At 42.5% G+C, this 69,901-nt stretch overlaps 2 protein-coding genes, 1 long non-coding RNA gene and 1 pseudogene across 3 annotated transcripts; 2 read left to right on the top strand and 2 right to left on the bottom strand.

Moving 5' to 3' along the window:
* Positions 1–765: 765 nt before the first annotated feature.
* On the bottom strand, positions 766–9,591 carry LOC112263091 (folylpolyglutamate synthase, mitochondrial). The gene is made up of 15 exons (XM_024439086.2): positions 9,342–9,591; positions 8,126–8,257; positions 7,844–7,897; positions 7,639–7,703; positions 7,144–7,258; positions 3,594–3,671; positions 3,422–3,483; positions 3,212–3,314; positions 3,011–3,088; positions 2,755–2,902; positions 2,514–2,597; positions 2,234–2,384; positions 1,870–1,945; positions 1,635–1,701; positions 766–1,407 (listed from the first exon to the last, which is right to left on the bottom strand). The coding sequence occupies exons 1-15, from the start codon at positions 9,447–9,449 to the stop codon at positions 1,025–1,027; spliced, it is 1,704 nt and encodes a 567-aa protein (XP_024294854.1). The 5' UTR covers positions 9,450–9,591; the 3' UTR covers positions 766–1,024.
* A 21,611-nt stretch (positions 9,592–31,202) lies between these two features.
* LOC112263109 lies at positions 31,203–32,807 on the top strand. The gene is made up of 3 exons (XR_002955449.2): positions 31,203–31,692; positions 31,871–32,275; positions 32,501–32,807. It is a non-coding gene; the product is annotated as an uncharacterized LOC112263109 (long non-coding RNA).
* Positions 32,808–38,191: 5,384 nt separating this feature from the next.
* LOC112263093 (tubulin beta-1 chain) lies at positions 38,192–40,984 on the top strand. Its single transcript, XM_024439088.2, has 4 exons — positions 38,192–38,350; positions 39,326–39,434; positions 39,548–39,658; positions 39,764–40,984. The coding sequence occupies exons 1-4, from the start codon at positions 38,294–38,296 to the stop codon at positions 40,822–40,824; spliced, it is 1,338 nt and encodes a 445-aa protein (XP_024294856.1). The 5' UTR covers positions 38,192–38,293; the 3' UTR covers positions 40,825–40,984.
* A 10,526-nt stretch (positions 40,985–51,510) lies between these two features.
* LOC112263099 lies at positions 51,511–52,895 on the bottom strand (annotated as a pseudogene).
* Between the last annotated feature and the right edge of the window lie 17,006 nt (positions 52,896–69,901).

The raw sequence follows: 69,901 nt of genomic DNA on the forward strand, positions 1-69,901 counted from the left end.
AGGTGAATGGATGATCTCCGCATGTGTGGTTCCCTCCTTGAAGCATGGAGGAAGATGTGTGATGATGTGGGAGTGCCTTGTTGGTGACACTGTCAGTGATTTATTTAGAATTCAAGGCACACTTAACCAGCATGGCTACCACAGCATTCTGCAGTGCTACGCCATCCCATCTGGTTTGCGCTTAGTGGGACTACCATTTGTTTTTCAACAGAACAATGATGCAACACACCACCAGGCTGTGTAAGGGCTATTTGACCAAGGAGAGTGATGGTGCTGCATCAGGTGACCTGACCTCCACAATCGGCCGACCTTAACCCAAATGAGATGTTTTGGGATGAGTTGGACTGCAGAGTGAAGAAAAAGCAGCCGACAAGTGCTCAGTATATGTGGGAACTCCTTCAAGACTGTTGGAAAAGCATTCCTCATGAAGCTGGTTGAGAGAATGCCAAGAGTGTGCAAAGCTGTCAACAAGGGAAAGCGTGGCTACTTTGAAGAATCCAAAATATATTTTGATTTGTTTAATGCTTTTTTGGTTACTACATAACTCTATATCTGTTCTTTCATTGTTTTGATGGCTTCACTATTATGTAGAAAACAGTAAAAATAAAGAAAAACCCTTGAATGAGAAGGTGTCCAAACTTTTGACTGGTACTGTTAAAGTCTTCATTCACAACTATGTACAAATTCATACATGCTTTGATTTTCATTATGTACATTAGTCAAAGCGATAATTCAAAGAGAAAATACAATTCAAAACAATCGTAATTCAATCACCCTGAGAAAATCATTCAACTTGACTTGCTGACACAGTACAGCACAACTTCGTACTATGAAAGCCCAGGGATCCTGCACTGAGGACAGAGCAAATTGAGTGCACCACACTGGACAAGAAGCACACATCTATTCAAGAAGACCCTAAGCTGTAAACACCTCAAATATAATACCTGTCAAACATTGAGTGTATCTCAATGTCCTACAAAAATCCAAGCCAGACTGATGGGCCAATTGTTGGGCCAATAGTTAATTAGGAGGCTAGTGAGGGGTCCAGGTATTTCAGCACCCCTCCTACTAGGTGTAGACTACCTGTAACCAGGACAGAGACCTGGGCTGCCTCTCTCAATGGTTCTGCTTTTGCCGTGACACTGGGCTGTACTGGGAGATAGGGGCTCCCTGCAGCAGCCAGCACAGCGTCCCTTCCCTGGCTGATCCACTGGAGGGCGCTGAGGATGCAAGGGAAGACCATGGTGTGGGTCCTGGTCTTGGCCAGCAAGGGGAGCCTGCCCTTTATCAGCAGCTCAGATTCAGACCCCTGCTTAGTCTCTGTTCCACTCAGGCTCTGCCAGCTGATCTGGTTGTCAAGGCAACGGGTCAGCATGTTCTCCACAGACACATTGAAATTCTGCTGATCTGAAAAAGAGCAGAGCAAGCAAAGAAAGTGAAGGACTGCACACACACCTCTCATACATTTCTCACAGCTGGACAATGAATGTGGTAGCATTTTTTTTACACAGCCAAGAAAAGTTATGTAAGTTATGTAATCATATGTTTCATATTCTTTGTGGCAATTATGTACCAGAAAATTGCAATGTCTTTGCAGCTGTCTGTTAAAACCCCAAACATAGAAGTAAACTCACCTGCATTGTTTTCTGTAATAGTTTCAGTGATGTTGGGACAAAACACAGCAAAATCAAACTGGCATGGCTGCAGGGACAACAAAGGGAGACGATGTTAGACATTTATTCTATTTCAGGGTTTGATCTGTTTGTGCTTCTTTAGGTGCTGTACAAAAGTTAGATTCCGGCCAGAGCTACAGAATAGAGCAGCAGACAGCAGTATCTGTGTATCTGATCCCAGACCTGTAGTACTCACCTCTAGGAGTTTGAGCATGGCAGCAGAGTCCCTCTCTCCTGTGGTGTTGAACAGCAGTACTCGGATCACAGGGCTCCTGTCACACACACACAGTGAGTAGGCCTACTCAGAGATGCTGTCTATCAAATAATGACATCAAATCTGACCGTGAAATGAATGGACGGTAAATTTGACACAAAATGTAGTATCGAATCTATATGAGTGTCAAATCTCACATAAATTCTGAGATGGTGTGTGCTGATGTTTGCGTGCATGCTACTATTTCTCACAGTCATATAGGCCTACAGTTTTCTACAATCATTTGACCAACTAAGGCCACTGTAGAGAAGTATGTGGGCCCCCTAGACACCAGGCAGAGACTAACCTGTTGCTACTCTCTTCCTGCTGGATCTCCTGGCTGAACCAGTGTACACAGGCCTGCATGCTGCCCGTGGTGTGGGCTCCGTCCAGGTAGTAGGTGACAGGACCATGCCTCAGAGTCTGAGTTCTTCCAGGCCACTCTGTCACCTCCAAGCCTGGAGACAGAGGGAGGGAGATGAGTGGAGAAGTAAGGGAAGTGTGAGACAGATCCTTTTTCATGTTGTGCTTTCAGGCACAGGTGTTTAATTATCTGGATGTTTCATGGGTGAGAGTGTGCTACCGACCTTTGACCATGATGGGGCTGGGCTTAAAGGCTGTTGCCTGGGAGACCAGCCTGTTCTCCACTATCGGGGCAGCAAGCTGATCATCTGAAAGTCAGTAGAGTCCCACAGTAACTTACTGAACCTCATCACGATTGGAATGTGTACTGTTATCTTGAGCAATATCTTCCTATACTAGCTAGAAAAACATTGTCCTTCTGTGTGAGTTATAATATAACACACATACACATACACACACACACACCAGACTGTCTGTAGCGCTGTAGCCAGGTCTTGCTGAGCTGCAGGGCGAGTGATGCGTTGCAACGCTGCTGTTGTCCAGCCAGGCCCAGACTCAGAGGGCCAGCCCCAGACTCATACTGCTCCAGATCTGGACAAACCCACAGAGGACACTACACAACATAGGGGGTCAGAAAAAGCATCTGAAATATGAGCACGTTCAAACAAACACATAGCAAATCCATCCACATTCAGGAGGAGAAAAGGCCCCAGTCACTCACCCCTATCTCTTTGGCTCTGTCCTGTAGAACAGTCATGGGCCTATCTAGCTGCTTGACAGTGAACACGGGCACCCCTGGCTGGGGAGGAATAATACTTTATTCAACTACATTCACCCCCTGCAGACAGGCTATAGATAGTAAGTACTGTACACAGTGTATATAGTAGGTTGACCTCACCAACACAACATGCATTACTCTCACCTTAAATATGCCTGCTTTCTGCCAGGCGATCTCCTCTATGGTGTTTCCTAGTATACTTGTATGATCAATTCCTAAGGAGGATATCCCACAAACCCACGGCTTCCTGTACGTCAAATGTCAGAAATAAAAATAAGTGATAACAGATTCTGTAACTAATCAATCGTATGTTTGACTTTGAAAGTACATCCTCTATGATATGCAGCAAATTACCTGATGATGTTCGTACAGTCATAGGCCCCTCCAATCCCAACCTCAATAACAGCTAAATCAACCTGTTGTATGAAGAGATACTGCTCAGAATAGTTTACAATGTTCACCCTTGATTTGGTTATTAGTACATTTGTAAACAAACTGTACATGTGACAGGGTATGTGAATGTTACCCTCTCCTGTAGGAAGACATGGAACGCCAGGATGGTGAGGAAGCGGAAATAGGCCGGCATATTAACTCCATGGGAGTCCTGAGGATCAGTGCAGTGACACAGTCATAACAGGGAAGGGTCAGAGTTTCTTTGAGGCTGGTGGGCTACATCAGGGTTCATTCTTCAACACTACACTCTCAGAAAGAAAGGGTATGGTTAGGGTACATTATTGTTCCCTGGGGTACAAAAAGATCAAAATACACATAATGTACCTTCAGAGGTGCACATACAGTATGTACTGTTCAGTACATTTTAGGGTACATGTGAGAATAATCTAGTATAATGGTACATTTTTGTACCCAATATTTTGAATATGGAAGTGTTGTACCAGAGGAGTTGTAACAGAAGTGTTGTACCAGAAGTGTTGTAACAGAAGTGTTGTACCAGAGGTGTTGTACCAGAAGTGTTGTACCAGAAGTGTTGTACCAGAGGTGTTGTATCAGAAGTGTTGTACCAGAGGTGTTGTACCAGAAGTGTTGTACCGGAAGTGTTGTACCAGAGGTGTTGTACCAGAAGTGTTGTGCCAGAAGTGTTGTACCAGAGGTGTTGTACCAGAAGTGGTGTACCAGAGGTGTTGTACCAGAAGAGTTGTAACAGAAGTGTTGTACCAGAGGTGTTGTACCAGAAGTGTTGTACCAGAAGTGTTGTACCAGAAGTGCTGTACCAGAGGCGTTGTACCAGAAGTGTTGTACCAGAGGTGTTGTACCAGAGGTGTTGTACCAGAAGTGTTGTACCAGAGGTGTTGTACCAGAGGTGTTGTACCAGAAGTGTTGTACCAGAGGTGTTGTACCAGAGGTGCTGTACCAGAAGAGTTGTAACAGAAGTGTTGTACCAGAGGTGTTGTACCAGAAGTGTTGTACCAGAAGTGTTGTACCAGAAGTGCTGTACCAGAGGTGTTGTACCAGAAGTGTTGTACCAGAAGTGTTGTACCAGAGGTGTTGTACCAGAAGTGTTGTACCAGAGGTGTTGTACCAGAAGTGCTGTACCAGAGGTGTTGTACCAGAAGTGTTGTACCAGAGGTGTTGTACCAGCTTAAGCGGTCCAAAGAGATTGATCGGGATCTTAAGCACTTACAAATTCATAACAAATTGTACTAATTGACGTTTGTAACAGATCATACTCATTGCAGGAAACATATATACAACATATATACAGTACATACATAGAAATAAACAATTACATTAATCCGATTGATTAATAAATGATTAATTTCTGCAAAACGTGCAGTGTTGATGGAGTTGTTGTCGCTTGCTAATGTTAGCCAACTAGTTAGCTTATTCAATCCCCAAACACCATGCTAGATCCGAGTGGGCCAGTTCGTTTTGCATGGCCCGGTACACTTAGATAGCTGGCTATCTTATTTTATCATCTACTAGCAACATAAAATTACGCATCTCTTTGGGCACTTTAGTACCTACTACTTACATGATTCGCCTCCATCACCAAAGCCACCAACAGGCTGTTCCTTTCTTGACGTCAAAGCCGCAATGTATTGTTGGTATATGAGGTTTTTTGTTGAATGCCGAATTTGGCCCGCGGTTGGTTTTATTTGGCCCCCAAAGTTTTCAGAGAAAAAAAAACGTTTTTTTAATTGTTATTATTGTTAGATATAATAGACTGTAAAAACACCAGGAAATCAGCTCCAAGTGATTTTAATTTAATAAATCTGTTCCCAAGTAATTCCACGCAAAGGAGAGAGACACATGATCGTATACAAATGTATGAAAGGTTTGGAATTATTAGGTTTTAGTCAAACATTATACAGTATCTATTTGGGCTTCTTGCAGTCAATATAATTATAATTATTTTTTACATTTTAGTCATTTTGTAGACACACTTATCCAGAGCGACTTACATGAGAAATTAGGATTAAAATATTGTATTTTCAGCTGTTTGAAGCTGGTATGCAAAACAGAAAGTAAAAGACGCAACAAAAAAACTTAAGAACCAAAGCATAGAAATAGCGCACATAGAAATAATCTAGACCTGCTTTCAATGAGAATGACAGATCTATAACACAGATTTATATGTGAATTTGGTCGAGTCGCCCAAAAACTTAAACATTGCAGCTTTAAAAGGAACAAACGGCTTTGTCACTGCGGTGGTACCCTAAAATGGCAAATTTGTCTATTTTAAGGTACAAACTGCAAGGGTACACTTATGTGCAGCTGAAGTTGGAAGTTTACATACTTAGGTTGGAGAATTAAAACTTGTTTTTCAATCACTCCACAAATTTCTTGTTAACAAACTATAGTTTTGGTAAGTTGGCTACTTTGTGCATGGCATAATTTACATAATTTGTGTCAATTGGAGGTATACCTGTGGATGTATTTCAAGGCCTACCTTCAAACTCAGTGCCTCTTTGCTTGACATCATGGGAAAATCAAAATAAATCAGCCAAGACCTCAGAAAAAATTGTAGACCTCCACAAGTCTGGTTCATCCTTGGGAGCAATTTCCAAACACCTGAAGATACCATGTTCATCTGTACAAACAATTGTACGCAAGTATAAACACCATGGGACCACGCAGACGTCATACCGCACAGGAAGGAGACGCATTCTGTCTCCTAGAGATGAACGTACTTTGGTGCGAAAAGTGCAATCAATCCCAGAACAACAGCAAAGGACCTTGTGAAGATGCTGGAGGAAACAGGTACAAAATGATCTATATCCATAGTAAAATGAGTCCTATATCGATATAACCTGAAAGGCCGCTCAGCAAGGAAGAAGCCACTGCTCCAAAACCGCCATAAAAAAGCCAGACTATGGTTTGCAACTGCACATGGGGACAAAGGTCGTAATTTTTGGAGAAATGTCCTGTGGTCTGATGAAACAAAAATAGAACTGTTTGGCCATAATGACCATCGTTGTGTTTGGAGGAAAAAGGAGGAGGCTTGCAAGCCGAAGAACACCATCCCAACCGTGAAGCACGGGGGTGGCAGCATCATGTTGTGAGGGTAAAATAGAACATTTGTGGGCATAACTGAAAAAGTCTGTGCGAGCAAGGAGGCCTACAAACCTGACTCAGTTACACCAGCACTGTCAGGAGGAATGGGCCAAAATTCACCCAACTTATTGTGGGTAGCTTGTGGAAGGCTAATCGAAACGTTTGACCCAAGTTATACAATGTAAAGGCAATGCTACCAAATACTAATTGAGTGTATGTAAACTTCTGACCCACTGGGAATGTGATGAAAGAAATAAAAGCTGAAATAATAATTCTCTCTACTATTATTGTGACATTTCACATTCTTCAAATAAAGTGGTGCTCCTAACTGACCTAATACAGGGAATTTTTTACTGGGATTAAATGTCAGGAATTGTGAAAAATGTGTTTAAATGTACTTGGCTAAGGTGTATGTAAACTTCCGACTTCATCTCTACCTACTGTATAACTAATGTTACAATGGATCCACCTTACAGGATACAACTACAGTGACAAGTGTTTGTACCCCTTTAAGTACAATTCGTTACCTTTTATCTGAGAGTCTACATGAAGACATACTGTACCTTTGTAGCATCTAACTGGGAAAACACCTCCCAGAAGTATTTGGTGAAGAGCTCTTTGCTGATTGGTTGTCCATTGATGCGTATTCTCTCTCTGACCTGTACCAGGTGTGGTGAGCTGTAAGGAACAGATGACATTCATAATGTTCACAGTAGGAGTGCCAGGAGTGATAAGAATGTTCACATAGCATTGTACAAGCAAGCCAACAGGTCATATTTTGGCCATATTTTCCCAATAGTACAGTTAAGCTTTCTTCATAATTTGAGCACTTCAAAGCAGGCACACTTGTAACAACACAGGTTAATAATTAATTGGGCAAAGACCTAACAAGTCAAAGTTCAGTATAGGGATACCAGTGCTTCTCCATGCGCAAAAACCCTGACACTAAACTTCCCGATGCAACAGGTAAAAAAAACTACAAACGAAACATAAGCTTGAACGCACATACTGAGGGAGAACACAGCAACACCTGTCTTCTTCAGTTATATACTATATACCTGTAAAACCCAGTCCGAAAGCCATAGTCCCTGAGGATTCTCTCAGTAAAGGCACATGTTGATCCCTGAAAGAGCAGAAAGAGAGAGTAAGCAAGTCTTACATTACTTCTATTGTATTTCATGTGTTATTGTACTTCATACACATGTCGAAATAATATTTGAGAAAAGCCTTGTCATTTTTTCACACAAAAAATACCATGTTTACCTTGCCCTTGGTGCCTGTCACATGGATTATATTGAGGTGGTCCAGCTTGTCTACCTAAAACAACATCCAGCCGTGGAGTAGTGAGAGCGGCCCCTATGTCTCATAAGTCAACGGGCCAAGAGAGGCAGTCAACAGATCAAGTAACAGGAGTCGCCAGTGAGGAAATAGAGATTAGCATGTAATGATGCTCAGAATATATAAATATATATATATATTTGAGAGTGTGCAGATTGTGTGATGGCAGTCTAGATGCTGGTTTCAGTGTGTCTGTTGGTCACTCACTGTGAGGCCTGTACGATGGAGGAAGCCCCGCATGGCCTGGAGCTGCAGCTCAGGTAGCTCACTCCGCTCCCTCTGCACCTGATCCAACACACTCACATTGGTCTGCAAGGTGTTCAGAGCACACACTGCTTCCTGCACGCACACACGCACACACGTTTGTTTTATTATCCTTGTGGGGACACAAAAATGGATTCCAATTCAAAATCCTATTTTCCCAAATTCTTAAATCTAAACCTAAACCTAAACCTTAACCCTTAACCCATAATCCTTAACCTAACCTAAGCCTAACCTTAATCCTAAACCCAACCTTAATCCTAAACCCCTAACCCTAGCTGTAACCCCAACCCTAAACCTAACCCATAAGCCTAAAATAGCCCTTTTCCTTGTGGGGGCCGGTGAAATGTCCCCACTTGTCTGAAAGTTCCTTGCTTTACTATCCTTGTGAGGACTCCTGGTCCACACAAGGATAATAAACCAAACCACACACACATGCTTCCACAAACACACACACACACCAATAAGTACATATTGTTATGTGATAACATATTCATAAGATTTGAAAGAAATGACAAAGAAAGGAGTGATCTATCAGTTAATGACAGAATGTCTCACAACATGTGTTCGAATGCAGCAGCTATGGAACTGTAGCAACCAATCAGAACCAGATACAACTGGCATGTAGTGAATGTCAACAACCTATTCACCGTGTACAATAATTTACCGAACTGGCAACTAAAAAGTGACCGATTCGAATCAATAATCAATTGTCTACTACTAAAATCTGTTACCTTTCACACATTATCTGACAATACATCTCTGTCTGATATTTTTTCACAAAATATAGAATACGCACATAAAAACCTTTAGTTCTCCTCAAGGCGACAGATATTTCCATGGTGTTATGTCAGCAGCTGTATAATAAGGCTATCTGCTACATCAAATCCCAGTAGAAGCTGAACTTGAAGCCATGAAGTAGACGACTGCTATAGTCCCTGCAACATTGTGAGTGTAACTGGCATGCCACTTGGGCCCGAGACATCAATACTGGAGTGGAGTGGAGTGGCCAGGTTCTCAACTTTTTCAGCATGCAGCATGCCAATTGTTGGCATACGATTTGCAGCCTCGTAAAGTGTGATGTCAAAGGGGCTTGCAGAAAGCGCACCTTCAGTCACCCAGGCTATATTGTAGAAAAGTAAGTAAGATACAATCCACATACCTCATAATCCATTATGAAAAGCCCAGTAGATGAGGTTGAGAAGTGTAGTCCTGCCTGGTCCTTAGTGTGCAGTAAGAATGACAGTGTGACCAGAGAGTAGTGAACCATGACAGACTTGATTAGGAAACTTGCAGTCAGCAGCAGCACGAGGCATTATGCAATGGTGTGGTAGTCTCTGCCAAGTCAATTATTGGTGAATTTATTGATAGATTTTTTTAGTAAGGTGATTAACCCACAAAGTATTCAAACGCACCAGGTTGACCATCATATTTCAGAAGTTCAAGTTTGAATTACTAATTTATTTTCCTGACAACCAGGGCTACAAGTAGAATACAAAACAATTTGACATAAATATTTGTCTTCATGAGTTGTATAAAATGAAGTCAGCCAAAGCAAAAACCTGATTTGTTTTTATTTACAGTGAGCTCCAAAAGAATTGGGACAGTGACACATGTTTGGTTGTTTTGGCTCTGTACTCCAGGACTTTGAAACTATACAACGACTATGAGGTTAAAGTACAGACTGTGATATTTAATTGAAGGGTATTTTTATCCATATCGGGTGAACTGTTTAAAAATTACAGCACTCTTTGTACGTAGTCCCCCCATTTTAGGGAACCAAAAGTATTGAGACAAATTCCCTTGTATGTGTATTAAAGTTGTAAAAAGTTAAATATTTAGTTTCATATTCATATCACGCAATGATTACATCAAGCTTGTGACTCTACACATTTGTTGGATGCATTTGCTGTTTGTTTTGGTCGTGATTCAGATTATTTTGTGCCCAATAGAAATTAATGGTAAATCATGTATTGTGTCATTTTGGAGTCACTTTTATTGTAAAGAATAATATATGTTTCTATGATTGCGGATAATCCTGAATTAAACGTGAAATGATGAGTGAGAAAGTTACAGATGCACAAATATCATACCCCCCAAAAAATATCTTGGGGGTAGGATATTTGTGCATCTGTAACTTTCTCACTCATCATTATTCATGATTAATTCACAAAATAATCTCAAACACAACCAAAACAAAAAGAAAACGCATCCAACAAATGCTTGAAGTAGTCACTCATTGTTCGTGTTCGTGAGTCTTAGCTTTTCATAGATAGATTTTAACGTTGTAGCGCAAAATATTAGGACTCTACAGACATTTTTGTAAAAAAAAGACCCGGCACGGGCCCCTTCGGGATCCGCCCTTGTCTCACCCCATTAATCAGACTAATGGTTGTTACCAACGGATGCAGAAGAAATAGACAAATCCAATGGTACATCCAGATGTCTGTAGCTCAACCACAGTCGTCTCAAATAAAACTGTGAAGGACCTCGGTGTTACTCTGGACCCTGATCTCTCTTTTGACGAACATATCAAGACTGTTTCAAGGACAGCTTTTTTCCATCTACGTAACATTGCAAAAATCTGAAACTTTCTGTCCAAAAATGATGCAGAAAAATTAATCCACGCTTTTGTTACTTCTAGGTTAGACTACTGCAATGCTCTACTTTCCGGCTACCCGGATAAAGCACTAAATAAACTTCAGTTAGTGCTAAATACGGCTGCTAGAATCCTGACTAGAACCAAAAAATGTGATCATATTACCCCAGTGCTAGCCTCCCTACACTGGCTTCCTGTCAAGGCAAGGGTTGATTTCAAGGTTTTACTGCTACCCTACAAAGCATTACATGGGCTTGCTCCTACCTATCTCTCTGATTTGGTCCTACCGTACATACCTACACGTACGCTACGGTCACAAGACGCAGGCCTCCTAATTGTCCCTAGAATTTCTAAGCAAACAGCTGGAGGCAGGGCTTTCTCCTATAGAGCTCCATTTTTATGGAATGGTCTGCCTACCCATGTGAGAGACGCAAACTCGGTCTCAACCGTCTTTACTGAAGACTCATCTCTTCAGTGGGTCATATGATTGAGTGTAGTCTGGCCCAGGAGTGTGAAGGTGAACGGAAAGGCTCTGGAGCAAGAACCGCCCTTGCTGTCTCTGCCTGGCCGGTTCCCCTCTTTCCACTGGGATTCTCTTCCTCTAACCCTATTACAGGGGCTGAGTCACTGGCTTACTGGTGCTCTTTCATGCTGTCCCTAGGAGGGGTGCGTCACTTGAGTGGGTTGAGTTTCTGATGTGATCGTCTTGTCTGGGTTGGCGCCCCCCCTTGGGTTGTGCTGTGGCGGAGATCTTTGTGGGCTATACTCGGTCTTGTCTCAGGATGGTAAGTTGGTGGTTGAAGATATCCCTCTAGTGGTGTGGGGGCTGTGCTTTGGCAAAGTGGGTGGGGTTATATCCTTCCTGTTTGGCCCTGTCCGGGGGTAACATCGGATGGGGCCACAGTGTCTCCTGACCCCTCCTGTCTCAGCCTCCAGTATTTATGCTGCTGTAGTTTATGTGTCGGGGGGCTAGGGTCAGTTTGTTATATCTGGAGTACTTCTCCTGTCTTATCTGGTGTCCTGTGTGAATTCAAGTATGCTCTCTCTAATTCTCTCTTTCTTTCTCTCTCTCGGAGGACCTGAGCCCTAGGACCATGCCTCAGGACTACCTGGCATGATGACTCCTTGCTGTCCCCAGTTCACCTGGCCGTGCTGCTGCTCCAGTTTCAACTGTTCTGCCTGTGATTATTATTATTTGACCATGCTGGTCATTTATGAACATTTGAACATCTTGGCCATGTTCTGTTATAATCTCCACCTGGCACAGCCAGAAGAGGACTGGCCACCCCCCATAGCCTGGTTCCTCTCTAGATTTCTTCCTAGGTTTTGGCCTTTCTAGGGAGTTTTTCCTAGCTACCGTGCTTCTACACCTGCATTGCTTGCTGTTTGGGATTTTTGGGCTGGGTTTCTGTACAGCACTTTGAGATATCAGCTGATGTACGAAGGGCTTTATAAGGGCTTTATTTGATTTGATTTGAAGGTTTAAAAGAGGTTTAAAGTCCAAAACACGCCAGTGGTAAGGTGGAACTCATTGGGTAAACATGTCTCTCTAAGATATCACGCATTTGAATACCTTTTTGAAACCCTGATTAATAAAAAAACAACAGCAACAGTCTGTTGTTGTGACACTCCGCCTGCTTCATGTGTGCCTGCATGGTTAACACCCTGCCCTAAATCCTGGTGATATGTTACACAAGCAACAGGCTACAGTTGCAACATCGTCAGTTAAATATATGTTGTAAATTATAGGTTCGTTTTATTTGCAGCTAAGAATGTTTTTACATTGGTACTCATTGGTGGGGTTAGACAATAACACTTCAATAGTTTTATGGTAATAGAACCTGCAATTTGGGTCTGTGTGAAAGGTGGGCAACTCCTCCAATTACAAGTGACACAGTTTGTATTACTAGAAACTCCTTTCTATGATGCGCTACGTATAGGCAAATGGAAAATAATGGGTATTTATGAAAGGCGATGTTTTATGTTTTGCTCAACTACAGAGATAATACAGGCTACTCCTGTTACAGTACTGTATCGTGGAAAAGACTAGCTAATGCCCACAGCATATGGCTAAATCAGTCATTACAGAGATAATTGATATTTATATAGAAGAAGACATTTTTAAGGAAGCCATGTGTTTAACTGTAATTAGAAAAAAATATCTGGTGATTGCATCTGAAAAATGCCACATCAATTGAAGCCATATTGCTTCCATTTTATAAGGCCTTATGTTCCCCAGAAAAAAATATTATCAAAAGTTACGTAATTTATTGGACCCCTGAATGATTAACAAGAATCAGGTTGATTGTAAACATGGCACTGACACATATTTCATACCACCATCTGGGTTGCAAATGTTTACCATCTGTAACATACACTGCAAATACTACAGTTTAAGTATATAGTATGTGCAACATAAGGACACATAGAAGAGAGGTTGTAATGGGACCAATGTAAAAATAGATTTCAAGTGTTACGACTTTCAATGTATAGTACAGTACCAGTCAAAAGTTTGGACACATCTACTCATTCAAGGATTTTTCTTCATTTTTACTATTTCTTACATTGTAGAATAATAGTGAAGACATCAAAACTATGAAATGACACATATGGAATCATGTAGTAACCAAAAATGTGTTAAACATATCAAAATATATTTTAGATTCTTCAAAGTAGTCATCCTTTACCTTGAGGACAGCTTTGCACACTCTTGGCATTCTCTCAACCAGCTTCACCTGGAATGCTTTTCCAACAGTCTTGAAGGAGTTTCTACATATGCTGAGCACTTGCTGGCTGCTTTTCCTATACTCTGCGGTCCAACTCATCCCAAACCATCTCAATTGGGTTGAGGTCAGGTGATTGTGGAGATCAGGTCATCTGATGCAGCACTCCATCACTCTCCTTCTTGGTCAAATAGACTTACACAGCCTGGAGGCATGTTGGGTCATTGTCCTGTTGAAAAACAAATGATAGTGCCACTAAGCGCAAACCAGATGGGATGGTGTATCGTTGCACAATGCTGTGGTAGCCATGCAGGTTAACTGTGCCTTGAATTCTAAATAAATCACTGACAGCTTAACCAGCAAAGCACCCCCACACCATCACACCTCCTCCTCCATGTTTCACAGTGGGAACTGTTTCATGCAGTCTCCTCTGAACAGTTGATGTTGAGATATGTCTGTTACTTGAACTCTGTGAAGCCTTTATTTGGGCTGCAATTTATGAGGCTAGTAACTCTAATGAACTTATCCTCTGCAAATAAAATAAAATACAATTTTATTGGTCACATATACGTGTTTAGCAGATTTTATTGCGAGTGTAGCAAAATACTTGTGCTTCTAGTTCCGACAGTGTAGCAATAGCTAACAAGTAATATCTAACAATTTCACAACAAATACCTAATACACAAAAATCCAAGTAAAGGAATAAGAATATATAAATGTGTGGACGAGCAATGTCAGAGCGGCATAGGCTAAGATGCAGAGTAGAGAAAACAGTATATAAATATGAGATGAGTAATGCAAGATATGTAAACATTATTAAAGTGAAATTATTAAAGTGGTCTACGATTTCAAGTACGTATGTAGGCAGCAGCCTCTCTGTGCTAGTGATGGCCATTTAACAGTCTGATGGCCTTGAGATAGAAGCTGTTTTTCAGTCTCTCGGTCCCAGCTTTGATTCACCTGTACTGACCTCGCCTTCTGGATGATAGTGGGGTTAACAGACAATGGCTCGGGTGGTTGTTGTCCTTGATTATCTTTTGGGCCTTCCTGTGACATCGTGTGCTGTAAGTGTCCTGTAGAGGTAACTCTGGGTCTTCCTTTCCTGTGGAGGTCCTCATAAGAGCCAGTTTCATCATAATGCTTTGTGGTTTTTGCAACAGCACTTGAAGAAACATTGAAAGTTCTTGAAATGTTCTGCATTGACTGACCTTCATGTCTTAAAGTAATGATGGACTGCCGTTTCTCTTTGCTTATTTGAGCTGTTCTTGTCATAATATGGACTTGGTCTTTTACCAAATAAGCTGTCTTCTGTGTACCATCCCTACCTTGTCACAACACAACTGATAGGCTCAAAAGCATAAAGAAGGAAATAAATTCCACAAATTAACTTTAACAAGGCATGTCTGTTAATTGAAATGCATTCCAGGTGACTACCACATGAAGCTGGTTGAGAGAATGTACAAAGCTGTCAGCAAGGCAAAGGATGGTTACTATGAAGAATCCCAAATATAAAATATATTTTGATTTGTTTAACTATTTTTTGGTTACTACATGATTCCATGTGTGTTATTTCATAGTTTTGATGTCTTTACTATTATTCTACAATGTAGAAAATAGTAAAAATAAAGAAAAACCCTTGAATGATTAGGTGTGTCCAAACTTTTGACTGGTACTGTATGTCGGGCGATGAATGATCAAACCAATAAGAATTAATCAAAAAATAATATTTTGTCTTATTTGAAGGGGTTGGTGAATCTAACTTCATGCGTTTATGTGTGTTATTTAGAGGAGTGAGAAACCTTATGTTGTTGGGTTGTGTGTGACAGGAAGTGTTAAATATCTCCTGTTTGTTTTTTAAGATGTACAGTGGCATAGCAATTATCTCTCATAGCGCATATACCCAGAACCCTCAGTTAAGTTAGATAATAGTCTGGATTCCAATGCTTTCATGAGATTGTTGGAATGCAGCAAACCAACATCAGGAAACAGGTTTCCTCATTAGTGGCTGTTTCTCCATACCATAGTAATAGGAGTCAGACATGTATGGCTCTCCAAGTCCAACAACACTATTATACAAACCAAGACCAATACTATCACACCTTTTTAGTTCACTTTTTTTCAAGTGAAACATCACTGAATGTTGGAAAAGTTGGGAGTGCAATACAATCATATAGAAATATAATTACTGAAATAGTTTTACCAACAGGTAAAGAAAAATGATTGCAGTAAATCAGCTTTAATATTGCAGATTGTGGCTTCCATCAATGTAATTGTCTGCATCATTTCCAATCCCCCAAACTATATATTTTTGTAAATATACAGTATTTATAACATATATATATTATATTTTCCCCTAACCCTACCACCCCTCCTATAATAGGAGTAAACAAATGGACAACAACACCTAGGCTTCTCTTTTCAGTTTATACTACAGTTGAAGTTGGAAGTTTACGTACATTTAGGTCATTAAAACTTGTTTTTCAATCACTCCACAAATTTCTTGTTAACAAACTATAGTTTTGGCAAGTCGATTAGGACATCTACTTTGTGCATGACACAAGTAATTTTTCCAACAATTGTTTACAGACAGATTATTTCATTTATAATTCACTGTATCACAATTTCAGTGGGTCAGAAGTTTAGATGCACTAAGTTGACTGTGCCTTTAAACAGCTTGGAAAACTCCAGAAAATGATGTCATGGCTTTAGAAGCTTCTGATAGGCCAATTGACATAATTTGTCTTAATTGGAGGTGTACCTGTGGATGTATTTCAAGGGCTACCTTCAAACTCAGTGCCTCTTTGCTTGACATCATGGGAATATCAAAAGAAATCAGCCAAGACCTCAGAAAATAAATTGTAGACCTCCTCAAGTCTGGTTCATCCTTGGGAGCAATTTCCAAACACCTGAAGGTACCATGTTCATCTGTACAAACAAAAGTATGCAAGTTTAAACACCATGGGACCACACAGCTGTCACACAGCTCAGGGAGGAGACACGTTTGTTCTCCTAGAGATGAACATACTTTGGTGTGAAAAGTGCAAATCAATCCCAGAACAACAGCAAAGGACCTTGTGAAGATGCTGGAGGAAACAGGTACATAAGTATCTATATCCACAGTAAAACGAGTCCTATATCGACATAACCTGAAAGGCCGCTCAGCAAGGAAGAAGCCACTGCTCCAAACCCACCATAAAAGTTCAGACTACGGTTTGCAACTGTAGTCTTTGGGGACAAAGATTGTACTTTTTGGAGAAATGTCCTCTGGTCTGATGAAACAAAAATAGAACTGTTTGGCCATAATGACCATCATTATGTTTGGAGGAAAAAGGGGGAGGCATGCAAGCTGAAGAACACCATCCCAACCGTGAAGCACGGGGGTGGCAGCATCGTGTTGTGGGGGTGCTTTGCTGCAGGAGGGACTGGGTGCTATTTGCAGCGTTAGCTCCAGGTAAATCTTGCAATTTTTTAATTTTTAATTTTACCTTTATTTAACCAGGCAAGTCAGTTAAGAACAAATTCTTATTTTCAATGACGGCCTTGGAACAGTGGGTTAACTGCCTGTTCAGGGGCAGAACGACAGATTTGTACCTTGTCAGCTCGGGGGTTTGAAACCTTGCAACCTTGCAACCTTGCAACCTTCCGGTTACTAGTCCAACGCTCTAACCACTAGGAAACCCTGCCGTAACCGTCATTGTTACCCAGCCATTGTGATTCTGTCTCTTCGCAGCAAAATCTGCAGAGCAGGGATGGTTGTATCCCCCATATGTGACACGTTTCAGGAAACTGGGCGCATGTCGCACGTCACTACTTCACCGGAAAGGCAATTGAACGTAAACTTTGATTTCTTTTGTCAAAATGCATATTTTGGGGGGCAGAAATGCCTTCTGGAACATGTGAACTTTAATGTGCTTTAATAACAAACTTGTATTCCATCCGTAAATGTGAATACAATTGTTTAATTATGAGCCTAGTTGGTTTTGCCAAGACAGGAACATTCCCGCTAGCCATGATTGGCTGAGATTTAGTAATGGATGGGGTGGACATGATGGCAGATGTGTTTGGATTGGTCTGCCTATGTAGCATGCTTCTGTCTATAACGTGAGCTGGTCAGTATGTGTTGATAGTTCTTTCTACCGAGCCGTTTTTGAAAGATTTAACGCCATCGAGGACTACAAACGTGTCGCTACTTTCCCCGACAACACTGATTCCCTGAATTTAGCAGGCGCTGTCGACGGATCAGTTGGAAAAGATGATGGGCTACTTTCTGCACACGCCATGGTCAGTGTGAACCAGAGTGACTTGACAACGCTGTCCAAGCAAGATGTTGCTACCAACAGTCTGCCGCGAAGCGATCATCCATGTATACGGGTAAGAGTCTAGCTACATTTTCAGATATTATACGTTTCAAAGATTTGTCAGAAAGTTGTTTTCATTGCAAGTTTCTCTCTGCTACCACACGGCGAGCGGTACCGGAGTACCAATTCTCGGTCCAAGAGGCTTCTACAGCTTCTAACCCCAAGCCATAAGACTTCTGAACATCTAGTCAAATGGCTACCCAGACTATTTGCATTGCCCCCTCCCCTCTCCACACAATTGCCACTATGTTGTCATCTATGCATAGTCACTTTAATTTACTCTACCTACATGTACATTCTACCTACCTCAACTAACCTGTGCCCCCCACACATTGACTCTGTACCAGCACCCCTGTATATATTGTAATTTGAATTACTTGTTACATTTATCTCTTATTCTTCTCCATATTTTTTGAAACTGCACTGTTGCTTAGGGGCTTGTAAGTAAGCATTTCACTGTAAGGTGTATTCGGAGCATGTGACTAATAAAATGTTATTTTATTTGACGTTAAAGCATACTGTTAGCTACAGTAGCTTGGGAACGTCCGCTTGATGGCTTGCTAGCTAACGTTATGTGTATTATCTTGTTATGGGATTTTTATGAATAATGACTCAATTATGTATACATTTAGCTTAGAATTATAACTAAACAAAATACTACTCTGTTACTGTATGAATGTATGAATCTTATTATAATCACAACACTGAATATAATGTGGGCAGTTTTAGTTCTGAATTAGAACAAGGACTTTCTGTTCCTTGTTAGAAACAAATGGAGCTATCGTCAGACCGGCTGGAATACTGTGTTCCTTGCAGGACATTCTGTCCCCACCCAGGGAGGGGAGAGACCTTGGGCTTGTAGTAGATTGCTTAACAGGTGGCAGACAATATGAGAAGGCTTGTGAACTATATTGCCATAGTATCTGAGAGGAGGAGGGACATTTATGATGAAATGTGAGGTATATAGACCAATGTACCGGAAATTATAGGGAGAACGTTCCCGTGAATAAACAATTAACTATTGGTACTATTGTAGACTGGGCCTCTGTCTGTCTTCATTTCTATCAGTATCCTACAAATCCTGATATAGCAGACTGAGTAGTTTAATTGAATTGGTTAATGAACACGATAACTAAATTCTCTTGACAGATCTGTGTACTAATATTATTCAAGTCAGAAATGCATTGCACTGCTGGTTATAGCCTAATGTTAGCTCGCTAACCTTGAACCTAGTTGGTTAGCTCTTTAACTACCTGCAGATTCATACTACAACTATGAAAATGTTTGTATTGATAGAGGTATTAGTTAGGATTATGAATAGGGCCACGTTTTATATTTCATGAACATGTGTACATGTCTAGACAATAGTGATCCATCCACTTAGCTAGATGTGCCTGGTGGGTGGTTATTGCATTCCCTTCACATGACCCATCAATTTAGACAAGTGTGTCGGGTAAGCGTCATCTAATATCTGTCAAATATTTGCATCTGGACACTTTCTGTTTTTGATATTGCTACGATGCAAGTAATCATTTCACTGTTTACACCTTCTGTATCCTGTGCATGTGACAAGTACATTTAGATTTGATTTGACATAGTATGTGTTTACCAGATATTGTCATGTGAAGAACACCATGACCTGCAACAGTCAGATTACGATATAGGCATATAGTGTCCCATACAATAAGGATATTTTTACTTGGAATATTTATTTATTGTAGGCTTCTATTTTTTTTTATCTCTTTTAGTCATAAAATATTTGGTTGTTTACTAAACTACTTACTCTGTTTAGCACATGGCCTCACATGTGAATCCTTAAAGAGATGGGTGGGGCTAAAGCTTAAGAAGGTGTGAATGATGCTGAAAAGGTGCAGACAAAGAAGAGCTCTCCAGTAGGTGTACCAGTAGGTGTATTAACTCAAAAGTGGGATTACAAGTTTATTAACTTTCAAAGCAGAATTCATTTCCCATTGTTCCTCAACTGCAGTATATGATATATATAATTGTATAGCTCTGAGTCTCTACCTTTATCCAATGTAAAAAACACCATTTCAAATGTTTCTACATAAGCCCGAATTCGAGGTGGTCGGTCACATAAATATATATATAACAATCTATTGGTTGCAAGAATTTTGTATAATACTTTACATTTGAATTGAGCATCGTTTTGTGTATCAGTTCATAATTCATGTGCCATGGAATCGGTACATCGAACATTTCTTCCCAACTATGTTTCAATCATATGGCCCAGCTGTACTTTTTTTGGTCCTTAAGTGAAACTGGTATACTTTTTTAGTACAGTTTTCTTGAACCAATTTATGAATAACTTTTTTTAATAATACGCCCTGATCTGTTTCACTTGTCCTTGTCTCCACCCCCCTCCAGGTGTCGCCCATCTTCCCCATTCTCCTCTGGGTACTTATACCTGTATTCTGTTTGTCTGCTGCCAGTTTGTCAGGTTTGTCAAGTCAAGTGTTTTGTCTAAGCTCCTGCTTTTCCCCAGTCTCTCTTTGTCTCCCCCTCCTGGTCTTGACCCTTGCCTGTCCTGACTCTGAGCCCGCCTGCCTGACCACTCTGCCTAACCCTGAGCCTGCCTGCCGTCCTGTACCTTTGCCCCTACTCTGGATTACCGACCCCTGCCTGCCTTGACCTGTTATTTGCCTGCCCGTGTTGCTGTAATAAACATTGTTACTTCAGCACAGTCTGCATTTGGGTCTTACCTGAAATGTGATAGTATCACTGAAGACTTTAGTGAGAGGTCTAATGCTTTAATATTTAATCATTTCTGCACTCCGAATTCATATTCATTACAGAAATATGCTGTTTAATTTTGTCTGGTTTACTGTTCCAAATAAAATATAATATGTTTTGCTGATATAATATTTTTTTAAACAAGTCGCTAGGTGTAGGCAAAACCATAGGCATTAATCAGAGTGGTTTTTCCACAAATATAAAGGTATTTTCCTTTCCATGGCAGCCAGATCTTATCTATTTTTGCAAAATTTCTTTTAAAATGTATTGTAGTGAGATAATTTCTTTCTTTCGCGATATGAATAACAAGTATGTCCACTTCACCATCAGACCATTTCATTGGTAAACTCCACGGTAATATAAAAGTTGTATTTTTTGGTTATCCAATACGTAATATAGTACAAATAACTTGGTTGTAATCCACAGAGGTTAGAAAAATTATCTAGATCATCAATGAGGATATGGAGCATAGGAGGTTGGTGAGATTGGAGAGAACAGGCTTGTGGTAATGGCTGAAGCAGAATCAGTGGAATGGTATCAAATACATTAAACACATGGTTTCCAATTCCAATTACTCCATTCCAGCCATTATTATGAGCCATCCTGCCCTCAACAGCCTCCATTGATGTGGAAGGATCTAAATTGTGGATTTTAAAGAAAACATGATCAGCGTACAATGACACCTTTGTTTTTATGCCCTGCATTTCTAGCCCCTTGATATTACCGTTGGATCTGGTTTTAATAGCTAACATTCCGATGGCCATAATAAATAGATATGCCGATAATGAACAACCTTGTTAACTCCTCTGGACAGTTGAATACTTTTTGAGACGTAGCCATTATTTACTATTTTCACCTAGGTTTATTATACATAACTTTAACCCATTGTATAAGAGATTATCCAAAATTGAAATATTCCAGGCATTTATAAATAAATTCCAGTCGTACTTTATCAAAAGCCTTTTCAAAGTCAGCTATGAATACCAGGCCTGGTTTCCGAGATTTCTTAGTGTTCTATTGTTTCCAGTATTTATTATTTTATCTCCAATGTGTCTTCCATGTAAAAAGAAATGTCTGATTAGGATGAACAATATTCGACAATACCTTTTTAACTCTATGCACTATGCATTTTGCTAGAATTTTTGCATGTAAGAGGCCTCCAATTTTTTTAACGGACTGGATCTTTATATTTACCACTTGGGTCCTGTTTCAGGAATAATGAAATCAGAGCTTCTTGTTGAGAATCTGATAATCTACCATTTTTAAAGGAGTGGTTAAAACATGTTAATAATGGACCTTTGTGCACATCAAAGAAAGTGTGGTATATCTCAACTGGTATGCCATCCAGCCCTGTTTTTTGAAACCTCACTGTCGGTTAGGGGCTCGTATGTAAGCGCTTCACTGTAAGGTCTACACATGTTGCATTCGGCGCATGTGACTAATAACATTTGATTTGAATTGATTTGTTTTAGTGGGTCTCTGACCGCATTTATCTTTCTGTTTTGGCTGCGTATAGGCTACTTGCAGTGGGCCTATAAAGCAGATAAGGACTTCTCCTTAGTGTATGGATCACTCAGGTGGGTGTCTAGGGTATAGGGCTGGGGACCATTCCATCATGACAGGACAATAAATAAATCAGCTATATTTCAAATTTATTTTAAAATGTATATCCCATATGTTCACAAAATTGAAAGCTCTCTCTGTCACAACTCTCGCTCGATGACACACATGGGCTCTGGCATTTGCAACCATTGCCCTTTTTTTAACTCCACACTTTTCCAAACACAAAAACACACACCCAAACAATACACCTTCACATACTGTACCGGCATACTGTGCCTTCTACTGTATGTCCTCAGTTTGCTGTGTTTTTATCCCTACCATGTTGATTCCTACCTAATTTCAGGCGTTTGAGTACTTCTTCATTTCAATAATGGTGCCTTCTAACACTGTCTTTTATCTTTTTATAAATACTATGAATAGAAAGTTGAATGCTAATTAGTTTACAACATTCCCTATCTTGAATTGTATAGTGTATTTGTAGTTTATTTCTTTGTCAATTGTTGTATTGTTTGTATGACTGCCAAAGATGGACAATTATCTAAAACCTTCAAATCAGGTCATTGTGAAGGGTAAATAACCATGAAAAGCCTACAAGCCCATAAAGTTAACTCATACCTGTCTGAAGTGTTACAGTAGCATCACCATGCCTAAATATGAATAATTATCCTTGGTCAATGTTCCAGTGATGAGGGGAACAAAGAGTTGATCATGGAAAGCTTCCTGGGCTTTCATGCTATATGGAGAGTGGGCGAGGGATGTGTGAAATGGTCTCAGTTCCTCCAGTATCATGTCGTAAGCTGAATCAGAATTAGTTAGGTAACATTGATAAATATGTAACGGCCGTTGTTGGTGAAAGAAGGTGAGGACCAAGGTGCAGCGTGGTATGTGTCCATATTTATTAAATGAACACAGAAATAACAAAAATAACAAAGAGAAACGACCAAAAGCAGTTCTGGCTGGTGCAGACACACAACAGAAAACAATCACCCACGAAACACAATAGAAAACAGGCTCCCTAAATATGGTTCTCAATCAGGGACAACAATTGACAGCTGCCTCTGATTGAGAACCATACCAGGCCAAACACAGAAATAGCAAATCATAGAAAAACTAACATAGACAACCCACCCAACTCACGCCGTGACCATACTAAAACAAAGACATAACAAAAGAACTAAGGTCAGAACGTGACAAAATAAGATGTTTTATTTACTTTCATAATATGCTTATGTGAGATAGTCACTTGGGGCCCAGAGAGGTCAGGATTGTCTTCATATTTTAATGTGTCTGTAACTATTCCTAAACTATGTGAAGGGCTCCACCATGTCTATACTCCAGTCACTCCCTCCTTTTCCTATTGGGGGGAGGAGTATGGCAGTGTCTGGAACCATTTTATTACTCCTCTGATGTTGCATGAATCTTGACCTAGTATATGACCTAGAGGCTCACTCCCCTCCGTGAGCTTGCCCAGGATGAGGTGTATTTGAGATGGAAGTATCTAGAATTGACAATTGATATATGCCATTGGACGAGGCAATGTTTTGGTACTATGAAGTACCAAGAACGAGAAGTAGAACCTCGTCTAAGTGACCAAACTGAACGATAATTTATAGCTAATGCTATCTGACTATGGGAGTCTCCTCTCTCAAGTAAAAGGCCCTTTGTGAAGTTCCTAAGATCTGTGGTTCGTCATGTGAGTTGAGAGGGGTGTATCTTGGCTATAAAAGATACTAAGTATTCTTTTGTAAGGACTCTCAAAGAATTCATTTATAGACACTGAATTGATCTGAGAGTCACAGGGTGAAGCTCATATTATTAAAATATGAAGTTTAAGTATAACTCTGACTGGTGTGTGGTTTGTAACTCTCATCATTTAGTAATACAGGAAATTACCACGACAATCATTACTCGGAACGAGATGTGACAAACTTCTGTTCTCTTGTATTCAAAGCAGAAAAGAAAAATAAGCATCCCTTTTCTGCTTGTCTTGTGTGTATGTGGTGTGTGAATGCGTGCATGCGTGTGTGTGTGTGTACAGTAGGGTCCGAAATGATTGACACCCTTTATAAAGATGAGTAATAATTACAGTTTAAAGTAAATATCAACCAATTGCCTGAGTACAACAAACAAATTCACAAAGTCACAAATCACTCTTTTAATTTGGATAAATATTCAATCTATCTATTTGGAATTATAGTGTAGTATACAATGCACTGCTGAAATACCTGGGTTGTATTTAACAGTATATTTCACTCATTATCTGAATTTCATTGATACACTGCAAGCTGATTAATTTCAAGCAGAGAGACAGGCGATAGCAGTGGTGATCTTGTAACTTGCTGCATGGGACAGAAATGGCATACAACACCGTGCTACGTTTTTACAGTAGCCAACTGCTTTACAATACCCCTATTTCTGATGATTTATCCAACATATGTACTGTATAAGGACAATGAAACTGTAAGACTGACATATTTCTCAACATGCTCACAACCTGCCTTTGGATACACATTGTGCAAGTCATAGTCAAATACTTGTATTATAAATAAGAATAGATGATGTGTAACGTGTCATGTGTCATTTGTTGAATGAAGAGTGGACCGAGATGCACCGTGGAAAGTGTTCATGATTTCAACATATTCAAAAACCTCTCAAGCAAATTAACAAAAGCGAAAGCGAACAGTTCTGTCAGGCACAGACACTAAACAGAAAATAAGATCCCACAAAATCCCAAATGAAAATGACAACTTATATATGATCCCCAATCAGAGACAACGATAGACAGCTGCCTCTGATTGGGAACCACACACACACACACACATACGGCAGAAAACAAAGAAATAGAAAACATAGTCTTTCCCACCCGAGTCACACCCTACACACACCCGAGGCACATCTACATTAATGTGAATGCTACCATGATTATGGATAATCCTGAATGAATCGTGAATAACAATGAGTAAGAAAGTTACAGAGGGTCAAAGATCATACCCCCAAGATATGCTATATTGGTACAGTAGTAGTGAGAGGTTAACATGTCTTGGGGATATGATCTTTCACCCTCTGTAACATTCTCATGCATCATTGTTCACAATTCATTCAGTATTATCTGTAATCATGGTAGCATCCACATGAATGTAGAAGTGTTTAGAAACATAATCTATTCTTATTTATAATAAAACTGACTCCCAAATGACATAAAACATTATCATGAATTTCTACTGGGCACAAAATAATCTGAAACACAACCAAAACGACCTGCAAATGCATCCAACAAGTTTGTAGAGTTACAAGCTTGATGTAGTCATTGTGTGCAAGGAATATGGGCCCAAATACTAAACTTTTGACTACTTTAATTACAAGAATCTTTATGGCTGTCAATCATTTTGAACCCTACCTTTTTGCGAAAAGAAATATTACTTGTTCAACAAAATCTCTTTCTCTGAGCAATTGTATTAGTAAAAAAATATAATTATATTTCAGGGTGGCAGGTAGCCTAGTGGTTAGAGTGTTGGGCCAGTAACTGAAAGGTTTCTAGATCAAATCCTGAGCTGATAAGGTAAAAGTCTGTGATTCTGCCCCTGAACAAGCAAGTTAACCTACTGTTTCAAGGCTGTCATTGTACATAAAAAATGTGTTCTTAACTGATGCCTAGTTAAATAAAAAATATTTTTGAGCATACAATACAGCTAAATATTTGTATTATTTATGTTAAACAGTCAGTATCGCTCATGTTTATCAAGGGTGATATTATCGATATTATCGGACACCACTGTATGAGGCGCGCATGTATGCATGCTTGTGCCTGTTTACTTGCATGCCTGAGGGCATTCTAGGCTTTGGGCAGGTACAGTTTGATTCATATAATTTAAGTTAAGGTGCAGTATAATGATACTTACTTGATGTTACTTGCCTGGAGTACAAAAACTGACAGACCTACTTACAGGCCTAAATCATTTCCATTCAGAAAAGGTTCCTTTGTAATTGTAGGTTCAAACCCTTTGTCCCACTAGGTATGTCTCATGATTAAACCAGACTAGTAGATAGGATGACAATTAAAAAACATCCCACGACAGGGCACAACGATCAGCCTACTTTATGCAAATCAGTCTATAGGGCCATGTAAACGTGGCCATCCTCGGATAACCCCACTTTAGCTCATGTTATATAACTGACCTGTCTGTCATGGATAAACCATGGATATGTAATCAGCTGCTTTGAATACTGTCATCATGAGACATGTGTTGTGAGGCAAGCAAATATGTGGTAACTGAACCAAACATTATGACCTTACACAGGACTTTCACCAGCCATCGAATGAGACGTGTGCTATTGGAGTGCTCTGTTTGTCTGCATTTGATTCAAGCACATTAAGCTCATTCAACTGAACACAAACATGGTAGGATGATGGAATGGAATGAACAGGGTTAGAAATATTTACCATCATTCCAATTGGCAAATGTGTTGGTATGTATAATTAAGTGATAATGCCAGAGAAGCCCGGGTTTATCAGATAGAAACTCAGCAAAAAAAGAAACATCCTCTCACTGTCAACTGCGTTTATTTTCAGCAAACGTAACATGTGTAAATACCTGTACGAACATGACAAGATTCAACAACTGAGACATAAATTGAACAAGTTCTACAGACATGTGACTAACAGAAATGGTATAATGTGTCCCTGAACAAAGGGGGGTTCAAAATCAAAAGTAACAGTCAGTATCTGGTATGGCCACCAGCTGCATTAAGTACTGCAGTGCATCTCATCCTCATGGACTGCACCAGATTTTCCAGTTCTTGCTGTGAGATGTTACCCCACTCATCCACCAAGGCACCTGCATAGGAAATAACGCACAGAACAAGCAGTATGGCTGTTGGCATTGTCATGCTGGAGGGTCATGTCAAGATGAGCCTGAAGGAAGGGTACCACATGAGGGAGGAGGATGTCTTCCCTGTAACGCACAGTGTTGAGATTGCATGCAAAGACAACAAGCTCAGTCCGATGATGCTGTGACACACCGCCCCAGACCATGACGGACCCTCCACCTTCAAATCGATCCCGCTCCAGAGTACAGGCCTCGGTGTAACGCTCATTCCTTCGACGATAAACGCGAACCCAACCATCACCCCTGATGAGACAAAACCGTGACTCATCAGTGAAGAGCACTTCTTGCCAGTCCTGTCTGGTCCAGCGACGGTGGGTTTGTGCCCATAGGCGACGTTGTTGCCGGTGATGTCTGGTGAGGACCTGCGTTACAACAGGCCTACAAGCCCTCAGTCCAGCCTCTCTCAGCGTATTGCGGACAGTCTGAGCACTGATGGAGGGATTGTGCGTTCCTGGTGTAACTCGAGCAGTTGTTGCCATCCTGTACTTGTCCTGCAGGTGTGATGTTTGGATGTACCGATCCTGTGCAGGTGTTGTTACACGTGGTCTGCCACTGCGAGGATGATCAGCTGTCTGTTCTGTCTCCCTGTAGCGCTGTTTTAGGCTTCTCACAGTACGGACATTGCAATTTATTGCCCTGGCCACGTCTGCAGTCCTCATGCCTCCTTGCAGCATGCCTAAGGCACATTCACGCAGATAAGCAGGGACCCTGGGCATCTTTCTTTTGGTGTTTTTCAGAGTCAGTAGAAAGGCCTCTTTAGTGTCCTACGTTTTCATAACTGTGACCTTAATTGCCTACCTTCTGTAAGCTGTTAGTGTCTTAATGACCGTTCCACAGGTGCATGTTCATTAATTGTTTATGGTTCATTGAGCAAGCATAGGAAACAGTGTTTAAACCTTTTACAATGAAGATCTGTGAAGTTATTTGGACTTTTATGAATTATCTTTGAAAGACAGGGTCCTGAAAAAGGGACGTTTCTTTTATTGCTGAGATTATTAGGATATATTAGGCATTGTTTTTATGAATTTATTCATACCATTTCATCCTTCCATAAGATATTGTCCCATAACAAATCTTGGATTGCTACCCAAGATGGCTAGTTTTTCGTTCTATTGGTTCGGTTGCCAGAGACATGACCCAGTTGTTCATTCTTTTTGTTCTGTAGCTATGGACACGACCCAGTTGTTCGTTCTAAATGTTCCATTGCCATATTGGCTGGCAAAATTCTTATCCCTTGCTTGCTAGCAAACTACAGCTAATTTACGGTCAAGTGCAGCCAGTGCAGCCAGAATAACAACAAAGTAGCTGCATTTGCATATGTTTAAGCTGTTTTCTAGTGACAGTTATTTGAAAACATCCATAGAATATGTGCTCTTTCGTCAGGACACTGTTGTTCAGAGGAGCTAGCCACCAGCACAAAACTACAAACTAGCTGCACATCGTTTCGTTTGACCTGTTTTTCAATTGACATTTCTTTGCATATATAGTTGAAGTTGGAAGTTGACATACAAATTAGCCAAATACATTTAAACTCAGTTTTTCACAGTTCCTGACATTTAATCCAAGTAAATATTCCCTGTTTTAGGTCAGTTAGGTTCACCACTTTATTTTAAGAATGTGAAGTGTCAGAAAAATAGTAGAGAGAGTGATTTATTTCAGCTTTTATTTCTTTCATCACATTCCCAGTGTGTCAGAAGTTTACATACACTCAATAAGTATTTGGTAGCATTGCCTTCAAATTGTTTAACTTGGGTCAAACATTTCGGGTAGCCTTCCACAAGCATCCCACAATAAATTGGGTGAATTTTGGCCCATTCCTCTAGACAGAGCTGGTGTAACTGAGTCAGGTTTGTAGGCCTCCTTGCTCGCACACGCTTTTTCAGTTCTGCCCACAAATTTTCTCTAGGATTGAGGTCAGGTCTTTGTGATGGCCACTCCAATACCTTGACTTTGTTGTCCTTAAGCCATTTTGCAAAAGCTTTGGAAGTATGCTTGGTGTCACTGTCCATTTGGAAGACTCATTTGCGACCAAGCTTTAACTTCCAGACTGATGTCTTGAGATGTTGCTTCAAAATATCCACATCACTTTCCTTCCTCATGATGCCATATATTTTGTGACGTGCACCAGTCCCTCCTGCAGCAAAGCACCTCCACAACATGATGCTGCCACTCCCGTGCTTCATGGTTGGGTTGGTGTTCTTCGGCTTGCAAGCCTCCCCCATTTTCCTCCCAAACATAACGATAGTCATTATGGCCAGTTCTATTTTTGTTTCACCAGAGCAGAGAACATCTCCAAAAAGTACGATCTTTGTCTTCATGTACAGTTCCAAACCATTTTTTTTGTGGCGGTTTTGGAGCAGTGGCTTCTTCTTTGCTGGGCAGCCTTTCAGGTTATGTCGATATTGGACTTGTTTTACTGTGGATATAGATACTTTTGTACCTGTTTCCTCCAGCATCTTCACAAGGTCCTTTGCTGTTGTTCAGGGATTGATTTGCACTCTAGGAGACATAACGCTTCTCCTTCCTGAGCGCTATGACGGCTGCAGTACGTGGTACCTTCAGGCGTTTGGAAATTGCTCCCAAGGATGAACCAGACTTGTGGAGGTCTACAATTTTTTTTCTGAGGTCTTGACTGATTTCTATTGATATTCCCATGATGTCAAGCAAAGACGCACTGAGTTTGAATGTAGCCCTTGAAATACATCCACAGGTTCACCTCCAATTGACTCAAATTATGTCAATTGGCCTATCAGAAGCTTCTAAAGCCATGACATCATTTTCTGGAATTTTCCAAGCTGTTTAAAGGCACAGTCAACTTAGTGCATCTAAACTTCTGACCCACTGGAATTGTGATACAGTGAATTATAAGTGAAATAATCTGTCTGTAAACAATTGTTGGAAAAATTACTTGTGTCATGCACAAAGTAGATGTCCTAATCGACTTGCCAAAACTATAGTTTGTTAACAAGACATTTGTGGAGTGGTTTAAAAACAAGTTTTAATGACTCCAACTTAATTGTATGTAAACTTCCGACTTCAACTGTATAGCTGATTCATGATTTCGACTGTCTGAGAAACGCTGTCTCGTTCCGACTCCCAACACGTTCATTATTATGAGATTGCTGGAGATCGGATTTGAATATTGAAACAATGTTGGAAAGACAGAGAGCAAGGTTTATACAAATCTCCACCGTTGAAAACTAAATGTTAGTCTAAAAACAATGTGAGATAATGTCGATATCCTTTTTATAGTGGAGATCAAGTTTATAAATTGCCTGGCTGGGCTGAGACAGTAGATTGCGCAGTCAGATGGAACAGAGTAAATAGGCATTTTAACATCATAGATTTAGCCGGTGGTAACTTGTGGAATAGACACTGGCTGGAATGTGATTTTAACCAATCAGCATTCACGATTAGACCCACCCCGTTGTATAATGTTTAATAAACCAGGGTGGTACCTAGATTGAACAATGGTAAAAGAGCCTCTTAATCTGTTTGTTATGTAGGGATTAGAAGAAATAAAGAGCAAAAGGCATGATTCCATCAGGAACTGGTTATTGGTTTGATCAAAGACTATGTTCAATGTCTTTGTCTTGTCTTTCATCAAGTATAATATAAATAATAGAATAATAATATGGATTAGAATAATAATAATATAAATAATTAGTAGGGGCAGAATCAAGGACTTCTCAGAACATCTTATTCATGTCTCACTATTGTGTTTCAGTGGTGAAATCAACAGCCGTGTCTCTGGTCTCTCAGCATCATAGTGGACATAGTGGAAGAGCAGCAACATAGTGGAAGAGCAGGTCCCTCCCTGGATGTCACCAAAATGCAAAATGCTTCAGATAATTACAGGGAGGAGAGATGGTGTCTCCTACATACAGTTTTAGATGATCCAGCTGAACTATATAAGTGCTTTCTCGGTCTCAACATATAGAGACACGGAGGTAAAGAAGACAGACCACAACCGCTGCATAATATACAGGTGAGTGTTTGGATAATACAGTTAGAGAATAATGCATGTATTATTACTATGAGCATCCCTCTTACAGTCAACATCCAATAATGGAATTAATTAAATTAAGTTGATAATGGAATTGTACACAGAATTAAAACATTATTACTCTTTATTTGCTGGTGTTCTTCAGCTGAATGAGTCTTACCATATCTACTTTTGTCTTGCAGCTCTTAACACATAAAAAGCAATATGGCAGGTCAGTATTTGCCTCTTTCTACTCTAGTCTACATTCAAGAAAGATGTCTATGGTGACTGTGTAATTCCAAAATTCGGACAAAATAACTCAAAAATATTACTGAATAAATAAACATAAATATATGAATTAAAAATATGTCCCTGTATTTAGCTAACTATCCTTAAAAAAATAGAAAAAGTGGCATCTAAATTGGCATATTTTATTAGGTGCGAGCTTTGAGCAGGAGTTTCTGGATACCCACAATGCATACAGGAGAAAGCATGGCACCCCCGAACTGACCCTGAGCAGAGACCTGTGCAACTCTGCTCAGGAATGGGCTGACCACTTGGTAGCAATCAATACCATGCAGCACAGCAACACGAACAATGGAGAGAACCTCTACTACACATGGAGCTCTGCCCCCAATACTCTAACAGGTGGGTTACAATATTTCACTTTGACACTGTCAAGTTGGGTTTTACAATTTGACAGCTCATGGGTCTTTGATACTAGTACTTTCGCCGTAGATGTGCTAATACTCATTCAGATTACAGTGTGTATTTGCCATGTCAAGTAGGAGGGGTCCTTACATTTGTACCTGACTGCATGTTTTAGGGAAGGAGGCTGTCGACAACTGGTACAGCGAGATGAAAGACTACAACTTCAGCAAACCTGGATTCACCTCAAACACTAGTACACTGTTATTACACATCTTTCTGGAAAATGTGTGGTTTGAGATCAGGTGTTTAGAACGCAAATTATGTCGAACTTAAACAGAAAGCTTTCAACCATATTGGATATAACAAAGCCAAGACCCAGAGATGCCGCTTTAATCGTAACCTTATATGTATTGTGGCATTTCTCCAATAGGCCATTTCACCCAGGTGGTGTGGAAAGAGAGTACTGAGGTGGGGGTGGGCCTGGGGATTAATGGCGAGACTGTCTTTGTGGTAGGCCAGTACAACCCAGCAGGAAACATGAACATGGAGGGATACTTTATAAATAACGTCCTCCCTGAAGGTAACTGATTGTCTATTCAAAAATCAATGATCTACACCTGAATTGATAACTAAGCCAGTCATGTTCTGTTACAGTAACTGTAGTGTCATGGGGTACAGTGTTGGTATACAGTACATGCTGCTCTTGCATGTTACCCCAGTTTACTAACCTCTCATGTCAGCAGGCTCATGCTTCACTAGGCTCCGTTGTCTCTTTCCAGTGTAATAAAAGGCTGTGCATTGTTAGGTGGCGGCGAGAAGAACACCTCTGGTTCAGACACCTCAAGCCAACCACCTCGCTCCGAGGCAACATGCACTGTGCTATAGGAGCCATAGTGATCAGCCTTCTCCTGTCTGCATGTCGACGGACCCTCATCGTTGGTCATATTGGTCTGCAGCTGCTTCACTCCGTAACAGGCGTACCAATCGACACAAACCATCCCCAATCACCTTCACTGTAAGAAAGACGTACGGTTTTGTGTACTTTAAATGAAAAATAAAGTTTTGCTTTTACTTTACAAGACATCCGTATTGAATTGTAATGTTGTCATAAGCTAAACATACAATATTCACTGTTGAGACTGTTGGAGTTTTGTTCATTCCAAACCTAGATGACAGTCACTAGGCAACCGGGACGATCTGCTCCTCAGATAAACGGGGTGTAAAACCCTACATCTAACATATTCAAATGATCCAGCATGCTCATACTCATGGTCTGTTCTGCTTTCAATGAGCCATATCTGGGACACTTGCATAGTCAAGCTAATGAAAGAGGAGGATTGTTAACAGACATCTTCTACTGCTTCGGGTACACAGAGAAAATGACTCAATATTAAACAAAGAAAGTCCAACACAATGGCATTCCTACATGCTCTTCAACTTTCTCATCATGATTTTTAACAAACCTAGGATTTGATTTTGATGAATCCATACACCCATACAAGAATGCCAGTGTGCTGGGATGTCTTCTTCCAATCATCCTTAAAAAGCCATGGTTTCCAATACAGCCAGTAGATGGCAGTAGATGGTTGGTATGTGATTGCTCTCAGGGAGTGTTGGGAGTGGGTGTGGAATAAGGGAGGGGTTTGGAGTCGGACACACAATGGCCTGCTTAGCAGCTGCCTCCAGTGGCAGGCCTCTGAAAGAGATCATCAAACCAAATGAATACATGTCTGTAAACTATCCCAGAGATTTTTTTTCTTATGGGAGAATGTAGTTGTGTCCAATATGCTTCAATAAACACTATAAATGGTAAGCAATATTTATTTATTGAAATCATTGATTGATTGATTCAAATCTATGTCACTACCACAGACCTCATTTAAACCATTTGGAGATAATCTCTGCCCTTAGAAAAGAGAGAAAAAAAATGCCACAGAGAAAAATACATTTGATTGGGAGACTATATTAATTTGAAGAGTGACTTGAAAGAGTGTACATGCAATTGATTTATTAATGAATGGACAGGATTGATCAAAATGATTTGAACCATCTCAACATCTGCTCTGGCACAACCTATTGTACCATACATCAGATATGAGGCTTATTCTGAGTGCCCTCTAGTGGGCCAGTATTTATTACAAGAGGTCATGAAAAGATGTATTTTCACTCTAATCTCAAAATCCCAGATGCAGCAGCATTACATTAGCACCCTCCAGAAGGTTACAAATCCAGATGGATCCAGTGTACGGGCTCATCCTCAATCACACCCATTACCTTCCATCTCAGCCACCATCCCAGTCAGTCAGTCCGCCAGTGGCAGTGATAGTCCGCTACATAACCAGCATAGTATATTGTCCGTAATGTGATGTTTTTGTAAGCCTGTTTTGGTAAGTGTCATAGTGGAGGGCTGGACTTCCCCGGGCCACAGCTGACTATGTTCTCTGAGTACGCATCATCATCGTCAGTGAGCTCAGTGGATGTGCTGCATAGTCTGGGGCTGAATGTCCGTCAGCATTAGCATCAGCTGTGCTTCCTGACTGACTGTTCTCCCAGGGGACCAGCTATGGAGACAGATAAAGAAGCACAGTTAAAGGCAAGCATGCATGGACAATCTCTGGAAAATCAATGGACGAAGGATACGTACCCTCTCTGCGTCTGGGCACTGTTCCATTATTCATACTGCAGCCTAGCCTACTCCCCCACAATTGAAGGAGTGCCCTCCCTCTCTCTTACAATAATAAAACTATTAAGGACAGATATGGTGATACAGTTTACTACACTTAGAGATAGGGCATCTATCAGACATCTATTTCTTGTAACAGTGTCTCAGAGTGAATGTAAATACTGAGGAGAGTTGTGGCTGAATCACTGGGGTCCCTGAGTAGACATACTGTACAGTACCACTGCCTCACGTCAGATGGCGTCACTCCTACGCGACGACCGTCCCTCAACCGATCAGTGCAGACGTGAGTCAAAGTTGCAGTACATGATAATTGTGAGACACAGCTGTTCCTGTCCAACACCTGCCCTGTAATATTTGTCCCACCCCCCATTCCACCCACAACTGTAGTGTATAGTGCAGGCCAGGGCAGACCACCTCTGATTTTTGGTTTTAGACTACTAAATGTCACCCAAACTGTTGGGAGAACCCTCTTGTAACAAGTAACCATCTGTCTGTACCAATATGCTGGCTAGCTCTTGAAGCTGGGCAGGACTGGGAGTGGCAAGTGCTTTACAATCTTTTAGATATATGTCCACTGTCAAGATGTAGCAAATCAGCATCCATTTATAAATTGCCTTGGGTGTACGTGTTCTACACTGGTAGAAAACGGTCAGGACGCAGTGCTTGGATAGCAACATGACATTCCGACTGCGAATAGTGTGGACTAGCTAGCATTTGCATTCTGCCTGGGAGTCTTTTTTTTGCATGGTCATGGTCTCTTTGTTATGGTGATCAATTATAAGAGCAAACAATGTGGATGTGCAGCTCTGTCTACCGCTTTCTCACACTACCCTGAGAATAATGTAGTAATAAAGATATAACACGGATTCTGTTATATCTACAATGTCCTAATCCTTTTGCTATGGGTGTAGCATAATGCACCACTGCAACACTATCTGGCAGTACACAGAGAGGATAGGGTGCAATACTGCAGAGGGTGGGGAGATGCAGGAAAGCTGCAGAGTCAGGACAAGGCAATTTAACCATCAACCTTCTGGGGAGCTCTAGTCTAGTGGGACAGCCAGGCTGTCTGTGAGCAGATAATGAGGTATCATTATGGCCAAATTTGAGAAAATTGCTACCCAAGTCCACAAAGAGGCCAGCAAATACCCTCCCTTCGACTCAGAGGGGCTTTTATGCGGATGTACAGTAGACACACTCAGCTTGTTGTCAGCCTCACATCAAATGACAGCACACCACACAGGGTACAGTCAGATTCTATTCCCCTCCAAACAGATGAATAATGAATTTACTGCAGAGCAGTAGCAACTGCAGAGGGATAAAAATGGGTTGGATGAAAAGGAAATGTCACTCCCGCAGTCCTGTCTTGAGGCTGTCTATTGTTGGATAGGCCCATCCCTTTTCTGTCTGCTACTTTTAACTGAGATTGAAGCTAAGGCTAAGATACAGGCTAGGTTGAGACAGAACTAGAATGGGGATAATATGTGTGACAGACAGAGGATGCTATGGGAGAAGTATTGTGTGAAACCATAATGAGCTGCTACCACTGTGTAGAATGTTATTCATGGAAATGCCTTTGTGACTGATTAGTTTTGTCTCTCCTCTTCTTCTGTCAGCCCCAACAAAGAAAGCCCCACCGTTTTCCCCTTGTTACTATTAACACACCCAGCTGACTGTGCCCTGTCCTCTGTGACTGTGGCCACAACAGGGTATGAAGAATGGAGGGGGCCATGAAACTATTAGTTGAAAGTACACTATGGTTGAGATTCGGATTACATGTTGGTCATATTTGTCACCAGCCCAACTGAACACCGCCTGCAGTCATAGCCATATGTCTAGGCTAGTATTCAGCATGTATGTACTATTTTCTACATTGTAGAATGATAGCGAAGACATCAAAACTATGAAATAACAAATATGGAATGATGCAGTAACCAAAACTTGTTAAAACAAATTATATTTCAGATTCTTCAAATTAGCCACCCTTTGCCTTGATGACAGCTTTGCACACTCTTGGCACAGGTAGCCTAGTGGTTAGAGCATTGTGCCAGTAACCGAAAGGTTGCTGGAGCGAATCCCCGAGCTGACAAAATAAAAATCTGTCATTCTGCCCTTGAATTTGTTCCTAACTGACTTGCATAGTTAAATAAAGATAAAATAAAATGTTTTATCTCAACCAGCTTCATGAAGAATGCTTTTCCAACATTCTTGAAGGAGTTCCCACATATGCTGAGCATTTGTTGGCTGCTTTTCCTTCACTCCACGATCCAACTCATAACAAACCATCTCAAGGCTTAATCTACATGAAAATGCATGAGATGCATACAGTGGTAAGAGCTGTAAATGGGCCTTTATCATCAAACTAGGTCCTCTATCAAGGTCTGCTCAATGGATATCGTTCATAACTAACAAAGAAACAGGGTGTCGCTCCTCTGTCCTCCAACGCACAGCTCTGTGCCCATGCAGTTGATGAGTGCTGGCGTCACAGAAGCATTCTCCACTTGGCACACAGTTTAACTATTAATAAGCCCCCCTGCCCTAATTCCAGCACTGACTCAGCCATGCACTGCTCCCTTCCCAAGCCCACTATCTCTCTCCTGTTGCTGCACCCCTCCCAGTTCTGTTCATCCTTCCAAACTGTGGCTGTCTCCCTGGGGTGTTGAGATCGATAGTGTATGCTAAACTGGATTTGAGCTATTTCATTGCACCATGTACCTGTTGTGTTATATTATATAATTGAGACTTTGCCAATACAATGATTTATACAATTTAACATGGCATCTTAAACATTTTACTGGACTGTCTGTCACTTTATGACTAGACTATCTTGTGAACAGTAACAGTAATACATACTAAGGAGCCGGATACTTTGGTTCACAGGTCAGAGTCTGCCATTGGCATTTGCATAGAGACACATTATATTATCAGACATGGATTAATTCCAAATAATAGGCTATGTAAATGCAGGATTTCTTCTAGCTTTATGTGTGATAATCCTGTGATGAAGTTCTCACTGTGGTCTTTAAGGGGAAAGGAGCAGCAGCCAAGATGTCTGTGTGTCGCACCTGACACAGCCCAGGCAGCCATGTTTAACAGTGCGCAAAAAGGGAGTCGCCCATAATCAGAAATATGTAACAACAATAACACTGAGAATTGGGGATATAAATGACTATGGGTTACTATAATCTCATAGAATGTTTCCGGCCTGGTGCCACAGGCTGTAGCCTCTTGCATTTAGATTATTATATTAGATAACAAAATAACTGACATCTGTTCGATAACATATTACATCCCTTTCTTGACAGAACACATATAATATTTAGTTGGATACATGTTCTATAACAAAATGTACATCTTAAGACGAAATAGCTGCCTTTTACCACCACGAAGCAAAAATAATAATGCCAGGAATGGTTACAAAGTAACAATGAGCCACGTGGACTTGGAATAAATTGGTGAGGTATTTCGTAGTTTTACCATTTAATGTGAAAACGTTTCACGTATTCTTTTGGAGTTAACGGATGTCTCTCTTAATCATGTAATCTGTGCGGTTTATTGGACAAAATATAGTTCGAATTTATAGTTTAAAAGGAGATCAGATTTTCGCCGGCATAAAGGAAGTAGGACCTATCTTCAAGATTATGTGAGAATCACACGTTTGCGTTCAGTTTGAATGACAGAAAGAACAGGCCAACGAAACTCATTCTTTATGAATATGATTGGTGTAGAAGTGTGTCAATAACTGGGTCTGATAAGCATTAGCCAATAAATGTTTCAGATATGGTGACATGGAATTTAAGGGGAGGGCACAAAGTTCTTCTTATATAGTGTGGGAGCACATTCTTTCAGCGCAGTCTAAGAAAGGATAGAACTGGTTTTTATTCGCATAAGAGTTGTTCTACAGTCAAAGTAAAAATGAGGGAAATTGTGCATCTTCAGGCTGGACAGTGTGGAAACCAGATCGGAGCTAAGGTTTGTACAATTATTATTTTTTTTGTAATGAATTTTGGTGCAACTCGTGCGATAAATAGGCGTGCGTAAAATCGCCGGTTCTTTGTATGTGTCCTGTTAACCCCACCCAAAGAACTGTATTCTTAATGAAAATTACTGTTAATTATATGCCTAACCTATTGATTGGTTTGTTGTGTACAAATGAAAAGAGCTTTGGTGTTATTTATACACTTCTGTATATTTTTATTCGACCGGTTTTATTTGGTCTCGAAATAATCTTGACACTGTATTAGCGAGTAAGTCAATACACTTGAGAATGGGTATTAAGAAATTTCATTTTTAAACATTTATATTAGCGATATCAAAATGATCGATTACATATGAATATACGTGGGCCTTTGGATTACCATAATTTACCGACCTACTGCAATGCGCAAAATGGGAAGTAGTTCAGATGCCAAATAACATGGCCATATTATAACTAATCGCTTCAGTAGTGAATACAATTCGGTTGTCTTAATATACATAAGAATTCTTACCCTCCAAAAAAGGAAAGAATTTGACATTTGTTCAACGATACATTATGGCCTACACTTTTTTCGATTCATTGAGCGCGTGCCCCGCCCGTTTTTCTGGCGGATGTGGGCTGCGTTTCAGCAAGTGACGTATTTGAGAATTTCAAAACTACAACTGATGCGTTTCAACCAATCGGAGGTCATGCCGCGCGCGCGGAATTGTATAGGAGGGAGGTTTTCATTCCAGATGCCTAACTCAAAAACGTATGTAGGCCTATCTAACGTTAAATGCAATAAAGTAGATTTGATCCAACGAGGTGATCAAATGAGAATATTGAGCCTATGTAATAATGGCATAGGCCTACCAGTGTAATGGTATTTATTGTTTACATGCATTTGATGGATGGATCCCACTTTGAATGGCATATTAGCTTAGCTAATATTGTGCGCTCTAGACTTATACCTAATGCTCCTCTTGCAGTTCTGGGAGGTGATCAGTGACGAGCATGGCATTGACCCAACTGGTACATACCATGGGGACAGTGACCTCCAGCTAGATAGGATTAACGTGTACTACAATGAAGCCTCAGGTAAACCTTGTTTGTCTAATTTATTACCACATTCATTACGTTCTGTTATACTTCTCAATTTTAATATATGTGTGGTTCTGACATTTCCCTTTCTTTGCCTCATGGTTGTCTAGGTGGTAAATACGTGCCCCGCGCTGTGCTTGTCGACTTGGAGCCAGGGACCATGGACTCTGTGAGATCCGGACCCTTCGGCCAGATCTTCAGACCTGACAACTTTGTGTTTGGTAGGTCCCTTTGCTTCTTATTTTACTTTTTGAATATGATGCAAGATACTGTAGATGATGTCACCAAAGAAAGGAGAGATGATTTACACATCTCTTATTTTTCAGGCCAGAGTGGTGCTGGAAACAACTGGGCCAAGGGCCACTACACAGAGGGAGCTGAGCTGGTGGACTCAGTCCTGGATGTTGTGAGGAAGGAGGCAGAGAGCTGTGACTGTCTGCAGGGCTTCCAGCTCACCCACTCCCTGGGAGGTGGAACTGGCTCTGGCATGGGCACCCTGCTCATCAGCAAGATCCGTGAAGAGTACCCCGACCGCATCATGAACACCTTCAGCGTGGTGCCCTCACCCAAAGTATCAGACACTGTGGTGGAGCCCTACAATGCCACCCTGTCAGTCCACCAGCTAGTGGAAAACACTGACGAGACCTTCTGTATTGACAACGAGGCTCTCTACGACATCTGCTTCCGTACCCTGAAACTCACTACTCCCTCCTACGGCGACCTCAACCACCTGGTGTCGGCCACAATGAGCGGCGTCACAACCTGCCTGCGGTTCCCAGGACAGCTGAATGCTGACCTCCGCAAGCTGGCCGTCAACATGGTGCCCTTCCCCCGCCTCCACTTCTTCATGCCCGGCTTCGCTCCCCTCACAAGCAGGGGAAGCCAGCAGTACCGCTCCCTCACTGTTCCCGAGCTCACCCAGCAGATGTTCGACGCCAAGAACATGATGGCCGCCTGCGACCCCCGCCACGGACGCTACCTTACAGTGGCTGCCATCTTCCGCGGGCGAATGTCCATGAAGGAGGTGGACGAGCAGATGCTGAACGTGCAGAACAAGAACAGCAGCTACTTCGTTGAATGGATTCCCAACAATGTCAAGACCGCCGTCTGCGACATTCCCCCGCGTGGCCTCAAGATGGCCGCCACCTTCATTGGCAACAGCACAGCAATCCAGGAGCTGTTCAAGCGCATCTCCGAGCAGTTCACAGCCATGTTCAGGCGTAAGGCTTTCCTCCATTGGTACACAGGTGAGGGTATGGACGAGATGGAGTTCACTGAGGCAGAGAGCAACATGAACGACCTGGTGTCTGAGTACCAGCAGTACCAGGATGCCACTGCTGAGGAGGAGGGAGAGTTTGAGGAGGAGGGAGAAGAGGAGCTGGCCTAAATGTTTGTGTAATTGTGCTCGTCCAAGCTGTGTTCACTGACATGTCAGTCTCAACCTTTCCAGTGTTCCATTATCTGTCCGTTTTTGTTTTGTCATCTCTGCTATTACTGTCATTTCTTGTCTGTACAGAAACATGTCAATAAAATTTCTTATGTTTAAAGTGCTGTTTCCCTTGATTCAATGATTACTGTTTTTCAATAATTAAAATACCCAATAATACACTTCTGCCATTCTCCAGTTATTCAACTAAGCATACAGTTTTTTTTTAGTGGCAACAGTCTTTACCTCTACATGGTAACAATATGCATCATAAATTGGGTGGTTTGAGCCCTGATTGGCTGACAGCCTTGGAATATCAGACCATATACCACTGGTATGATAAAACGTTCATTTTTACAGCTCTAATCACGTTAACCAGTTTATAATAGCAAGAATGCATCTCGGGGGTTTGTGGTATATAGAACAGCTAGGCTGTATCCAGGCACTCTGTGTTGCATCGTGCCCAAGAACAGCCCTTAACCATGGTAAATTGGCCATATACCCCCCCCCAGGGCATTATTGCTTAAACAGTTTTATATAGAAATGTAGAGCAGCTGGTCTGCTGGAGCACTTATGAAACCCCATAATTGACATTCCTGTAGGTTTTCTGTACACCGTAAGATGAGTGGCTACAGTGTTCCTGAGCACAGTCATGTGCTCAAAGATTTGTTTAGCCATGCCTCTGACATCTTAGCGAGCTAAGCTCATGGCATGTTTGTTTTTAATGTTTGGAATTTTAGTCATGCAAGCTAGTCTTGACAACATGCACTGTAAAACTAATAACCCTGCTAGTTATCTAAAGACTTCTATCCTATGTGATCTTAACACAAAATTGGCAAACGGTGATATTTCGTAGTCCCTATTTAGTTCCTTATATGTCTATTTTGATGTTGGCACACACAAGCATAAGAATACATGTATCATAATGAAGTTTATTGTTCATTTGGCTGACAAATGTGTCGCATGACACACATTAGAATGTCTGTACAGTCATTATGTAGCCATAGGTTGAATTTGACAATCCAAAGAAGAAGAAAACATTCAGTTGGATTTGGCATTTTCAGTTTTGTATATCCTAATGCGGACACCTGATATGCAGATTGAAAAGCTTATCTCTCCTGAATAGTATTATGATTCTGTTGTAAACTCGCTGGCTGGTTAATACTGTGAGTCTATTGTATCTTTGTTGATCCCTGAAACTGTTATATGTCAACGTCTACAGAGCAAAGTTCAGTACCTGCCTGTCAGGCAATATTATCCCTGTCTGTGACGTGTTCATCCTGCCCAGCAACACCTCATGTGGTAACTGTTCAAATATTCTTCCACCCTCTGGCACATAAAAAAATATATATATCGCTTTGGTACTACTTTTACAAGTACGCAGCCAGTCTTACTTTCAAAACCTTTCATTGTGCATTCATTTTGTATGTAGACATCTTTGTGAGGCTGGTTGGATGTACTGCCAACTTCTTGAAAACAACATTTTATGGTAGAGAAATTAACATTCAATTCTCTGGCAACAGCTCTGGGCGACATTCCTGCAGTCAGCATGCCAATTGCACGATCCCTGAAAACTTGATGGTGGTATTATGTTGTGTGACAAAACTGCCCGTTTTAAAGTGGCATTTTATTGTCCACAGCTCAAGCTGCACCTGTGTAATGATCATGTTGTTTAATCAGCTTCTTGATATACCACACCTGTCAAGTGGCAAAGGGGAAATGCTCACTAATAGGGATGTAAGAAGTAAGCATTTTTGTGCGTATGTAAAATTTTGGGATTTTTTTATTTCAGCTCATGAAACATGGCACCAACACTTTACATGTTGCGTTTATATTTTTGTTCAGTGTATAAGAGGACATTGGTGTACAAACCAAAACACAACATAATATCTTCTACATTTTGTTATTTTCACAACCAATAGCAAAAAATGTAAGATATATGTGTGTTTTTTTAGCATTTGAATGTAGTATGCTACAGTACTGTAAATTACAGTACATTACACTGTTTTCACATTAGGCAATACACTTGCACTACCCATACAAATCTACTGAACATCACATATACGTTATTTTTTATCCCATTTGTGGTCGAAGGTTTGATCATTGAATTAATCTTTCACAAGCATTGATGCAAAAAAAATATATTGTTCAGATATCATTACAACATAGGTGTACTGTAATTAGATGAAATAAATGAAAGACAGAATGTTTAACAGGCACTAGTTTGAATCAAGGCTGTCTTGAGCATTTGGCCATAGCTTATCATCAACATTGCAGTAAATGCCCTCATTGTTCATGCACATGGGGAAAAAACTTTTGGCATGGTCGAATCCAAGCCTGGCAGATTTGGATTGAAATCATTGCAAACCTCATCCATGGCCTGAAGGAGGGTGGGGATGGAAATGGGGATGGAAATCATACATCTTCCACCTGTAATGTAATTGTTTATTGTATTTTACAGTATTGTACTTATGCATGTATTGTATTGCAAAACTCCCTGTTCACCCATGACTGCATGGCCATGCACTCCTCCAACTCGATCATCACGTTTGCAGACGACACAACTGTAGTTTGCTTGATCATCAACAACAACGAGACAGCTTATATGGAGGAGGAGATAGCACTCGGAGTGTGGTGTCAAAAAAACACCTCTCACTCAACGTCAACAAAACAAAAGAGATTATTATAGACTTCAGGAAACAGCAGAGGGAGCACCCCCCTATCCACATCGACAGGACAGCAGTGGAGAAGGTGGAAAGTTTTAAGTTCCTTGGCGTACATATCACGGACAAACTGAAATTGTCCACACATACAGACAGTGTGGTGAAGAAGGCCCAACAGCGTCTCTTCAACCTCAGGAGGCTGAAAAAAATTAGGCTTGTCACCTAAAACCCTCACAAACTGTTACAGATGCACAATTGAGAGCATCCTGTCGGGCTGCATCACCGCCTGGTACGGCAGGCTATATACTTGGGGCACCGGTTGCGAGTCAGTGTGCGGGGGTACAGGCTAGTTGAGGTCATCTGTACATGTAGGTGGGGGCAAAGTGACTATGCATAAGTAACAAACAAACAGTGAATGTACAAGCACACGTTTTTTCAGTTCTGCCCGCAAATTTTCTATTGGATTGAGGTCTGAGCTTTGTGATGGCCACTCCAGGGCCTTAACTTTGTTGTCCTTAAGCCATTTTGCCACAACTTTGAAAGTATGCTTGGGGCCATTGTCCATTTGGAAGACCCATTTGCGACCAAGCTTTAACTTCCTGACTGATGTCTTGAGATGTTGCTTCAATATATCCACATAATTTTCCAACCTTTTCCAACACAATGTAAATGGTCCGGTGGCGATTTTATGAATTGTTCAGCAGTCTTATGGCTTGGGGGTAGAAGCTGTTGAGGGGCCTTTTGGTCCTAGACTTGGCGCTCCGATACCGCTTGCGGTGCGGTAGCAGAGAAAACAGTCTATAACTTGGGTGACTGGAGTCTCTGACAATTTTATGGGCTTTCCTCTGACACGCCTATTATATAGGTCCTGGATGGCAGGAAGCTTGGCCCCAGTGATGTATTGGGCCATTCGCACTACCCTCTGTAGTGCCTTACGGTCAGATACCGAGCAGTTGCCATACCAGGCGGTGATGCAACTGGTCAGGATCCTCTCGATGGTGCAGCTGTAGAACCTTTTGAGGATCTAGGGACCCATGCCAAATCTTTTCAGTCTCCTGAGGGGGAAAACGTTTTGTCGTGCCCTCTTCACGACTGTCTTGGTATGTTTGGACCATGATAGTTCATTGGGGATGTGGACACCAAGGAACTTGAAACTCTCGACCCGCTCCACTACAGTCCCATCGATGTTTATGGGAGCCTGTTCTACCTGCCTTTTACTGTAGTCCACGATCAGCTCCTTAGTCTTGATCACGTTGAGGGAGAAGTTGTTGTCCTGGCACCACACTCCCAGTCCTCTGAACTCCTCCCTATAGTCTCATCGTTGTCGGTGATCAGGCCTACCACTGTTGTGTCGTCAGCAAACTTAATGATGATGTTGGAGTCGTGTTTGGCAACGCAGTCGTGGGTGAACTGGGAATACAGGAAGGGACTAAGTACACACCCCTGAGGGGCCCCAGTGTTAAGGATCAGCGTGGCAGACGTGTTGTTGCCTACTCTTACCACCTGGGGGCGGCCCGTCCGGAAGTCCAGGATCCAGTTACAGAGGGAGGTGTTTAGTCACAGAGTCCTTAGCTTAGTGATGAGCTTCGTGGGCACTATGGTGTTTAACGCTGAGCTGTAGTCAATGAACAGCCTTCTCACATAGGTAATCCTTTTGTCCAGTTGAGAAAGGGCATCTGTGGATCTGTTGGGGCAGTATATGAATTGGAGTGGGTCTAGGGTGTGATGCTGTTGATGTGAGCCACGGCCAGCCTTTCAAAGCACTTCATTGCTACCGACCTGAGTGCCAGGGGGCGGTAATCACTTAGGCAGATTACTTTCGCTTCCTTGGGCACAGGGACTATGGTGGTCTGCTTGAAACATGTAGGTATTACAGACTCGGTCAGGGAGAGGTTGAAAATGTCAGTGAAGACACGTGACAGTTGGTCCGCACATGCTTTGAATACATGTCCCAGTAATCCGTCTGACCCAGCGGCTTTGTGAATGTTGTTCACATCGGCTACCGAGAGCGTTATTTCACAGTCATCACGCAAGATGGTGCCCTCGTGCATGCTTCAGTGTTGCTTGCCTCGAAGCGAGCATAAAAGGCATTTAGCTCGTCTGGTAGACTCGCATCACTGGGTAACTCGTGTCTGGGTTTCCCGTTGTAATCTGTAATAGTTTTCAAGCCCTGCCACATCCGACGAGCATCAGAGCCAGTGTAGTAGGATTCAAGCCGATGACTGAGGTGGTGTATTCCTCAATGCCATTGGATGAATCCCGGAACATATTCCAGTCTGTGCTAGCAAAACAGTCCTGTAGTGTAGCATCCGCGTCATCTGACCACTTCCGTATTGAGCGAGTCACTGGTACTTCCTGCTTTAGTTTTAGCTTGTAAGCAGGAATCAGGAGGATAGAATTATGGTCAGATTGGCCAAATGGAGGGCGGGGGAGAGCTTTTTATGCATCTCTGTGTCTGGAGTAAAGGTGGTCTAGGATGTTTTTTTCTTCTTGGTTGCACATGCTGGTAAAAATTTGGTAAAACTGATTTAAGTTTCCCTGCATTAAAGTCCCCGGCCACTGGTAGCGCCGCTTCTGGGTGAGCATTTTCTTCTTTGCTTATGGCCTTATAGTGTTGGTCGAGAGCAGTCTTTGTGCCAGCATCATTTTGTGGTGGTAAATAGACAGCTACGAATAATACAGATGAGAACTCTCTTGGTAGATAGTGCATCTACATCTTATATAAGGTACACTACATCAGAAGAGCAATACCTCAAGACTTCTTTAATATTAGACTTCGCGCAACAGCTGTTATTGACAAAAAGACACACACCCCCACCCCTCGTCTTACCACAGGAAGCGTCTCTGTTCTGCCGGGGTGCATGGAAAATCCCGCTAGCTCTATGTTGTCCGTATCTCTGTTCAGCCACAACTCGGTGAAACATAAGATGTTACGGTTTTTAATGTCCCATTGGTAGGATAATCTTAATTGTACGTCATCAATTTTATTTTCCAATGATTGCACATTAGCAAGAAGAATGGAAGGCAATGGGAGTTTACTCGCTCACCTCTGGATTTTCAGAAGGATGCCCTATCTGCGGCTCCTTTTCCATGGTCTTTTCTTCACGCGAAAGGCGTAGATCTGGGCCTGTTCTAGTGAAAGTAGGATATCCTTCTCACCAGACTCGCCGAACTCATTAAAGGAAAAAGTTTCTTCCAGTCCACGGTGAGTAATCGCTTTTCTGATGTCCAGAAGTTATTTTCGGTCATAAGAGATGGTGGCAGCAACATTATGTACACAATAAGTTAGAAAATAACAAAATAGCACAATTGGTTGGGACAATGTAAAACGTCAGCCATGTTCTTTGGCGCCATCTTTTACCCATTAAAATGCAAATCAATTTATAACATTTTTGACATGCGTTTTTCTGGATTTTGTTGTTGTTATTCTGTCTCTCACTGTTCAAATAAACCTACCATTAAAATTATAGACTCATCATTTCTTTGTCAGTGGGCAAACGTACAAAATCAGCAGGGGATCAAATACTTTTCTCCCTCACTGTATGTATACACCGTATTTCATAACATCTATTGCATCTTGCCTCTGCCGCTCGGTCATGGCCCATCTATGTACAGTTGAAGTTGGAAGTTTACATACACCTTCGCCAAATACATTTAAACTCGGTTTTTCACCATTCCTGACATTTAATCCAAGTAAAATGTTCCTGTCTTAGGTCAGTTAGGATCACCACTTTATTTTAAGAATGTGAAATGTCAGAATAATAGTAGAGATAATTATTTCTTTCAGCTTTTATTTCTTTCACCACATTCCCAGTGGGTCAGAAGTTTACATGCACTCAATTTTTATTCTGTAGCATTGCCATTAAATTGCTTAACTTGTGTCAAACATCTTGGGTAGCCTTCCACAAGCTTCCCACAATAAATTGGGTAAATTTTGACCCATTCCTCCTGACAGAGCTGGTGTAACTGAGTCATGTTTGTAGGCCTCCTTGCTCACACATGGTTTTTCAGTAATGCCCACAAATGTTCTATAGGATTGAGGTCAGGGCTTTGTGATGGCCACTCCAATACCTTGACTTTGTTGTCCTTAAAGCCATTTTGCCTCAACTTTGGAAGTATGCTTGGGTTCATTATCCATTTGGAAGACCCATTTGCGACCAAGCTTTAACTTCCTGACTGATGTCTTGAGATGTTTCTTCAAAATATCCACATCATGTACATTCCTCATGATTGATTTGCACTCTTCGTACCAAAATACGTTCATCTCTAGGAGACAGAACGCGTCTCCTTCCTGAGCGGTATGACATCTGCGTGGTCCCATGGTGTTTATACTTGCATACTATTGTTTGTACAGATGAATGTGGTACCTTCAGGCATTTGGAAATTGCTCCCAAGGATGAACCAGACTTGTGGAGGTATACATTTTTTTTCTGACGCCTTAACTGATTTATTTTGATTTTCCCATGATGCCAAACAAAGAGGCACTGAGTTTGAAGGTAGGCCTTGAAATACATCCACAGGTACACTTCCAATTGACCCTAATGATTTTCTGGAATTTTCTAAGCTGTTTAAAGGCACAGTAAACTTAGTGTATGTAAACTTCTGACCCACTGGAATTGTGATTCAGTGAATTATAAGTGAAATAATCTGTCTGTAAACAATTGTTGGAAAAATGACTTGTGTCATGCACAAAGTAGATGTCCTAACTGATTTGGCAAAACTATAGTTTGTTAACAAGAAATTTGTGGAGTGGTTGAAAAACGAGTTTTATGTATGTACAGTTGAAGTCGAAAGTTTATATATACTTAGGTTGGAGTCATTAAAACTCGTTTTTCAACCACTCCACAAATTTCTTGTTAACAAACAATAGTTTTTGGTCCTATATCAACATAACCTGAAAGGCCACTCTGCAAGGAAGAAGCCACTGCTCCAAAACCGCCATAAAAAAGCCAGACTACGGTTTGAAAATGCACATGGGGACAAAGATCATACTTTTTGGAGAAATTTCCTCTGGTCTGATGAAACAAAAATAGTGTTTGGCCATCAATATATTTGGAGGAAAAAGGGGGAGGCTTGCAAGCCGAAAAACACCATCCAACCGTGAAGCACGGTGGTGGCAGCATCATGTTGAGGGGGTGCTTTGCTGCAGGAGGGACTGGTGCACTTCACAAAATAGATGGCATCATGAGGTTGGAAAATTACGTGGATATATTGAAGCAACATCTCAAGACATCAGTCAGGAAGTTAAAGCTTGGTCGCAAATGGGTCTTCCAAATTGACAATGGCCCCAAGCATACTTTCAAAGTTGTGGCAAAATGGCTTAAGGACAACGAAGTTAAGGTATTGGAGTGGCCATCACAAAGCTCAGACCTCAATCCAATAGAAAATTTGTGGGCAGAACTGAAAAGGCGTGTGCGAACAAGGAGGCCTACAAACCTGACTCAATTACACCAGCTCTGACAGGCAGAATGGGCCAAATTCACCCAAATTATTGTGCAAAGCTTGTGGAAGGTTACCCAAAATGTTAGACCCAAGTTAAACAATTTGGAGGAGATGCTACCAAATACTAATTGAGTGTATGTACATTTCTGACCCACTGGGAATGTGATGAAAGAAATAAAAGCTGAAATAATCATTCTCTCTACTATTATTCTGACATTTCACTTTCTTAATATAAAGTGGTGATCCTAACTGACCTAAAACAGGGAATTTTTACTTGGATTAAATGTCAGGAATTGTGAAAAACTGAGTTTAAATGTATTTGGCTAAGGTGTATGTAAACTTCCGACTTCAACTGTATTTATACATACAGTATGTATTCTTATCCCATCCCTTTACTTAGATTTGTGTGTGTGAGGTAGTTGTGGAATTGTTAGATTACTTGTTAGATATTGCTAGAACTAGGAGCATAAGCATTTCGCTACACTCGCAATAACATCTGCTAACCATGTGTATGTGACCAATACATTTTTATTTGATTTGAATGTGAAACGTATTTCTAGATGAAACAGTGACTGTATGATTTTATGTGTTGTACATAGTCAATTGAAAATGTGCTTAGAGTTTTGAAACAACTTCTTTTTTGATAATCTGTTTTGAGTTTTGTACTAATGGACGCCATACTTGTGAAAAAAGCTATTACTGAGATCATGTTTATTACCATTATGATTCAGAGGTTTTAAGTTACATATACAGTGGGGCAAAAAAGTATTTAGTCAGCCACCAATTGTGCAAGTTCTCCCACTTAAAAAGATGAGAGAGGCCTGTAATTTTCATCATAGGTACATTTCAACTATGACAGACAAAATGAGGGGAAAAATCCAGAAAATCACATTGTAGGATTTTTAATGAATTTATTTGCAAACGATGGTGGAAAATAAGTATTTGGTCAATAACAAAAGTTTATCTCAATACTTTGCTATATACCATTTGTTGGCAATGACAGGTTCTCACACACTGCTGCTGGTATTTTGGCCCATTCCTCCATGCAGATCTCCTCTAGAGCAGTGATATTTTGGGGCTGTTGCTGGGCAACACGGATTTTCAACTCCCTCCAAAAGATTTTCTATGGGGTTGAGATCTGGCTATGCCACTCCAGGACCTTGAAATGCTTCTTACGAAGCCACTCCTTCGTTGCCCGGGTGGTGTGTTTGGGATCATTGTCATGCTGAAAGACCCAGCCACGTTTCATCTTCAATGCCCTTGCTGATGGAAGAAGGTTTTCACTCAAAATCTCACGATACATGGCCCATTCATTATTTCCTTTACACGGATCAGTCGTCCTGGTCCCTTTGCAGGAAAACAGCCCCAAATCATGATGTTTCCACCCCCATGCTTCACAGTAGGTATGGTGTTCTTTGGATGCAACTCAGCATTCTTTGTCCTCCGAACACGACGAGTTGAGTTTTTACCATAAAGTTCTATTTTGGTTTCATCTGGCCATATGACATATTCCCAATCTTCTTCTGGATCATCCAAATGCTCTCTAGCAAACTTCAGACGGGCCTGGACATGTACTGGCTTGAGCAGGGGGACACGTCTGGCACTGCAGGATTTGAGTCCCTGGCGGCGTAGTGTGTTACTGATGGTAGGCTTTGTTACTTTGGTCCCAGCTCTCTGCAGGTCATTCACTAGGTCCCCCCGTGTGGTTCTGAGATTTTTGCTCACCGTTCTTTTTTTGCTCACTGTGATCATTTTGACCCCACAGGGTGAGATCTTGCATGGAGCCCCAGATCGAGGGAGATTATCAGTGGTCTTGTATGTCTTCCATTTCCTAATAATTGCTCCCACAGTTGATTTCTTCAAACCAAGCTGCTTACCTATTGCAGATTCAGTCTTCCCAGGATGGTGCAGGTCTACAATTTTGTTTCTGGTGTCCTTTGACAGCTCTTTGGTCTTGGACATAGTGGAGTTTGGAGTGTGACTGTTTGAGGTTGTGGACAGGTGTCTTTTATACTGATAACAAGTTCAAACAGGTGCCATTAATACAGGTAACGAGTGGAGGACAGAGGAGCCTCTTAAAGAAGAAGTTACAGGTCTGTGAGAGCCAGAAATCTTGCTTGTTTGTAGGTGACCAAATACTTATTTTCCACCATAATTTGCAAATAAATTCATTAAAATCCTACAATGTGATTTTCTGGATTTTTTTTTCTCATTTTGTTTGTCATAGTTGAAGTGTACCTATGATGAAAATTACAGGCCTCTCTCATCTTTCTAAGTGGGAGAACTTGCACAATTGGTGGCTGACTAAATACTGTTTTGCCCCACTGTACATGATACACATGATGTGCATGTATGTATGCTGTGCATTGTTGATGTTATTGTTTTAAAAACTACTGTTATTGTACACCTCAATGGTTTAAAATAGGGGATAGTGGGTCATTGAGATGCGTTTGGAAATGAGAATCTATGGGGAAATATTTATTCACCAAGCAGACTTTTTGAGCTATCTGATTGTGGTCACTAGGTGGGGGTGTTGTTTAAGCTATTTTTTTGTTTCCACAGGAAATAGGCTAAGATGCTGGTGACCAATAGCAAGAGTCCAGCAACACACATTCTTCACCTGGGTCTCCAGGTCCTGCTTCTGCCCAAAGTGGCACACAAAGCCTGTCTACCAACAACAGAAAACATGATTAGATCCGAGGAGTTAGAATGCAAGATTCACAACAGCCACAACAGTACAACGTAACCACATTTTAAACTGTAGCCTAGTCTTACTATGCCAGTGAAGAAACTTGACCAGTGAACTTACCCATCCACCCTTGTCCCTAATCTCTGGACAGATGACCCTCTCCACATAACCCCCCACACACTCCTTAGACTGAGGCACTATTCCGTCCAAGCCACTCTGGAGGCAGTGCAAGGGCCATCTGGCCAGTCAGCACATACACAGACAGCACTGCGCTCCAGGCCAGGTCTCGCCTCCGTCCTCCGGGGGTTGGTGGGTGCAAAGTGCTTGTCTAGGATGGCGGTGAGCATGGGGCAGGCTGAGATCTCAGTCACATCCTGGAAGACGCGTGGCTAGCCCATGAAGAAGATGGGGAACCTAATGAGCAGCTGGTCCCCAACATGGGGCAGGGCTGCTGCCGTGGCTGTAGAGGGTGGCCCTACGTGGCCGTCGGGCTTTGCGGTCACATAGTTGATGTAGTCATGTAACATCAGATAGGCCTCTCGTACCAGGGGGTCAGGACTGTTTATACCACTCCTGCTCAATAGCCCCTCTGACTGATCCATCGCCTCTGGCCGACTGACTCCCTGTTGCAAATCACAAAGTTGTGACTTGCAAAAAAGCAGTGGCCCGTTCACAGATAAACAGTCCCTGTGTCAAGCAGCCATCAGCCATCCTCTCAGTAATGGCAATCCCTAGTACAGGGTTAGAGATCCAGGCACCCTTGAAATTACTAAGAAATGATCAACAACTGCACTGCACATGCTGACTAACACAGTGGGTAAAAAAAAACAGTGGGTACAAAACATGTAGCTACCAAAATAAGTGGAATGTTTTACAGTTATTATTAGCTAAATCTGTGCAAATCACGAACACCCTAATTTGTTCGACTAATGTCATATTATACATATTGTACAATATTTGAATATACCATATCCTCAAATGTCAACTAGTACAGCAAATGTGCCCATGTCCAATAAACAACACTAGCAATCATCAGATAAAGCATTTACAACTCACCCCTTCCTTCCCACCAAAACACAAGTGGTACCAAGACATAAACACACCAACAAAAAGAGGAAAAGAGGAACAACTGACGGGATAACAGCGGGACCAGAGCAGTCTGTAGTTCAATAGGACTAGGTCACCACCCGCTCGGCTCGATGCTGCCTTTAACCAGGCTATATTTAGAGGCCTTGTTGGAAAATGACACTGAGCTCCTACCTCATATGCACAATCATCAACCCTCTGACACACCGCCCCGCTCCAACACAAGCCGAGTTAAATATAGATCATAGAGAGTGTGTGGCTGGGTGTGGAAACAGGTTAGCGTTATAACAGTCTGTGAGTTCTTGTAGACCGGGGAAGACAGACAGAAGGGGCAGGCCATAATACATTGAAGTAATCAGTTGATAGGTTTCATCCGTCACTGAGCTATTGCCTTTGAAACCCATTCAGAGATGTTTATTTTGGGGATTCTGCCCTCATCAAAACCAGAGAGCATACTGTGATGTTGTGCTGCTTTACATAGACGTTCCATTATACCATTTTAGCTCTGGAATATGTATCCTGGAAGCTTGTTATTGATGTTTAATTGTGCTATTTTAATTTAGAGATCTGTGATCAATCTCTGCAACACACGCATGCACGCACACGCACACACACACAGTATTACAATAAACACACATGCACATCCCACTCTTTCTCTTACAGACATAGTGTAGAATGTGCTTCTTCCAGTCTGTCAGTAATGTGCGTGATGTTAGTCAGGGGAATGTGGTGAAGAGGCACAGGCTTTAGGAGCTTGGTGCCGCTAAAGGCTTTGCACTACTAACCATTGTTTTCGTCCAATGGGAGTCTGCCAATCTACCCATCCATTCCTCCACCTAGGGATATAGGAACAATGCTGCCCAGTTCAGTGCAAGGCAATATTCACATGCAAGCACTGGGACTTCCACTAGGGTACAGTGCTGTGTCACTGAACTGATGTTATGCTTGTGAGTAGCAGTCAGTATTTGTTTGAACTGAAAATGATGGTTTTGGAATACTGTAGATTTGTTATTTATGATTGAAATAACAGAGATCAGGAAATGGTTTACTTTGTACTCTGTTGCCCTGCAGCTCTGTACACAGTATGGCCTAGGCACCAGAGATATGGAAACAATAATAATCATTTTTAACACATTGTCAAGCAATTTGGGTTTCTAGACATTTCTAGTGATTATGCCTATTGCAGTCAAGTGATTGTCTGTTGTTTTAAAGAGACGAAAAGCAGGGTGTTGTTATTGCTACAGTGTATGGTTTCATGACACACTCGTTAAATGTTTGTGTGTGGATCTACACTGGCATGTGAGTGTTAACTCTCTATTTACACTTTAATCTGATGGAGCACTCGGGGACCAATCAAATGCACTCAACATGGCATTTACTACTGTTTACTCCACTGATTAATAATCTACGACAAAGACATGCTCAAGTGGCACCAGTAGCAGCTCTGTGTGTTTGCCCATCTGGTACATACATTGGGAATGTGCACGCAGAAGTAGATATGGAAAACCCCAAGAACCCTCATCCACCCCCATAGATAGATGAGAGAGAGAGAGAGAGAGAGAGAGAGAGAGAGAGAGAGAGAGAGAGAGATGGTGCGGGTGCAACATGTTTTCTGAATATCAAAATGAGAAAATGTTGTAATATTACAGTGAGCGTGTAACATGGCTACCCTCTCCTCATAGAGGAGTCAGGGTGCAGGGGGAAGTGATATCGTTGATAGTACCCGCTATCAGGGCTCTCATATGTTCATATGGCAACATCTGCAGGGGGGAACTTTCTGTCTAGAGTTTTACTGTAGGCTACGGGGCCCTTTGAAGTTGGTTCAGTCGCAGACAGGGAAAGTAAAAGTGCTTAAACAGATGGCAGAAAATACACTCTGACAGTTTCATCTGACAAGCTGATTACAAGAGAGCTGCTTCCCAACGCCAGCTTTGGTCGGAAGCTAAAGTAGTCGAGAGTATGTGAGTATGTTACTTACTGCGGTTTCTTTGTCCTTGGTGAAACAAGGATTTTTACTGTTTAGTCTTTCTCACACAGTACATCTTACACCTGATTGAGTGTAAAAACGGTCTCCTCCTCTTCCAAAAGAATCACAGGATATTGTGGAAACACCCTGCAAGTTATGTCCTTTAGATGGTAGATTCCTCTTGTGAAGTCTGCAGAAACACAAACTGTTTTTGCCCTATTCATTGGGACAATATACTTAATCCATCCTGTCTGTCTGTTATTTTTAAATCCCTAAGTATGTATATATATCAGTGTTCAGGAAGTTTCTAATCAATATCTACAGAGAACTTGAAGCAATTGGACGTTTTTTACCTTTTCTATAAAAACACTGCTCAATATAAAGCTGCAAGGTGACTGAGAAAGGTAAAATGAGACACACAAATGAAAAAACACCCCCTCTATACCTTTATCCACCCACCCCCACTCAAACAACCACACAACTGATGCTGATCTTCCCGCCTCTATTGTGTGAGCCTCCAATCACCCTCACAGAGGGGGGGCTTGGCGGAAAGATGAGGAAATTGCTCTGAATTTGCCGGTAATTGAAAACACCTATACCACCCTGTGTCCCTATCTCTACCTGACCTCAAACATCCACACCCCTCTACCTCCCCTGTTACTGCCTTTTATTCCCAAGCAGTCTTAATGGCTCACATACCCCAACCTGTCCTCTGTCTCCCACCGGACTGAATTGATGCAAACGATTGGGGCCCATTTAGTGTCTGGAGGAGAGGTGACCCATTTGTGCTGTGTGCCCTGCTGTCTCCCACCCCACCTACATTGCCCCAATTGCAGGTATTGATGCTCCGCCATTGTTTCCCCCTCTGCCCAGGGGGTAGAGTGGTTTGGAGGAAATTGGGGGACCCCTCAGGCGTAGATGGCGTTTATTGATTTCTGCCTTCCCTTCCTATTTTTCTTTTCAGATACCAAGCCAAATCTGAGGAGGTGTTTGCAGTTAAGTGGCATCATTCTGGGTTCTGTACTGTAGATGCAGAAGCCACATTTTCTTCATGCTGGGACGATGACAATAGAGAGATGAATGTGTCTTTCTGAATGGTTGTCTGTCTGTGATCGCTGTCTGACTGGGTCTCTGTGCTTCTGAAGTTAACTTCAACACTCTTCTCATTTGTCTTCATGAATGTATTTATTTTTATTTTTTTATAAAATTTAACCAGGTAAGCTAGTTGACAACTGCGACCTGGCCAAGATAAAGCAAAGCAGTGCGAACACAAACAACAACACAGAGTTACACATGGAATAAACAAGTGTACAGTCAATAACACAATAGAAAAAAAAGAAAGTATGTACAGTGTGTGCAAATGGCGTGAGGAGGTAAGGCAACAAATAGGCCATAGTAGCGAAGTAATTACAATTTAGAAAATTAACACTAGGGTAATAGATGAGCAGATGGTGATGTGCAAGTAGAAATACTGGTGTGCAAAAGAGAAGAAAAGTAAATAAAAACAATATGGGGATGAGGTAGGTAGATTGGGTGGGCTATTTACAGATGGGCTATGTAAAGCTGCAGCGATCGGTTAGCTGCTCAGATAGCCGATGTTTAATGTTGGTGAGGGAAATAAAAGTCTCCAACTTCAGCGATTTTTGCAATTCGTTCCAGTCATTGGCAGCAGAGAACTGGAAGGAAAGGCGGCCAAAGGAGGTGTTGGCTTTGGGGATGACCAGTGAGATATACCTGCTGGAGCGGTGCTACGGGGGGGTGTTGTTATCGTGACCAGTGAGCTGAGATAAGGCGGAGCTTTACCTAGCATAGACTTAAAGATGACCTGGAGCCAGGTCATCTATAAGTGCGACGAATATGTAGCGAGGGCCAACCGACTAGAGCATACAGGTCGCAGTGGTGGGTGGTATAAGGGTATGCTGGTGATCATTATACAAGTTAATATTCACTGAGTATAGCAATTAGGAACACCTTCTTAATATTGAGTTGCACTGCCCCCCCTTTCGCCTCAGAACAGCCTCAATTCATTGGGGCATAGACTCTACATGGTGTCCAAAGCGTTCCACAGGGTTGCTGGCCCATTTTGACTGCAAAACTTCCACCAGTTGTGTCAAGTTGTCTGGATGTCTTTTGGGTGGTGCACCATTCTTGATATACACAGGAAACTGTAGAGCAGAAAACCCAGCAGCATTGCAGTTCTTGACCCAAACCGGTGTGCCTGGCACCTACTAACATACCCCTTTCAAAGCACTTAAATCTTTTGTCTTTCCCATTCACCCTCTGAATGGCACACATACACAATCCATGTCTCAGTTGTCTCTTCCCCTTCATCTAAACTGTTTGAAGTGGATTTAACAAGTGACATCAATAAGAGATCATAGCTTTCACCTGGTCAGTCTATTTCATGGAAAGAGCAGGTGTGCTTAATGTCTTGTATACTCAGTGTTTAATATTGGTGATGTCAGTGGAGACTGCTGAGGGGAGGACAGCTAATAATACTGGCTGGAATGGAGTCCATGGAATGGCATCAACCACATAGAAACCACCTGTTTGATGTGTTTAATACCATTCCATTAACTCCATTCCAGCCATTATTATGAGCCGTCCTCCCCTCAACAGCCTCCACTGGGTGATGTATGCATCTCAGATATGTTGAGTTCAATGGGGGACAGTAAATTATATGGATAGAATACAGTGTTGAGGTCAAGGTCAGGTTAAGGTAGAGTGGGTGCTGAGCTTCCTAAAGTGGTTAACTTTTATTCAAGCGTTCTCTATCTATTAGCCTGCATTAGCAGTTAGATCCATTGGACCAACCAGCTCTAAACCTCTCCTTCACCTCGTAAACCATTCCAAACCTGGATGAATTTAGCAAGCTATTAAAATGTAAAACAATCTCTATCAATGTGCTAGGACCTGGGCATACAGAAATAGAGCTGAGAGTATGTTCTGATCATTGTTGTGAAGGAGGGGTGAGAGTTGACTCTCCTGTGGAACATGATCTGCCTCTCCATACCAATAACTCCCTCTCACTGTCAGACCTGTGACATGATGAGAGCTCACCCACTGGAATATGTATCAGTCTCAACTAGCATTCTCGGCCTGCTCTTCACCACATTAACATGTTCACACACACACACACACACACACACACACACACACACACACACACACACACACACACACACACACACACACACACACACACACACACACACACACTCTCTCTCTCTCTCTCTCTCTCTCTCTCTTGCTCTCTCTCGCTCTCTCTCACACACGCACCCACACAGTCAAGGACAAGGGGGATATGTGTGAGTACCTGCTATCTGTATTTGAGATAATGAGATAAAAATTCTAATTGTGTAAGACAAAGAACTAGCAGAGTGCTGCATTAGTAGATGCTTACAAAAACACCAAAGTAATTACATGAATTTAGATTAGGTTTTTATTTTTCATTTCTCACAGTTACTCTCACAGTTTTGTTTCTCACCTCCATATTTCTGTGCATTCCCACATGAACTACTGCTTGCTTTTTGCCCTTTAATCCTTCCTATCGATCATATAGGCCTGAGGTTCCCAAACATTCAACCTCCAGCTGCGTACCCCCTCTAGCACGAGAGTCAGTACATTCTCAAATGTTTTTTTGCCATCATTGTAAGCCTGCCACACACACACTATACGATACATTTATTACACACAAGAATGTGTCTGAGTTTTTGTCACAACCCGGCTCGTGGGAAGTGACAAAGATCTCTTATAGGACGAGGGCACATATAATAATATAATAATAATCTATCATTGTCACGCGGGACTAGGTGTGTGAGGAAGAATCAGGTGCAGAGAGCAGAGAGTTCCACAGAAAGAAGTGCACTTTAATACGGCCCAAAAAGAAATGCCCACAACACAGGGCGCGGAAAATATGGACCAACCCAAAACACAGGGTACCAGGTCTAGAACACGAACACACCTAAAATACACACACACATAACACAATAATAATCCCGCACAAAACAAGGGCGGGTATTAGCACTTTAAATAAGGAAGCCCATCAAGCACACACAAATAGACACAGGAGCAACTAATAAGACAAAACAAACAGAAAACGAAAAAGGGATTTGTGGCAGCTAGTAGGCCGGTGACGATGACCGTACCCCTCCCAGTCCACGAGATACTGTAGGCCCCTCACCCGGCGTCTTGAGTCCAGAATGCCACGTACTGTGTACGCTGGGGACCCCCCAATGTCCAGAGGGGGTGGAGGGACCTCAGGCACCTCACCTTCTTGAAGGGGACCAGCCACCACCGGCCTGAGGAGATACACATGAAACGAGGGGTTAATACGATAATACGTAGGAAGTTGTAACCTGTAACACACCTCGTTTATTCTCCTCAGGACTTTAAATGGCCCCACACACTGCGGCCCCTACCCCAGCCTCGGATGCGTCCACCTCCACTATGCACGCTAAAGAGGGCCAACACGGGCGCATTGGTGAACAGCTCCTTCAGACGACTGAAAGCTCTGCCCACCTCTGCTGACCAACGCAAGCGCACCGGTCCTCCCTTCAGTAGTGAGGTAATGGGAGCAGCTACCTGACCAAAACCCCGGATAAACCTCCGGTAGTAATTGGCAAACCCTAAAAACCGCTGCACCTCTTTCACCGTGGTCGGAGTCGGCCAATTACGCACGGCTGTAAAACGGTCACACTCAATCACCACCCCGGAGGTGGAAATATGATAACCCAGGAAAGAAACTGTTTGAAGAACACACATTTCTCGGCCTTGGTCATGCTCCAGCAGCCGAATGTACCCCTGTCCCAGCGATTCAGCAACATATGTCTCCATAGCTACTATCTCCTCCTGGGGCAATGGGTACAAGTGACTCCTAGGAAGTGCAGCGTTCTCCAGGAGGTCTATCGCGCAGTCCCCTCGACGATGGGGTGGTAATTGGGTCGCCTTCCTTTTACTGAAGGCGATAGCCAAATCGGCATATTAAGAGGGAATGCGCATGGTGGAAACCTGGTCTGGACTCTCCACCGTAGTCGCACCAACGGCAACTTCTATACACCTGCCTGAACACTCCTCTGACTACCCTCTAAGAGCCCCCTGTCGCCAGGAAATCACCGGGTTGTGCTGAGCTAGCCAGGGAAATCCCAACACCACTGGAAATGCAGGTGAATCGATAAGGAACAGACTAATCGGCTCCTTAAGACCCCCCTGCGTTACCATGTCCAGTGGCACCGTGGCCTCCCTGACCACTTCTGACCCTAATGGTCGGCTATCTAAGGAGTGCATGGGGAAAGGTAGGTCTAACGACACCAGGGGAATCCCTAGCCTTAACGCAAGCCCACGATCCATGAAGTTCCCAGCTGCGCCTGAATTGACTAGCACCTTATGCTGTAGAGGGAGAAAACCCAGGAAAAGAGGTTAACACAAACATATGACCGACAGGAAGCTCTGGGTGAGTCTGGTGCTGACTCACCTGGGGTGACCGAGTAGTGCTCCGCCTGCCCTCCCGACTCCCAGACGAGTTCCTCCAGCACCGGCCGTGTGTCCTCGCCGACCACAACTGGTGCAGGAGGAAACTCCTCCTCCGGTCCCCCTCGATGCAGCCCCCCCTAACTCCATGGGGATGGGAGCAGGAGGGCCGGGGTGGAAACAACAGGGCCTGTTCCGGATGCCCGCGGGCAGCCAGCAGGTTGTCAAGACGAATGGACATGTCGATAAATTCATCCAAAGTGAGGGTGGTGTCCCGACACCCTAGCTCCCTGCGGACGTCCTCCCTGAGGCTACATCGGTAATGGTCTATCAATGCCCTGTCGTTCCACCCTGCTCCTGGGGCCAAGGTCCTGAACTCCAGGGCAAAGTCCTGCGTGCTCCTCGTCTCCTGTCACAGGTGGAACAGCCGTTCACCCGCCGCATGACCCTCTGGTGGGTGATCGAACACAGCTCGGAAACGGCGGGTGGACTCGGGGCAGTGATCCCTCGCCGAGTCTGGGCCATTCCACACTGTGTTTGCCCACTCCAGGTCTCGTCCCGTCAGACATGAGACGAGGACGCTCACGCTCTCCTACCCTGAGGGAGTAGGACGGACAGTCGCCAGGTATAGTTCTAGTTGGAGGAGGAACCCCTGAAACCCAGCCGCAGTCCCATCATACTCCCTAGGGAGCGCCAGACGCAGAGCCCCGGAGCCGGATGCTGTAGCAGTGGTAGGAGGTGCTGGTGGAAGGGGTGCTGGAGATGAGGTGGGAAGGCCACTCCTCTCCCATCGGTCCATCCCTTCCATATGCTGGTGTGATGGAGGACCCTCTCCTCCATCGACGGGAGAGGAGGTGCGGCTGCTCCTGCTGATTCCATTTGTTTGGTGCAGGATTCTGTCACGCAGGACTAGGTGTGTGAGGAAGAATCAGGCGCAGAGAGCAGAGAGTTCTACAGGAAGAAGTGCACTTTAATAAGGCACAAAAAGCAATGCCCACAACACAGGGCGCGGAAATATATGGACCAACCCAAAACACAGGGTACCAGGTCTAGAACACGAACACACATTAAATACACACACACGTAACACAAGAATAATCCCGCACAAAACAGGGACGAGTATACGCACTTTAGATAAGGAAGCCCATCAAGCATACACAAATAGACCCAGGTGCAACTAATGAGACAAAACAAACAGAAAACGAAAAAGGGATTGGTGGCGGCTAGTAGGCCGGTGACGACGACCGCCGAGCACCGCCCGAACAGGCAGGGGAGCTAACTTCTGCGGAAGTCGTGACAATAATTTTGCACATGATTTAGCCATCTCACATATAAAACCTTATTTGTTCATCAAAAATTGTGAATAACTCACCACAGGTTAATGAGAAGGGTGTGCTTGAAAGGATGCACAAAACTCTGCAATGTTGGGTTGTGTTGGAGAGTGTCTCAGTCTTAAATAATTTTCCACACATAGGCTGTGCCTGTATTTAATTTTCATGCTAGTGAGTGCCTAGAAATCACTCTCACATAGGTAGTGGTTGCGAAGGGCATCAGTGTCTTATTAACAGCGCAATTTGCTGAGGCAGGATACTCTGAGCGCAGCCTTATCCAGCCTTAAATTCAACTTTCATAGAACCGCTTGTTGCAATTTCGATGAGGCTCTCTTGTTTAGATATCAGTAAGTGGACTGGAGGCAGGGCATGAAAGGGATAACAAATACAGTTGTTTGTGTGGTCAGTTTTGGGAATTTACCTGCGTAATTGCGTACCCAGCTCACTCAGGTGCTTCTATATATCACATTGTCCGTAAGCTTGAGTTCATTCGCACACAAAAAATCATACAATGAGGTAAAGACCTGTGTGTTGTCCTTGCTAATGCAGACAGAGAAGAGCTCCAACTTCTTAATCATAACCTCCATTATGTCCCGCACATTGAAAATAAAACTTTAAGCTTGTCTATCAATGCAACAATCGTGTCAATACTTTGCCCCTTGATAACCAGCACACTTCTCTATGTTGTAAAAGCGCTACATGGTCGCTGCCCATATCATTGCATAATGCAGAAAATACACAAGAGTTCAGGGGCCTTGCTTTAACAAAGTTAACCATTTTCACTGTAGTGTCCAAAACGTTTTTCAAGCTGTCAGGCATTCCCTTGGCAGCAAGAGCCTCTCAGTGGATGCTGCAGTGTACCCAAGTGGTGTCGGGAGCAATTGCTTGCATGCGCGTTACCACTCCACTATGTCTCCCTGTCATGGCTTTTGCACCATCAGTACAGATACCAACACATCTTGACCACCAAAGTCCATTTGATGTCACAAAGCTGTCCAGTACTTTAAAAATATCCTCTCCTGTTGTCCTGGTTTCTAGTGGTTTGCAGAAGAGGATGTCTTCCTTAATTGACCCCCCATAAAAATAACGGACATATACCAGGAGCTGTGCCAGGCCCAGTTGACTCATTCAGCTGTAACGCATACAATTCACTGGCTTGTATGCAAAGCAGTAATTGTTTCAAAACATCTCCTGCCATGTCACCGATGCATCGTGACACCGTGTTGTTTGATGATGTAATTGTCTGTATAGTTTTTTGGGCCTTTTCCCCCAGCATTGTCCCAGCCATATCTGTGGCAGCAGGAAGAATTAAGTCCTCCACAATGGTATGGGGCTTGCCTGTCCTAGCCACTCGTTAGCTCACCATATAAGACGCTTCTTGCCCCATCTTCTTAATGGTATCTGTTGCTTTAATTCATGTCTTACCACTTGAAAGTCATCATAAATCTCGCTCAAAAAAGTCCTGTGGCTTATTAACACACTGTGGCTGAGGAAAGGAAAGGCACCGTTCCCAATATAAGTGAACCCCAAACCCAACATCCCTGTCTGTTGTTAGGTGCTTTCCCGGTTAAGGGGGCTCTTCGGCTGCATCAGATTCACAACTGTCAGTGTCCATGCTAGCTGGGCTAGCAACAAATGTAGAATTACTGATGCTAGCATTGGGTGTGCTCGTGGAAGCCAACAGCTTGTGTCGTCGACAGGTGCAGGTGTAGTAATGCTGGTAGTACCAGTACTACCATTAGAGCTGGTATGTGTCTCTATGGACGCGCGTCTTTAACCATTTATCCATTTTTGAGCAAACGGAATGAGCAGCAGCTACGTTTGGCTACATACGACCGTTAGTGGAATTCCCGTGAGAGAGTAATGGTAATTGGATGTTAATTATTTGACTAGGCTACCTGCATTTGACATTGTGTTTTTATTTCGCTGAACACTAGACGGTTTGTTTGATTTTATTTTTGGCAGTGAAACGAGGCTACTCAGGCGAGAAAAAAACATCACCCAAATGTATAGCCCCGTTGGAAAATCTAAATGGACTGTTTGAAAATGTGAATCACATGTTTATTTGGCGTACCCCCGACAGCATTGCGCGTGCCCCTGGGGTTACCCCCAGTGTGGGAATAGTCGATATAGGGCATCACATTACAATGCATAACACTGGAGGTGTAGCCTAGTTCCAGGCCTATCACCAGAGTTAGATTATAGTTAGTGAGGGAATTCAAGGGCTATTTCAAGTTTAGCTGCTCTCAACTCCAACCTACAGGTACTGTAGCCTCCCTGTCACTACCACAGAACTAGTAGCCAGGGTGCATGGAGCTCAGCTCACAGGGAGTATAAAGACCACGTTCACTTTCTATTTACTTTATGGATCCCTCCCATGGGGCATGTCCACAGCCTAAAGGCATATTAAGAACTATGTGTATGAGACAAGCTGCATCCGTTTACACTTTACACTTTGACAGTTTGAGCTACTCTGAGACAGGGTCGGCTCCAGGCATAAGCAACATAAGCAGTCGCTTAGGGCCCCCGGCTGCTAGGGGGCCCCCGACCCCAAAGTAAAAGAAACTCAGTCGGGGTCTCAACTTACTGATGAGAGTAGTAGAATACACAAGGTGCACATTCAATATTTGGTTGTGCACCATCAGTTTCTCTCTTGTTTTGTCTGTCACGGACAGTCACCCAATTAGCTATGTCAGCTAACAATTTGTAGATTAGTAAATTAGTCTAACCAGTTATCTAAACTTGTAGCAATCATGGCCGAATACCAACCGGGCATGCAGGACATGTGCCCAGGGGTCCTGACCTCCAGGGGGCCCCCATTGATCTCACTCAGATATCATTAACATGGCATAAGTCATGGCAAAATGTGTATAATTGCTGGAAATTATCTTTAAACCTGCTAAAATCTCTCTCCACCTCTGTTCCAACCGGAGAATTCCTTTGTCTGTAGAAAAGCAATGGAGTGCGAGCTCCCTCTCATGTGAATGCGCATGACCAGCTCGTGGCAATCTGCCAGAACACTGACTCAAAGAGCCCTTATGAGCCCCTCCTTTACAGTAGAAACCTCAAACAAGTTTTTAAAGACGGTTGACATCTAGTGGAAGCCTTAGGAAGTGCAACATGACCAATATCCCACTGTATCTTCAATAGGGAATGAGTTGAAAATCGACCAACCTCAGATTTCCCACTTCCTGGTTGGATTTTTTCTCAGGTTTTTGCCTGCCCTATGAGTTCTATTATACTCACAGACTTAATTCAAACAGTTTTAGGGTTTCAAACTTCAGAGTGTTTTCTATCCAATAGTAATAATAATATGCATATATTAGCATATGGGACAGAGTAGGAGGCAGTTCACTATGGGCACGCAATTCATCCAAAGTGAAAATGCTGCTTAACCGGCGACAGAGTCACATGTATAGAGAGTTCGGCCATGTTCTTGAACGGCTGCCATGTTAGCGCCTTTATTCTCAAAATTTTGATGATGTAACAATACCAGAGTTGCAAAATACAAAATGCCTCCGACAATTCCCTATTAAATGACCCGCAGTAAACAACTAAAACAGAGCAGCGAATTTAACAGGTTATTTATTAATTAGCATTCGGTGTATCCAGGTCTGCACTGTGTTTTCAACAAATTGCATATCTGCTTACACTGGACATGCATCTTCATAGGTTTTGAAAGCTATCAGAAATAAACAGCACAATGCAGTGTCAATTATCCTGTGGCTGTAACGGTTCTCTTTAGTTGAAGGAGAGGCGGACCAAAATGCAGCGTTGTGATGAGTCATGTTATTTTAATAAAGGAAAGACTATACATGAATAAACTACCAAAAATAATGAAAATGTGAAAACCGAAACAGTCCTATCTGGTGCAAACACAGAGACAGGAACAATCACCCACAAACACACAGTGAAACCCAGGATACCTAAATATGGTTCCCAATCAGAGACAATGACTAACACCTGCCTCTGATTGAGAACCATATCAGGCCAGACATAGAAATAGACAAACTAGACATGAAACATAGAATGCCCACTCAGCTCACACCCTGACCAACCAAAACATAGAAATATACAAAGTAAACTATGGTCAGGGTGTGACAGTGGCAATGGTTATGGAGGAGAAAGTGATGCTCTCGGAATGTTCAGACAGAATCTGCATTGGCCCAACTCAGCATTTCTTAAAGTATGGGTGGTGACCCAAAGTGGGGTCATGTTAATGGTGAGTCGCAACAAGTTTTTAGGAACTCAGTAGTAGAATACACAAGGTGCAATTTCAAAATGTGTTTGTGCATCAGCAGTTTTTCTCCTTTATGACATTCAACTCAATTCAGTTCAATTTAAGGGTCTTTATTGGCATGGTAAACATATGTTTACATTGCCAAAGCAAGTGAAATAGAAAATAAATAAAAGTGAAATAAACAATAAAAAATGAACAGTAAACATTGCACTCACAAAAGTTCCAAAAGCATAATGGCATTTCAAATGTCATATTATGTTTATATACAGTGTTCTAATGATGTACAAATAGTTCAAGTACAAAAGAGAAAATGGGCAATGACCCCTGCTCCATGCTCCCATCTTGGTTCATCCTGACCCGTCCCGTCAGTTCGTGGTGGAGGCCGATGCTTCGGAGTGGGTGCTGTCCTGTCCCAGCGGTCTGCCCTGGACCTCAAGTAACATCCCTGTGCCTTCTTCTCCCACCGCCTCAATGCCACGGACAGGAACTACGATGTGGGGAATTCTGAGCTTCTCGCGGTGAAGATGGCGTTGGAGGAGTGGGGGCACTGGCTGAAGGGGGCGGAACATCCATTCATTGTGTGGACCGACCACAAGAACCTGGAAAATTTCCGCACCGCCAAGCGCCACAATTCCAGGCAGGGTAGGTGGGCCCTGCTGTTCACCTGGTTCAACTTCTCCCTCTCCTACCAGCCGGGATCCAAGAATGTCAGGCCGCATGCTTTGTAACGCCGCTATAGCCCCATGACTACTACCCTGGAACCTGAGACCATTCTTCCCATCTCGTGCCTGGTGATGGCACTCAGCTGAGGAATAGGGAAGCAGGTTCCGGAGGCGCAGCGTTCCCAGCCGAACCCCAGGGGGTCCAGATAACCGGATGTTTGTGCCTGATGCGGTCTGCTCCACGGTCATGGAGTGGACCCCCTCCTCCAGGCTTGCCTGCCACCTAGGCTCCTGTCGGACCCTGTCTTTTGTGCGACCACTTTTGGTGGCCTACCATAGTTCCTGACGTCTCCGCATTCATCGCCTCTTGCACGGTCTGTGCACAGAACAAGAATCCTCGGCAAACTCCAGCTGGTCTACTCCAACCTCACCGTCCCTCAACCTCGCCGTCCCTGGTCTCACATCTCCATGGACTTTGTCACGGGTCTCCCCCCGTCTGATGGCAACACTGCCATCCTGACTGTTGTGTATCGGTTTTCCAAAGCCGTCCACTTCATTCCTCTACCCAAGCTACCCTCTGCCAAAGAGCCGGCCCAGCTCATGGTGCAGCACATCTTCCGGAGACATGGACTGCAAGTTGACATGGTCTCCAACCGGGGTCCTCAGTTCTCTTCCCGGTTCTAGAAGTCTCTCTGCACCCTCATTGGGTCATCAGCCAGCCTGTCCTCTGGGTTACACCCCCATTCCAACGGCCAGTCGGAACGAATCAACAAGGACCTTGAGACTACTCTGTGCTGCCTGGTCTCCACCAACCCCACCACCTGGAGCCAGCAGCTTGTGTGGGTTGAATACGCTAACAACACCCTGCCCTGCTCTCCCTGCACTCTGCCTGCCCTGACCCTGAACCTACCTGCCATTCTGGATTCTTTGCACCCTTTCTGGATTATTGACCCCTGCCTGCCTTTGACCTGCCGTTTGCCTGCCCCTGTATTAGCAATAAACTGTCTGCATCTGGGTCATACCTGAAACCTGATAAAATCACTGGACATATTGATGGAAACATAGCTAGGGTCACAAAGCTATACCCGTCCCACTCACGTTAGAAGTTTAGAAGGAGAGAATCTAGTCTATATAGAAATAATGACGCTCAAATTGAAAATCATTAAACAAATAATGAGGATTTCTATCAACCTCCGACAGCGCAAAAACAACCGCTATGCATGTGTCTACTAGCCCGGATCTGATAGAATCTATCCCTTAGGTTTCCTACGTTCTAAGAGGCAGCAGGCCAGGCCAGGCCAGGTGGTCCTCTGGGACCTGGCAGTGAGGTGGGGACGAGGATGGGGGCTGGTCCGAGGGAGGCGTTGTCCTATTGCTTCACTGAACTCCAAATCAAACCAGATGGAGTCATTTATGCCAATTAGCACCAGTATTGTGAGTGGAGTCAATTAGACCTTTTATCTTTATTCAGAGGAAAGCCGGCAGTTGTAAAGCTATGTTTTGTTGGGGATATGGCCACCCTCCCCTAAAGCAGTTAGAGTCACGATCGTTAGCATGCTCATAGAGGCAGAAGAAGGGGCTGGAAGACAAGTAACTCAAGATTGAGAACTGGAATAAGCAAGCAGAATGTTTTTATTTGATTTATTTTTATTTAACCTTTATTTAACTAGGCAAGTCAGTTAAGAACAAATTATTACTTACAATGACAGCCTAGGAACAGTGGGTTAACTGCCTTGTTCAGGGGCAGAATGACAGATTTTTACCTTGTCAGCTCTGGGATTCGATCGAGCAACCTTTCGGTGTTTGGGTTATATGTGTGTGTGTGTGTGTGTGTGTGTGTGTGTGTGTGTGTGTGTGAGCATGCGGGTGGCCATAGAAAATTGAGCTGATTGGGATAACTGTTAATACTGGGTTTTTTAAAGTGTGCGGTTTGGATTCGGGATATTTGGAAAGGGTCAAATGTATTGGTTGGGTTGGATGTACAGGATAAATGTGGGATTATAAAATGAAAGACTTGACCTAAAAACCACAAGGAAACTGCATTTACAAAAACGACCCCACAAACACAAAACAAGGGTTAGTCTGGAGTTGGATATTCTATTGCTAAATGTTTCTTTCCTCTGTGGTGAGAGTATTTTGTTCCTGAGTGCTGTTGGTGAGAGGGATTGAGTTCTGCAGAGGAATGTTGCTGTAGTGCCTCCCTCTCTTTCATCCCTCTCTCTCTCTCTCTCTCTCTCTCTCTCCTCTAATCATTCTCTCCATCGCTTACTCAGCCTTTGCTTGACTCCTTTCGTGATGGTCCACTTCACTTAGCTCATAAACAATGCCCCAGCCCCCTCTACACCTTCATATTTCTCCCTCCTATGAACACTAACCGGGCTCTGCTGCCTTTCTACCTCCAAGTCATACTGGACCTTTTGCCAGCACAATTATAATTAGTTGAGGAGCTGCAGCACAGCAAGATATTCCCCAAATACGTCTTCATCCGAGCCGTGTGTGAGGTTATATTGAGACTGTTAAAATGATAATGTGCTCATTATACACTTATTCAAACAAAGTGGGATTTTATCCTGAGTGTGATTCCCTCTATGTTCTAGACAGGGTTGTCTAAGTGTAGCTATCATAATAACATTACTGGGAAGAATGTAAGTGAGACAGATGTGATTTTGCCAAGTTAAAACATGCAGTTTGTGGAGTGTGCACACAAGCTGAACATATCAGTACCAACCAATGGCTACCTCACTGGTTTGTTACTGCACTATTGGACATTACCCTCTAATGGTGTGGGTATTTGAATTTAATTTAGGAAAATACTTTTCCGTTTGGTGCAGTGACACAGTCCCATGGGTATCAGCCACCAACCACGGCTGAGCTTCATTTCAGTGACTCTCAATGAAATCGTTTCTAATTGTCCCTGCAATGCTTATCAACACTGCCAATCCCAACTAGAGCGGAAAGACGGACCAATTTTCCCATTACTACAGGAGCAGAAAATGGAGGATAGCTGAGGGGACGGGGGAGCCTGGCCTCTCAGGAGAGCACTGCAGATGGCTTCATCTCTAAGTTCAAAAACACAGACAGGAGGGATGGGGTGAGGGGCACTCATTTGGCTTCTACACACACACACCCATATACACACGTGCACTCTCTCTTACACACACACACACACACACACACACACACACACACACACACACACACACACACACACACACACACACACACACTGACACCACGCAATCAATTTGCTTTTACCTCCTTTCTGTAGCCAGACACTGCTCCTGTACACAGTCCCACAGCACAAAGTGGAGGGGGAAGATTTTTACTGAGATCACAGCCATTTTTTCCCTGCGTAAACACCCCAATCAATCAATCAATCAAACAAATGTATTTTTAAAGCCATTTTTACATCAGCAGATATCACAATGTGCTATATAGAAACCCAGCCTAAAACCCCAAACAGCCAGCAATGCAGATGTAGAAGCACAGA

The sequence above is a fragment of the Oncorhynchus tshawytscha genome, linkage group LG12 (genome assembly GCF_018296145.1).
Source record: "Oncorhynchus tshawytscha isolate Ot180627B linkage group LG12, Otsh_v2.0, whole genome shotgun sequence".
Lineage (NCBI taxonomy): Eukaryota > Metazoa > Chordata > Actinopteri > Salmoniformes > Salmonidae > Oncorhynchus > Oncorhynchus tshawytscha.

Coding starts and splice junctions, on each gene's coding strand:
- LOC112263093 (XM_024439088.2), top strand. CDS start 38,294: ATGAGGGAAATTGTGCATCTTCAGGCTGGACAGTGTGGAAACCAGATC. Junction 38,351..39,325: donor GAAACCAGATCGGAGCTAAG/GTTTGTACAATT, acceptor CTCCTCTTGCAG/TTCTGGGAGGTGATCAGTGA. Junction 39,659..39,763: donor ACCTGACAACTTTGTGTTTG/GTAGGTCCCTTT, acceptor CTTATTTTTCAG/GCCAGAGTGGTGCTGGAAAC.
- LOC112263091 (XM_024439086.2), bottom strand. CDS start 9,449: ATGGTTCACTACTCTCTGGTCACACTGTCATTCTTACTGCACACTAAG. Junction 3,315..3,421: donor GACTGTACGAACATCATCAG/GTAATTTGCTGC, acceptor TTTGACGTACAG/GAAGCCGTGGGTTTGTGGGA. Junction 2,903..3,010: donor ACAGAGCCAAAGAGATAGGG/GTGAGTGACTGG, acceptor TATGTTGTGTAG/TGTCCTCTGTGGGTTTGTCC.